The 71,430-nt window shown below is 48.8% G+C and overlaps 1 protein-coding gene across 2 annotated transcripts; it reads left to right on the top strand.

Annotated features, from left to right (window-relative positions):
* The first annotated feature begins 31,209 nt into the window (after positions 1–31,209).
* Positions 31,210–50,913, top strand: LOC127188187 (tyrosine-protein phosphatase non-receptor type substrate 1-like). Of its 2 annotated transcripts, none has more exons than XM_051144607.1 (7): positions 31,210–31,603; positions 35,734–36,051; positions 36,485–36,817; positions 38,906–39,019; positions 41,711–41,735; positions 48,495–48,546; positions 50,509–50,913. In XM_051144607.1, exons 1-7 carry the CDS (start codon positions 31,225–31,227, stop codon positions 50,755–50,757), a joined length of 1,470 nt encoding a protein of 489 aa, XP_051000564.1. In that variant the 5' UTR covers positions 31,210–31,224; the 3' UTR covers positions 50,758–50,913. The 2 variants fall into 2 exon arrangements, with proteins under 2 accessions (XP_051000564.1, XP_051000565.1); XM_051144608.1 differs by having other exon boundaries at positions 48,495–48,534; positions 50,509–50,912.
* Positions 50,914–71,430: the final 20,517 nt, after the last annotated feature.

The following is a 71,430-nucleotide window of genomic DNA, read 5'->3' on the forward strand; positions in this document are numbered from 1 at the left end:
CAGGATTTCTTTCCATGCCCCACTGAGAACTCACAGCCCAGGGCTTGGCAACCACGGAAAGCCAGAGCAGGCCACCGCTCTTGGCATTTGTATGCGGGTGCTGGCCCTGAACAGGAGCTGAGAATCCATCAGCACAGAATAAAGCTCTCACTAAAAAGCAATCCCAAAGAGATAAAACAGGGCGAAGGGGACCACCTGGGTCCTCCGCCTGACTGAGAATTCCCCCTTCTCAGGCCACACTCCAGCCCTCATCTGTAGGGGTTCCCTGGATAGGTTCCTCAGAGCTGACGTTGCTATGCCGAAGATTCATTTAGCATCCAAGGCAGTGCTCTAAACCCAGGGATGGAGCACCTGTCTCAGAATACGGTGCCAAAGCTTCCTAAAAGGCTCCTCCTAGGTCTATCCTACCGGACTTGCTCTGTGTATTAGTCACTGTTCTGTTACTCTGACAAAAATATCATAAGGGAGTAGGGAGTGACGTTCTGGCTAGCAAGTGAACTGTGCAATCTCCCATGGCAGGGAAATGGCGTGGCTGGACCGCTGGGTAACTGGTCACATTGTATCCACAGTTAGGAAGCTGAGAGGGATGAAAGTTGATACATAGCTGTGCTATTCTCTTCATCCATTCTGGAAGTCGAACCCGTAGGATGGTGCTGCCCCCCATGGCTGGCGAGGTTCTTTCTCATCTCAGTTAATCCAGTCTGGGAGCTCCTTCATTGCTATTGCCAGAGGCTTGTCTCCTAGGTGACGCCAGGTCCGTGTAGTTGACAATCAGCATTAGCCGTCATTAAAAAAAAAAAAAAACCATGGTCCTAGCTGGTTCTGAAACATAAACTGAGTTCGAGAATCACTCAGAGACAACGGTGACACAGCAGAACTGACTTTTCATTGGTCAAGTAAACAGGTCGGGATGGGGGTGGGGGCACGGGTTGTCCGCGTGAGATCTGGAGTTAACTATTTAAAATGAACCTAGTCCCCACGCACCGTGTGCTAGCTAGTCTTCTCCGCCGTTTTCAACATTTCCTTCTCACTACAGCCCTGTTCAGGAGGTAACATTGTTTCCTTCTCCATTTAGCAGATGAGAACAGCTGCGGGAAGCTGATCAGCTAGAAGGAGGAGGAACCTAGGTGAAGACCCCAGAGCCTGTCCTCTTACTGTCCTATTGCTCCAACCTGAAGCCCCCAGTCTAGTGGGGAATGAACATTATTGACGTTCAAGGAAACGTACTCCAAGGAAGGGGCTCTGCGTGGGCAGGGCCTGGGGAAATACAAGAAGTTCCTAGCCAATAGAAAGGAAGCTGGTGGGGCTTTGGGGATGACCCAACAGTTTAGAGCACTTGTTGCTCTTCCGGAGGAAGAAGTTTGATTCACAACATCCACATTGTATCTCATGACCATTTGTAACTAGTTCCAGGAGCTACAATGCCCTTTTCTGACCTCTAAGGATACCAAGCACATATGCAGTGTGTGTGTGTGTGTGTGTGTGTGTGTATGCAAAATATTCATACGTGTATATAGAATAAAATAAGAGGTAGCTGGGCAGATGTCGTGAGAACGGTGCTCTCCACAAAGGGGGTAGCTATGCAAAGATATACAGTTATGTTAACAGAAATGCCATGTGGCATAGATTCAGGGCAGATCTTGGTGACAAGGAGGCTGAAGGGCTGGTTTGCTCCCCAAGAACAGCAGAAGAGCTACTGAGGTGTGGGAAATACAGTCTTGTCACTAGAAAAACCGCCTGGGGCACAGCCTGGCTATGTGGAACAGAGACTACAGGCAGAAAGATGCAGGTTCCAGAGGCTGGCGAGGACCCAGCTGAGCAGTGCTTGTGAGGGGCATTGCTGAGGCAGAACAGGCAGGGGTTGCTTAGAAGGAAACAGGCACATAGGCTTGGGGAAATCTCGGGGGAAAGGAGGAGTAGGCAGGGGAAGCTAGTGAGTAGGCATGGATCTGGGTCTAAGGTGGGTACTCAAGGGAGCAAGACCTGCTGGAACTGGGAGGTGTCCCTGTGGAAGTAACACAGGACCTTCAGGGCTAGGGACAACAAAGTGATCTACTGACAGGTCCCAGAAGGCAGAAAGCTTTGACCCCTAGCAAGTGGTCACATTGCCCGTCACTATTAATGTCCATCTTTCCTCCTCTATGCATCCTTAAGAGGCAAGTGGGGGAGGGACTGTCCTCTAAACATCACACGATTTGGGGAGGTGTGCCCGCTGCCTGGGTCATTGATACTACCACCTACCAGGTCATGTTCAGGGCCCTGGAGTTACACTGTTTCAGGTGTATTTTGGCACTGTGAAATCCCAGGATTTCCCCCACCTACACATAAGCCTTCCCGAGCTCCCCATGCTGTGTTTCCATATACACCCACTGACAGGGAATTGCTGGAGAAGTTGAGGCTCGGCGAGACACAGGGACAAAGTGTCAAGATGCCAGTTAGGGATGGGGTATAGATATGGTCCCAAACGCAAGCTGGATCCCCACTTGAAGGTTACCTAGAGGGAGGTGCCTTCCACCTCTGCCTCAAAATCGGATATAATTGTGTGACAATTGAATATGCTAAATGGCTGCGCTCAGTGAGCCTCCTGTGGACACTGAGTGTTCCTCTATACCTCCGTGTAAGATCTGGGGTCACTCCTTACCCTTCTTCATGCAGCAGAGTACCTCTGACCCCTCTTTCGCTGCCCAGCAGCAATCCCACTGAACTGATGCTGAACTCAATGTGGGGCATGAGAAAGGCGAAGAATTGGAAGGGGAGAGGATGGAGGGCGCCCCACCCTGACTGGAACCTAGAGGGGACTCAGGAGAGCCTGGGACTGTGCTGCAATATCCTAGCTGCAGCGCTAGCCTGGCAGCAAAAGATATCACTACCAGATAACAGGTAAAGTGCCTTGTTATTTCATTAACTTTGTGTCAAAGACTGTCTCTAAGAGTGGTCCAGGGCTTTTGGAAGCCCACATCCTTGACAGGAGCTGGTGACGGTAAGAGGAGCTGGCATGGGACAGAGGGGTGTTGCTGCTGGGGTGCTCATCCTAGACTCCGAGGCCCAGGCCCCAGAACAGGGACACAAGATGTATATCATCCCTTGGATCATGTGTGCCAACGCCAGCATGTCCCCTGATAGAGCCTTTTAAATTTAATTATTAGAAATTTTTAATTTTTAATATTTTTTACAATTATATGCCTGTATAAAATGTGTCATGATCATATTCACCCTCATTACCCCATCTGCTCCTACTGGCCCCCCTTTCTCTTTCTAACTGGTCCCTCCTCCTCCTCGTCTGTCTTTTTTGTTGTGTGCAGGCTTGTGCTGGTACCCAGAGCTGCTGTGTGTTCATGATTTTAATTGCTGTGCTATAGCCAGAAGACTGAGTCTCACTGAACTCCTTGCCACCCTCTGGTTCTTATAATCCTCCTGCTCCCTCTTCTGTGGTGATGTTACCTTGGCTTTGGGGGCAGGGGGTGGGGAATGCAAAGTGATGAATCACAGTTCGGGCGCTGAGCCACAGAGACAAGGGCTGAAGCTGACTTCATTCTTTCTGGGGTAGTGAATTGTACTTGGCTCTGCCAGACTCTCTGTAAATTGGGATAACGTTACCCTATCCCTTATTTCTAGGCCACGCCCACAGTCCTTTAATGGACTCCATGTACTCCCTGCAGTGTGCCAGGCAATTTCTAGGTCCTGGGGATCCAACAAGCAAAAGTTCCACTTTAAATGAAGTTTACGATAGGGATTGGTAAACAAACAAACAAACAAAAAAAAATAAAGAAATGTGTCAGAAGGTAACAGGAGCTATAAAATTTGGAACTAGGCAAGAAGCTGGGTGTTTGACAGAATGAGGATGGATTGTGACACTGGAACAGAGACTCAAGGGACCCACAGTTGTCATGGGAAAGCCCTAGGTTGGCCTCCACAGGCTCTTCTGAGGAGGAGGAGGCCAACGTGACTGAAGCAGAGTAAGCATGGAAGACTGTACCATGCAGTTGAGGATGGAGTAGAGGGAGGCCCTTTAAAGCAGCGTTGGCTGTAGGATCTGGTCTTAATTTTAGGTTGTTCAAAGCAGCGGAAGGACATGAATTGATTTCTTGTTCAAAGGCCTGCTGGCGAAGGGTAGATTGGAGGGGCCTGGATTAGAGGCAGAAGAGCTGAGAAGAAGCTCAGGTGATGAAGTCGATGAAGGTAGGTCAGGGAGATGTGGGAAAGGTGAGGGCACAGGGCTGTATTCTAATGGCGCTGCCCACACCCATGAATGAGAGAGAAGATGCCAGAATGACAGAGAAGAGGCTAGAGTGGTCAGGCTAAATGAGATGTGTGCGGCCAACTGTTTACTTAGCATGCCCTTTACATATAGAAAGTACTTGCTAAATATCACCCGTTCCAGCACACGGTGATGTTGGCAGGCATCACCCTGCAGGTCACCGAGAGCGCCGTTTCTAGACTCTACCAAGAAACGGGCTCTGACATCTACTGGACCAGTTGACCTATGAGTGGAGAACAGAAGTAAACAAGAAGACTTTGCTGGAAAGGGTTGGGTGGTGAGGCTGCCTGGTATGTGCAGCAGCAGCGGTGCACGGGCAGGGACTCTGCCAAGATTAATCAAGTTGTTATGCACAGAGCAAGAACCAGCAATAGAGCCTCCCGACCCTGTGAGGATTTCCCCGGGACCAGGGAAAGCAGTGTTCCCAGGGTGAATTCCAGCAGCACCTCTATCCACATCCGCTGAGAAACCGACTCTGAAATCTGTTTCCTGACCTTGTGGACCCCTGGGGGACAACAGCAGAGACTGATGTCCTAACTTCCTGAGCCTTCCTAATACTGCACAGGTCACCTGGAACCTCTCCATCTTGACTCAACAACTCTGCAGAGTTTAAGCATCAGAGCTGACCCCAGCATCCCCAGGCCTGGGGGTGGGGGGGGGTAGGGGTGGGGGATAGGAGTGGGGGGTGGGGGTTGGGGTGGGGGTGGGAATGGCTTGGCCATCAAGGAGTAGGGCATTATCACTGCCTCCTGGCCTTCCGTAAAAGAATCCATAGCCTTAGCCTTAGCCGGGGTAAACTGGCATGGCAACCTAATCCCAACTCCATGGCATTGATGGATCCATGCAAACGAGCTCTTGGCTTCTGATGGCCAACCCACACAGGATAGAACCACCTTTCCTGTTGGGAAACAGCCCAGACGGAATCCCCCTTTCCCCCCTTATGCAGCTAGGATATGAGTCAGGGAAGGTCCTGGTAGCACTTTTCCTTTCTCCTCCTCCCTGCCCAAATGGACCTGTGGCACAAGAGGAGAGGCAGGGCCATCTGGAGCTGCCCCACCTCTCTCTTGCCTGTAAGGTCATCCAGGAATACCAAACCTGTAGTCAGTCCCCTCTACCGGCACCTAACGATCTAGGTCTGTGCCGGCCCCAGACCTAGAGTGTGCCGGATTTAGGTTTAATCTCAAAGCAGTGCAGGGCTCACTTAAAGCCAAGTTGGGATAAAAGGTAATCAGGTTCTTAAATGGCTTCCAGGGAAGGCCAGCTGTCTGGCTATTAAATATTAAGTGGCAAGAACCTGGGAACGTGCAATTGCAAATTAGACTCTGAAGCAGATGCTGCCAATGGGTTTGCCTGGCACTCACAGTCAGGATAAACAGGGGACTGCATCACCATGCTGAGCTGCTGGCAATTGCCTGCATGTCCTGGGTGCCAGACTCTGGGTGACCTTATCAGACAAGAGGCTCATGGGGGCAGCCCCAATTGGATGCCACAGGTAGGAAGATTGATCTGGCACAGTGTCAACTACACGGTTTTCATGTCTGCAAAGATTCTCACCAGCAGATACTCCTAGGGACAGTGTGACCTGGGAAAACACCTGCAAGGGCTTATGGGACCGAGACTACAAAGAAGAAATGAACTGAATTTAAGGCACACAATCAGTCAGTCATTCGACAAACACTTATTCAATGCCTCCTGTGTACCAAATGTTGAAAACTGTGGGAAATTATAAATGAAATATGTTAAAAACTCTTTCTCTGATGGCACTTAGAATTAACTGGGAGCTTTCGCTCCACTAATGCATAAGGGTTTGCAGCACGAAAAGACAACAAAGGTTCCATGCAAGGAAGGACTGGACAGAGCAGTGAAAGCCAGCAGCCAGAGCCCAGTGGGCCACCAAGCTCAAGGCAGGGCCACCTGCCTGAGTCCTGAGAACGTCAACATCTAGAGCAGTGACTGGCCCCAGGGACGATTCCCTCAGAGGCGACACAACCTTGTCTTTCAAGCTGCCAGCCACAGGCACAATTAAAGAAGGAAGATCTTGGGATATGTCTCAGTCGGTAGAATATTTGCCTAGCATGTAAAAGGCCCTGGGGTCTCTATTCAACAACACATAAAATCTGGTATAGTGATGTGCACCTGTAATCCCAGCTCCTGGCAGGGCAGGTGGAGGCAGGAAAGTTAAAAGTTCAAGATCATTCTTGGCTTCATGATGAGTTTGGAGTTAGCCTAAGCTACATGAGACTGTCTTTTAGAAAAAGAAAAGGAGAGAGAGGAGAGAGGAGGAGGAAGAGGAGGAGGAGGAAGAGGAGGAGGAAGAGAAGGGGGAGGAAGAGGAGGATCAGGGAGGGATTGAGGGAAGGAGGGAGGGAGGGAGAGAGAGACAGAGACAGAGACAGAGACAGAGACAGAGACAGAGACAGAGACAGACTCCCCCACTAGGTGTTCTGGTGAATGGTCCCCTTGCTTAGCAGCCATCCACCCTTAGGCTGGGCTATTCAGCCTCCGCTACAGACAAATATTACCCCTTTATTGTCTCTACACCTGCAGCAGCTAAGCCACTGCAAACACACTCTGGGAACACAGGCACCCTCGTCTTGGCTGGAAGCACAGCCTGTGAGCGTAATATGAGTCTGTGGACCATACAGGTGAGAGGCCTTATTCAATGAGCAAAGACTCCAGTTTGCCTTGCTGAAGAATGTCCCAGCTGGCTGGACTACTCTATCGCCCTGTGTGAGCCCGGGGCTGCCGATTCCGATGGGCTCTCAGAGGCATTCCCTGGCCACGTGTACTCAAAGGCTGAATCCAGAAGGAAGAGAAAAATGCAGCGGAAGATGCTGAATGAAAAAGAAAAGAAAAGAAAAGAAAAGAAAAGAAACCAAAGGAAAAGGAGCATGGCTTATGCTCTTAGTTATGGTGGAGGGAAAGGTTTATTATAGATAAAAGGGAGACATAACCAGAGGCAGGGGCATCCGGGAGAGTCCAGAGTGGACTTGGCCAGAATGATCTGGGTCACATGAGCAGGGGGGGCAGGGAGGGAGAGGAGAGAGAGGACCAGATGCAGCAGCTAGGAGGCCCAAGGGAGAGTAAAGGACCAGGTAACTAACAAACAAACAAACAAAAGATTATATAGGGAAGGGCAGCCCAGCTGCTGGGCTGGAGAGCTGAGGGTAGAGGGTGGGGTATGGCAGCCAGGAGGGCCAGGTAACAGGCAGGACCTGAGGGACGCTGGGAGAACCTGCTTTGCTATGTGAAATAGGTACCTCAGTCATTTGTCCCAGGTTTGAGAGCTAACAGACACCACCATCCCAGGATGAGTTCTGTTCTTGAATGTGCTGCTGAAAACCTAGAATTGCTCTGGCCCAAGACACCACATTTCCACAGACCTAAGATGCCTTAGCATCCTATAATCCTGTGGTAGTGGTACTAAAAACACCATGGTGATTAGGGAAAGGAAAACATCACAGCTCTCCCCTCAACGGAGACAGAGAGGATGTGAGAAAGGCAGGTGTCAGGTGCGGAGAGTGTGATTTTTCATTTATTGTGAAGATAGAGCTAAGAAGATCAGCTATTGGGGCCATGTATGGGGATGAGGAGAAAGAGATGTGTAAAGGAACCCCAAGGACCTGAGACATCCCTTGACCAGAGCCAAAGTGGAGAAGGGGCTGAAGTAGTTGTCTCATGTCACACTCTACTGATTTTAGCAATCTGTCTCTTTTCTTCCCTCCCTCCCTTCCTTGCCACACACACAATACTCCTAATTTCAACATGGCTTTTTTTTTTCCATTCAGGGTCACACAGCTAGGGAGGGCAGACCCTGGAACAAACACCGGTCTCTTCAGCCCCTCAGCTACTGTGTGGGCCATCAACGGGATTAAAGCTGTGTGACATTTCTGGTTTCATTCACCAGAACATGTGTGCCCTGACCTATCAGCAGGTTCAGTGCTGGGACCACAGAAGGCCATGTGTACCATGCGACCATCATCTTAGTGGGCAGGGAGATCCAGAGAAAGGACTATGGAGTGTCCCAAGCCAGTATGGCAGAGGAGGAGTGGTCTCTGGAGCTTTCAAGTTTTGTGCCTTGGACAAACACCTTACTTTCTGCCTCAGTTTTCTCACCTGTGCAGTGGGGATAAGATTGTATCCAGGGGTCCAGGTAAGAGGAACACTGGGCTCTCTCGGGATGGGGCTTACTGTGGGCTTCTCTACAAAGGGGCTCTGATTAGCAGTTTTTACCAGGCACTCAGCCGGGGAACCTAAGGCTTTTGATATTCAAGGGTGTAATCAACACTCTGCTACAGCTTGCAGCAGGGAAGGCTCAACTCCTCGGCACAGCTGGGCTGGCTCTGGGTAGAACCAGATCCCCAGAGCCTGAGAACAGTGTTTAGGGCCTGACAGTGCACCCCACCCCTGATGAGCTTAGGCAAGCTGGCGAGCTAGCTAGCTGCCTGTGTGCTTGCCTGCTGAGTGGCTCAGTCTCTGATTTTCCTAGGAAAGCACTAATTACCTCGTGGCTCCCGGGGGATCTGGCTAAGTGATCTGTCATAGCCCCCCAGCCCCCACCCCAGGCTGGGGGCGCTGTAGCCATCTCTGAGAAGGTGCTGTCCTGACCTCTGCCTCCCTGGTAAGAAGACAGAATCCAGAGGGCCAGAACAAACTGACCACCGACAGGGAAGGGGGCAGGGGCAGGCTCAAGCCATTCCTACCTTCCTATCTTAGCTCAAAGTGTGGTCCCCAGACCCACAGCAGCATTAGCTTCCTGGGGCCCTTGCTAAGAATGCAGATTATCAGACCACCTGACACCTGCTGAATTTGGGGTGGGGTTTTGGAACCTATGTTTAACAGTCTTTGGGGGGCGGGATCTGAAGTTCTCCCACACTGGAAAAATCCCAGATGTGGGGGGTTGCGGCTGAAGGGGTAATTGTCAAGTGTGGTGACTGCTAAATACCTGCCTTGAAATGGGAGCTCTACTGATTTCCTCACTCTGTGAGCTGGGACAGGCCGCTGTATAAATCTAACGCATTCTGATTTACAACCTACTGTTTACTGTTGAAAGTCCGAGGCCTCGGTTCTAGGGGAAGCAATTATAATAGCCGATATGAACAGGAAACATTTTGGGTAGGGTCTACACAAGTGAGATGATCAGGGAGATAACGTACTCTGTACCTAATCTTAGCCGCTATACTTTGAGCCATTGGATCTGTCCCCGGAGACAACCGCTGAGCCTCTGGGCTGAGCCAACCTGTAGCGAGGTGGGATGAAACGCAGTACGACTCACAAAACTGGCACACAGCAGTACATGCTATAAAGGTAAAATAAAATTAGGATGAGGATAGGGCGTCTGGGTGGAGGGGTCGGGGGGGGGGGGGGAGGAGCACGGGGACACAGTGTCACAAGCAACCGGGAGCTCAGGCAAGACCGCTCAGGGATGCTTAGTAGAGGGGTGGTTTCAACTTTTGCCTTTCTCTGCTGTAAAATGAAATGATGGCCAGCACCCCTACCAGGTGTGGCCTGAGTATGTCACAATAGCAAGACTGCAGGGGCTGGAGAGATGGCTCAGTGGTCAAGAGCACTGTCTGCTCTTCCAGAGGACCCAGCTTCAATTCCCAGCACCCACAGGACAGCTCATAACTGCCTGTAACTTCAGTTCCAGAGGATCTACACTTCACACAGACATACATGCAGGCAAAACACCAATGCACATGAAATAAAAATAAAGTATTTTTAAAAAGAATAAGACTGCAAAGCATAGGAGATGCTGAACAAATAGAAGTTTTATTATTATTATTATTATTATTATTATTATTATTATTATTATTAATTGAATTCAAAGTTCAAGTCTTGACTACTTGGGTACCTAACAGCTTTGTCCTAGGTAAGTCACGGCACCCTCTTAGCCTCCGTTTCTACAGATACAAAATGAGAATAATGGCATTAGCCTCCAGAAGGGGCTTGCCATGAGACTCACAGTGGCCCACCTGGGGGCCAGAAAGCACATCAGAGCCAGTCCCTCGCTTCACTCCCTGTTTCCTGCCTGCTCAGTGGCTTCTCTCCAGTACAGCTGGCCTGTGGTCCAAGCTGCCCAGGGGTCTGTAGTACTTTTATTTTTTAATTGTTCTGGCTTCAGAGCTGAGGCCTCTAACTCTAAACAGCTCCTCTTGCTCTGTAAAAATAGGTCGTTGGCAGCTCGAGCCTCCTGACAGGTCCCACACAAAGGCAGCCAGGCAGGCTGGCCTGCTGATGCCAGCCCAGGGCTATGGGAATCAGCAGCAAGCATGGGCTAGGCTGTGTCAGCAGCACTGCGTCTCTGCAGGCCCCAGCAAGCCTGGCAGCATGGCCCTGGTCAAGTCAATGTCTGTCCGGCCTTGTTCCCTGCAGCTAGAAACACAGAGGGGGTGGTTGGGGTCTCAAGGAGAGAACATGGATCTCAGGGCCTGGCACACACCAGGATGCCTCTGTCAGTCTCACATAGGCCAAAACCTCCTGAGAGTGCATTTACATTCTGGCCACTGGTAGCCACTCATAGTAAAAGCCCTAATTGCTTAAGTCAAACCGCTTGCTGTCTTAGCTTTGACATCCCCACTTCTCCTCCTCCTGTTCATTCAAACTTCTCTCTGGCACCAACCCCCTTACCACCACCACACTGCAGCGCACACACATAAACATATACCCATGCCCCGCCTCGAGTCGAGCATATCCTCACCCCCGCACAACACACATATAAACACACACATGCCCCCCACCCCCAGGATAGAAAAGGTTTCCCTGGCTGCTGAGTGAGGACTGGGCAGGGAAGAGAGGAGAAACGGGCACCACGTGAGAGGGCACACATATCTCCCCATCTTGCCTTTGGGAACTGCACTGCCCCTTGCTACTTATTCCTCCCTGGAGCACTAATGCCCGCCTGACATGTGAAGCATTACAGGTTAATCTATCAGCTCCTGGTTTGTTCTTCCCAGCTGCCTCGTCTCTACTGCCCAGTGCACTGCCAAGCACATAGTAGACACTTGATGCATACTGGTAAGTGCATAACCGAATAACATCTGGATTAAAGCACCCAGGCTGGCTGGCTGCCGCGATGGCTGGCTCATATTAATTATCTGTGATAACCTGTGTGTGACCCCAGGCGGGCTGAACCCTGCCCACTTAAGTTTCCACGTTTGCCCACGAATCTCAGTGCATGCTTAGTAACTGATGGGTGAGCACAAGTGACTTTTATGTGGACAAATGTCAACTCCCTCACACTTGGATGTGAGAGCGAAGGGGCTAGTTTGGAAGCTCTGCTGAGCGCCTTTGCCAAAGATGCTGTGTTTAAGTAGCAGGTGGTACACTTATTACTCTCCCTAATCCCTCAGCTCTTAATCCCAGGCAGGTCTGTGTGTGCCTGCCCCAGAACTATGAGCAGCCCGGGGGTGGGGGGCGCGCGCAAGGCAGCAGCATCTCTGACTCCAGTGGTAGGCCCTCCCTCCTCCCACCCCAGGTGGATTTTGGAAGAGGAGTTTCACAAGGCTTTCCTGGACACCTTCATGGTCCTGCCAGGCATAATCTAAAAAGCTGGCGACGCTCCCAGCAGCCCACCTGGGATGCCAGACCCAGGTTCTCTTTCTTGCCTAGTCCCCTGACTCCACACTCTGTTCCTTCCAGCTCTTATTCCAAGGACAGTGGCCCCTTGAGCCTGTACATCAGCACTGTAGTCCCTCCTTGGTTCTGCTTGCAGTGTTCCCATCTGCAGAATCAATTCTCTTGGTCTTCTGGATCACCCTCCAGACATGCTGGCCACATACTGTTGTCCTTATGTGAACGAGCTAACACACATGTGCATGTGTGTACATACATTCCCTACAAGACTTTGTTCTTTTTACTTACCTATACCTGCATCTTCTACCAGACTGCAAATGGGTTCCTGCTGTTATCCCCAAGGCCCAAAGAAATACAACCAATCTCCCCTCCTAGGGCTGGCCTGCGGTCCCTCAAGGACTGCCACCCAACACTTCCCAAACACCGTCCTTGCCCTTGGTACATGGTAGGCTCTTCTTAAAATGCAGTGCAAATACCAGCCCACGGAACTCTCCAATGGCAGTTCTGGGTCGCTGCTCATGCTGGCCTGGTCTGCTTTAAAGGAAGCTGAGTCACAGACAGACACAGGGTCTTTCTCCAAACCCGCCGCTTGGAGACAGGGAGAAAAAGATCTAAAGCTTGGAAGCTGGTCCCTGCGCGCTCAACAGCTGCTGCACCCTGCCTGCCTCTCTGGAAGAACAAAACAAAACAAAACAAAACAAAACAAACAAACAAAACAACCAGAAACAGGTTTTTGGCCAGGGGTGCGGAAGACAGAGGGGTGCCATTGCATAAGGGGCTTTCTACCGGAGGTCTGCTCTGAAGCAATCGGGCTACCTTCTCTGAGCCTAAACATTCTCTACTAAGAGGCTGGGCCAGCGGGGCCTGCCTTGCTTCATTAATGCCCTCAGCTGCCATCGTGGAAAGCAAAATTGGCTATCTCAGAACTTAGCTCCAACTCGGAGACTCTCCACTTAACAGAGGGGCTTGATTCCTCTCCTCTGCCTTAGTGCCCTGCCTTCTGCCTGATGACCAAGCACCTGATCTTAATGATTTGGTGTTGCTTCAAGGAAACTGAGAGTTAGGATGCATTTTTGCATCCAGAGGCTCTGTCCTTTGGGATCGCTCTCCTTTCTCTCATCTTTCTCATTAAGGTCACTATTTTGGCAGCCCAAGCCTCTCTCAGCACAGTTCTGCCTGAGCCCTCGCTATCCTCAATCTACTCTCAGGTCAGTCTCTTCCCTTGGGCCCAGCCCTACCCATCTCCTTTCCTTGCCACAGCTTTCTTGCTGTTCTTCTCCCCCAGCGCGTCTTTACCAAGAGGCACTGAAGTCCTTCCTACACACACGCTATTTTTGTACCATCACTCTCTCCTTCCTCTCCCCCTTCCCCCTGCATTTACTTCCTGCTTTTGCTTTACCTCAGGCCAGTTTGGAAAGATTTGGGCCCCTAGGACCCACGCCCACCCGGAGGCCGACCTTTGGCTTTGGGGCACACGGGCAGGGCCTTTTGGGGAGGAGCAGAAAGCAAACCTCCCCGCCCCCCACCACTCTTCATCCTGGGCCAGCGCGCCGCGGGGCAGCCTCTTGCCCGCTGGAGACTAGGACTGGCCGGGTGAGAGACAGAGGCCAGGGGCTTCGGCCGCCACTTCCCCAGTCCACCTTAAAGTGGACGAAGTAGCCAGCCCGCGGCGCCGACCTCAGAAAAACAAGTTTGCGCAAAGTGGTGCGCGGCCAGCCTCTGGGCAGAGAGGGAGCGGTGCTTCTACCGCCTGGCAGCCCTGCGCGCGGCGGCGCAGGTCCGAGCGGCTGGCGGGGACCCGCACGGGCAGAGCGGGCTCGCGCAGAGCCGAGGCGGGCGGCGCAGCTCGCGGGGCGCACTGGGGGCGCGGGCGGGAAGGTGCGGGCGCGGGGCGGGGGCGCTCGGCCGGGCCGCCCTCGCGCTGGCCTCGCGACGGCTCCACGCAGCCCGCATTCGCTCTGCAAGCTGTCCCCGCTCGCGCTCGCTCTCCGAGCTCCGTCCCCGCTCCCTCTCCCTCTTCCTCTCCCCCTCTCTCCCTCTCCCTTGCTACCCGCTCCCCCGCCCCCGTGCCTCTGGCTCTGCGCCTGGCTCCCTCGGGTCCGCTCCCCTTTCCCTTTCCCGCCGGCCTGGCCCGGCGTCACGCTCCCGGAGTCTCCCGGTTCGGCGTCTCATTGTGGGAGGGGGGTCAGATCACCCCGCCGGGCGGTGGCGCTGGGGGGCAGCGGAGGGGGAGGGGCCTTAGTCGTTCGCCCGCGCCGCCCGCCCGCCCGCCTGCCGAGCGCGCTCACCGCCGCTCTCCCTCCTTGCTCTGCAGCCGCGGCCCATGGAGCCCGCCGGCCCGGCCCCTGGCCGCCTAGGGCCGCTGCTGCTCTGCCTGCTCTTCTCCGCGTCCTGTTCCTGGGCAGGTAAGCACCCTCAGCTCCCACTGCCACCCTTCCCAAGCTGCGGGCTCAGGCCCCGCACGCTGCCGCTAATGTCGACAGATGCCTGTAACCGGGGTTACAGATGCAGAAGTGAGGCCCAGAGAGGGTCAGCCACTTGCCCAAGGTCACATAGCCCAGGCTAGAAGCCAGGGTAGAACTCTTCTTATACGGATCTGCCCTGTGGACTAGACTGTGTAGCCCTGCGCTGGGCAGCAGGGTATAGGAATGAGTTGGTTTACCGTACCCCTTTGCCCAACCTGAACGGGGAGGCAGGCTGGCAATTGCTTTAGGCAGTGAGGCGCCTGGCTTCCCCAGTAGGTTCCTTGCTAGACTTGATTGGAGAGAGGGTAGGGGCAGAGGTCCTATTGAGCTGCTGGGCTGTTGGGATAAGGGAAGAGTGAGCTCTTAGGCTTAGTACCAGAGCAAGCACTGTTAGTGTACGGAGGTGTGGGAGACAGCAAGGGAGGCCTGAGTAATCAACAGACCCTTGGGAGACACGGTGTTGGATTTGCCTGTGGCTGCACAGCCTCTCCCTGGATGGTCTCCTCCCTGCTACCCCCCTGCCTTCCTTAGGCAGGCTTCCAGAAGCTCCCTGCAGTTCCAGCATGTACCTGTGGCTCCGAGCTTGTCTTCTTTGTTGGCCTACATCAAACACCTGGCTGTCTCCAGCAGGAGGGCTCTGAAGGCCGGTTGGCCAAGGAGTGAGGTCACCATTCAGGCGTCCTGCATCTTAAAGGGGTTTTACAAAAATCCCAGGTCTCTCCAGCAAGGATACGGAAGGCCAGAGACACAGCTGGGGAGGGAAAGAAGGGAGCCGTATTTAGTGCCTTCTTGGATCCCTGTTAGGGACTTAGGAGTCTCTGTACCACCTTCCTTTTGCAGGGAGGTAAATGGTCTCAGCACCCCCTCCTTACCTACGTTTGCCTAGAGCCTGGCATCTGATAGCAGCATTAAAAGAGGGCGAGAGACCCAGCCCCAGGGAAGAGAGAACAAGCAGGGTGGAAGAGGTGGGGTAGCCAGGAGCTCCCTCTGGTCTCCAGTTTCCCCTGAATCCCAGGAACCCACCAAGTGCCCCCCCCCCCCGCACACCCCCACCCCCACTCCATTCGTAGTTTTCAGTTACTGTTGGGTCCTTTCAGGAGGGGCGGGGGCAGGTGATGTATTTCATCCCTCTACTCTGAGTGGCTCCAGGGATCTGATCTGCTTCCTCCTGCCTTGCCAAAGTTCCATCCTTACCCTGCCATCCTCCAGGGCTTGGGAATCCACAGGCGTCTCTCCCCCCAAAGCACAGAAAGCTGGGCCCAGATTAATATCTAAATGTTTGCTCTAGCTCTTTTTCAGACTGGGGCCTCTGTGGTTCAGTCCCTGGCAAATGAGTGGTTAACAAGTGCTCAAACCAGCAGTCTGCCTGCTCTTCCTGGCTGCTGGGAATGACAGCACCTTTCTTAGCGCATTTATTCCCCCCCCCCCCTTCTCCACTCTCGCCTATAAAAACAGTCTATAAAATGGCAAAGATCGGACCTTCTGTCCCAATCCATTCAGCATCAATAACCTGAAAAAGTGGGAGCAGCGGAGGGACAGAGATTAACTTTAAAGTAATTCTTGGGGGGTCAGGGGTAAGAATGAGATTCTCCATGAGGAAGGGATGCTCTCTGTGGCCTTTGAGCTCCAGCCTCCCAGAAACCTGCACTTAGTCCCCTGGGGCTCAGCATCCAAGCCATACCTCTCTGCCACTGGAGGGGACTTCAGCCTCCAATGGACACAGGCAGCCAGCCTCCCTCATCCAGGGTGTGGAATTTACAGCAAAGCAGAAGGGGTAGGTTAGAAGGATGGACAGATAGAAGGCAGCTGTCCAGTTTTCTAGGAAAATGGGCTTGTTTGAGCAAGAACCCCCACATGTCAGCTTAGAAAAGACAGCTTAGAATTGAGCGACTGCTGTCTCTGGCAGAGCTGTCATCCTGGGAGGTGTCATGTGATCCCTGGGCTTCACCAGATCACTGCTTGGGTGTAGGGAGATGGTCATGTGCCTTATTGCTTCCGGGAGGCAGGAGAGGAAGTTTCTAAAGATTGCACTTGACACAAATGATGCCAAAGGAAATTTCTAAAAAGATTCTGATGAAGTCACCACTGTGGGTTCTTGCAACCAGTGTAGGGGCTGACCCTGCTATTTGGAACGAAAGAACTCGATGCAGGCAGGCCTCACAGTTAACTTCAGGATGCTTTCTTGGTCCTGGCTGGACCTGCCATTGGATAGACTCTTTTGCTCTAGTAGGGAGTGACTGGGGGAAGTCGAGGTTCCAGCTTAGAGGGGGTAGTGGGCCCTTCCAGGGAGCCTGTGGCCCTTGGGTAGGTGATGGCATGCTGGTGGCGCTTTCCTCAGCACTATAGCTGTTCTCACTTCCTCTTTCATAGGAAAAAAAGGGGGTGAGGTGGGGGCTAGCTGCTATGCCTGATGTCCAGAGGCCTTTGGAAGGCTCACTGAAGGCTCGGTGTTCTCTGGGTGCTTTGTGGTCATTAATTATCCCTGTCCCCATCCCATGGGGACACATTTAGGCTGGGTTTTTTTGTTTGTTTGTTTGTTTGTTTTTGTTTGTTTTGCTTGTAGTCTTTCAGTCTGTAAGAAGTCTAGATTCAAACTATGTGTTGAGAGAGGGAGGAGAAGCCATGTTTATAAAGTACCTAAGGCACTCCAGGGCCTGCTATGTTGTCTGCACAGTCTCATCTACCAGCAGTGTGCCATTTGGCTCTTACTAGTAATCTACAGATGAGGAAAACTGAGTCCAAAACATGTCCCAGGAGTAAGTGTAAAGGAGCCAGAATTCTGGATACAGCCTCTGGTGGGAGGAACAAATGACTTAGGAGTGTGCAGTCCACGGTGTTGGGGTAAGAGCCACCCGAGGTTTAGCAGAGAACCATGGGAAGGCTCTTGTAAGCCAAAGCTTTTGGTTGGGTCTCCCCGAAGCCCACTGAGTGTGGCTTCAAAGATGACAATACTTGGGGCGGGGGGGGGGGGGAGTGATGTGGCTCGTACAGGAGGCCCCATCTGGGCTGGGGAGCTTGGATTCCCTAGCACTGAAATGCTCCTCCCTGCGTCTTGCCCTTTGCAACAGATGGAGAACAGTGGGCGAAAGGAAAGGAGTCTAAAAGTGCCGAGCGGGTCCCACATGCACCACCTCACTGCTTGCAGTGCCTGCGTGTGACAGGTTATTTTGTATTTGTCATCATGGGTCCTGATGGAAGAGGACCCTTTTTAAGTGTGTTCAGACTCCTGGCTGTGGACACAGCTCGGACTGTGTCACCATGCCACGGCCCAGATCAAAGCTGGTGATCCCTTGGACCAAGTTTCCTTAAAATAAATAAATAAATACATAAATAAATAAGGTGACAGCAGGTCCTGGGTGGCCCCCGCCAGATCTCAGTTCCTACATGTTTTCCAACAGGCATTATATGCTCATATGCTCTGAGGTAACAGGGCTTCTTCACTGCAGACTGAAACCTGATTGGCTGCTCACACACACCCCAAAAAAACCAGGGGAATCCTATGTGGGAGACCACCAAGCTGTTCCAGTGTGCTATGAACAAGAGGCATTTGATGTGTACAGTATCTGTTAATATGCAGTTAATACCCCAATTTGGCTCTTGGATAAATCCATGCCCCCAGCTAGCCTCTTTTCTCTCTACTTTTGTCCCTGCTGTCTCACCAGAAGTGTCCTTTCCTGGCTTCCCTCTGTCTGAATCCTCATCCTCCCAGGTTCGCTTTTCATGCCTCCCTATCCGAGCAGCTTCTCTCTCTGACCCTTTCCCATGATTTTATCTGTTCCTCTTTGAGGCTACTTACTACTTCTTCTTTGCTTTGTGGCTCTGTGTGCATCGTGGGTTTTAACTCTCAGATCTGCTTCTGCAGCCTTGCTATGTACACACAACAGTGCCAGGACCCCACCCCTGGGTCTGCCCACCTGGTTCTGCCACCTACTTAAGCAATTTGCTGAACTTCTCTGGGTCTCCTTTTTTTTTTTTTTTCCCCCCTCTAGTCTATAAACTAAAGATGTCATTAATAGCTCCTTCTCAAGGAGTAAGTCAATTAATGCAAATTCAGATGATGCTCCAAGCATGCCTGGTGTCTGTAAGCTTTTACTGCAGTCCCTGCTTTATGCTTTTTTACTTGCCCATCCCGGTACCTGTTAGCTATCATGCTGTCATGGTTTTATATGCTTTGACTCACTCGAACCTAAAACCGGGATGGACCTTCGTAAAGCAATCGACCTAGCATGGCCCCTGCCCATAGTGGGCACTCAGAAAACAAGAGCCATGATGACTAAATGTCACCGTGACTCGGTGAGCTCTTTCCCCCTGAAGCTTTCTCCTGGGGCATAGACAGGTTGTAGGGAAACCAGCGCGGTGATCTAATTGCCTTGTTAGTGCCAATGAGCTGTGGACCCAAACCTGACTCTAGGTGTCTCCCTCTGGACTCACACGTCTGGAATTGTGGTTTCCCGGCCCTGGAAATCTAATCTGGAAGGGCTTTGGGAGTTGCCTCCTGTACAATAGGATAGAGGGCTTAGCACTGGTCTCCAGACCTCAAGCCAGGCCAGGCCAGGCCAGTGAGGGAGACGGCAGGCCTCCTATGCGGACCCTTTTAAAACGGGGCCGGACATTTCTGCTGTGAAAGCCAGAGTTCTGACAGGATCCTGAATTCTGTGAGAAAATGCTAAAAATAATCATCACAGTCCTGGCCTCGGTGCTACTGTGTGTGATCCTAGTGGGACTCAGAGCCACCCTGGAGTATGCACCATCAATGACTGATCGTGTAACCCGTTTGACCACTGAGGGGATGATGGTTCAGCAAGGTGTCTGCATCGGATGGCCATCCAGATCAATCGACCTGAGTTTCAAAGCCTGTGCTGTTCCAGGCTTTAGACATCTCCTCGCTTTGCTGGATGAGTAGGGAGGCTAAAGACCAGGCCTCTGGCACCCTGCTCTCCTGAGGCATCTCTTATATGGTTGCTACTGATCAGTGCATCCTCCAGGAGATGAGGACAGCAGATGTTTCCAAACTGTGCTTCCATCCACTCGCTGGAGAGGGTCTGTTATGGTGGCTGATACTGGCTTCCGGTTCATGAAGGCTTCCTGGAACCCTGGCAGGATGGCTCCTCCCCGCCGAGTGGCTGGCTATGCTTTTTGGTCCAGAAACATGGGGGAACAGCAGAGGCAGAAGTGAAAAAACATACAGCATCGTCTTCTGTGCCAGCAGGGTTTCCTGGAACATCCGTTTGGGTCTCCAACGCTGCAGATCAGATCCGCAGCTGAGAGCATGCGGTGCTGGGGTCAGAGGAGATTGGATTCTGGAGTGAGCTGCTGGGAAAAATGGCTAGAATAGGTGATGACCATACCAGGACCACGTAGCCGTCGTCGCCCCATTCTCCAAGCCAACCACCCATGACTTCCAGAAATGGAAACGTACGGTGGCAGAGACTGCTCAGTGTACCTGTCCTTGGCACAGAACACATGTTGTCTTTCCATAATCTTCTTCCATTTTTGGAAACTTCAGGCATATGCAAAGATGAGGGATGATATAATGGCCCCAGCTTTGATACCGAATGGCTTTCTGCCATTCTTGTTTCTCAGCCTACCTGGCTGACGTGAGCAAGCACAAGGAGCCTGGCACAGTGGATGCTGGACACAGCCATTCCTCATGAATACTCAGATTGCATGTCTTCCTTTTGTACCATTATCTGATCCTCACCGAGAGCCAAAAAAGCATAGATCTTACCCATTTTATAGACAAAGAGACTGAGGCTCCCGAAAACCAACTGGGACTCCTTACAAGCCACTCAGCCAGACAGAATTAAGACTAGAACCAAGGCCAGGGTCTGTCTACTCTTGACTGCTGTGCTGTGTTTACTAGGGTCACTTTATTTGCGCTTTATTTGTGTGGTGTTTTCAAGCATGCGATAGGTGCTTGTAGATTAAAAAACTGCTGTATGCTTCAGGTACCTGGAGATAGAACTGTGAACAAGGAAGGTGCATCCCTGCTCTCATGGAGCTGACATTCTAATGAGAGAGAGAAAAAAGAACCCATTTCCTTCTATGCTTGCTGGTTTCATTCTGTCAGCCCTGTCTCCCTCCAACTAGGATACAGGCTATGTGAGGGTAGACACAGTGATGCTGTGCCTCCCTGGGACCTTAGCCCAGGACCTGGCCCTCAGTGGATGGGTTAATCTGCCTTGGAGGAGTAGAGGGATAACATGAGTATAAAAACCTCCTTTTAAAGAGAGGATTTAAAGATGAAGCTGCACGGGGCCAAGACACGGTGTCCCCAATTGCCACCAAGTCCCTTCTGTCGGGCGCAGGCCATGACTGCTACAAACCTCACCCAACATGCTGAAATCCCAGGCAGCTCATGTCAGTGCCTGATTCAGAGGCAGCTGAGTCGCCCCAGAACTTGTGATCAGATGCCACGGCACACACCCTCCCACCTCAGACTCCACAGTGACTGCCATGACCGTGGTGTGGGATGTGTGCTGCATTCCAAGCCAGGCATGGCTAGGAGGATCCCGTTCCTGTCTGACTTCGCCAAGGCATATCCGGTTAGTCATTGTGGTGAGGCATAGTGAAGATGGCTAGAAAGGGTGGGTGAGACCCTGCAGTCACCGGGTGGTCTTGACCATGGTTTTGTTCTCCCTGTCCCCACGGTACTTCAGAGTCAGGTGTTGATGGCTCTGGCCTGCCGGGTCCATACAGAGGCTCCATACTTAAGGCCTGCCCTGATCTGTTCAGCATTGGTAGTCTTTAGGTCCCTTTATGGTCCTGTGGTATGCTAGTCTCATGTGTGCTTTTGGGCTCCAAAGGGGGCAGGTAGGGTCCCCCACTCTACTGAGCCTCAGTTTCCCCCTTTGAAGGGAAGCTGAAGGCTCCAGCATGTGCTGGGGTCTGTCCAGCTGTGGCACCCTGGCCAGCTTCTTTGGCACAGGAGATATCATGTGGAGGGCACCCTCTGTGCCCTCATTCCCAAGTTCCTGGCTGACACGGGGACACAAGTCTTCTCTCCTGCTGTGTGCCCTGGTTTCCCCCTGTGCAACCTGGAAGCCATCCCCACTGTTCTTTCCTGCACAGAGGCTGTAGGGGTTAAGGGGAAATACTAGCTGAGCTGGAAAAGCTCTATGAAAGGAATCAGTGAATCACATCAGCTTAGCTGGAAAGAAATCCCACCCAGAGACCGTCCTCTGCTGGCTTGGTGCATGGTAACCACGGCACATGATGTTTAATAGGTACGTGTTAGAAAGGCCTTTAGCCTGGCTGGGGAAATGCTTGCATATCCTTGGCAGCCCAAGAACCCTGAGCTGGAGGCCCCATCTTGAGAGAAGTGCCAGCATAGGGTGGTGCCAGCTCCCAGGCTTGAGAGCTCCGTGGCCTCACATGGTCGCAGCAGCTGTCACCTTATGGGACCATCTAGTCTGCCCATTGCCCTAGGAATGGGCTGGGCAGCATGGTGTTTGTCTCAGTGCAAGTCAGGACTGGAAGTTGGGAGGAGGCCAAAGGGTTCCTGACCTCTACCCTCACTTCCGGCAGGGAAGAAGGCCCTTAAGTTGCAGAGGCATCACACCAGTGAATGTGGCAGTTGGGACTTGAACTTCTCTCAGCCACTTCTGGTTCCCAGAGGTCCGTTACAGTTCAAAGGGCATTCAGAGTACTCACGTGTTTGCAGTATCTGTCTCCCTATTCCCTACCCCCCCCCCCAACCCTAGGCAAACATGGCAAGCTACAAGCATTATTTTGTCACCTTCAGGTTTTGTGTCACCCAGCTGCTGCCCATCAGGCCACTGGCCCTGTGTGTGCAGTCTACGCAGTGGTGTGTGTGTGTGTGTGTGTGTGTGTGTGTGTGTGTGTGAGAAGACAGAGACTCTGTAGCCTTTCCAGCTGAAGGACATCGTTATCAATCCTCTCCTTTACCTTTAAACACCCAGATACCTGGGAGTCGCTGCCTGCACCGAGCACTTGCTCTCTTGGGTACAGTGCAAAGTTATTTAAGCATGCTGCCCCCCCTTCCATCTGTTGCATAAATCGAATATCAACACTAGTTTCATTTTACAGAGGAGAAGCCAGGGCGTCCACAGTGGTTAGGAGGCTAACTGGGTTCTCATGGGTAGGAGGATGAGAATTCAACCCAAAACATAGCTTTTAGCAAATGCCAGGTGCTGATCTAAGCCTGAGGAATGAAGCAGAGTCCCTGCTCTCAAAGTACTGACAAGTAAGTCTGAGAGAATAAGACACTAAGAGCATTAAGTAAATGTGCAGTGTATTAAGTGGACGGTGATACTTAGAAAAATCAAACAGAGCAAAAAGTGTGGAGAGCACCGTTTCGTGCAAGTGGCAGGGAGAACTCCAGATAGGCCTGAGTGAGGGCACAAGCCATGTGTGTAGTAGACCTGTGTGAGGGCACAAGCCATGTGTGTAGTAGACCTGTGTGAGGGCACAAGCCATGTGTGTAGTAGACCTGTGTGAGGGCACAAGGCGGTGTGCAGACCTGTGTGAGGGCACAAGCCGTGTGTATAGACCTCTGTGAGGGCACAAGCCGTGTGTGCAGACCTGTGTGAGGGCACAAGCCGTGTGTGTAGACATCTATGGACTGAGAAATGGACAGATGGGATGTCCCACAAAGAGGCTCTGGGGTGACCAGAGCATCTGGTATAATTGCAAAGGAGCAAAGACACAGGCTCCTGGGGACCACTGTGAGCATCCTGGTCTCTGCAGTGGGGGCCTGGGCGGAGAACAAAGGGGAGATGCCCCTGCTTCAAGCCTGGAGGCTGCCTTGAGCATAGCTGGTAGAGACATGAGGTGGAGACAGGGAGGGGTGCAGAAGGGTGGTGGTTGCGCAGTGGGGCGGGGTGAGAGAAAGACAGAGGTCATCCCTAGCTTGGGATTTGAGCCAACAGGATTTGCTAATAGGTGGAATGTGCAGCCAGGGAGAGAAGGGAGAGAAGTCATGTGGTTCTCTGCTCCGCTCTCCGCCACGGAACATGTGTTTTCAAGTAGGAACAGGGCTGGATCCCTGCTTACAGATGAAGAAAGCTGCTTTGCCAAGTCACCCCTCTGGGCATAAGCTATGCAGGCCTCTAGCCCCAAGCCAGAGCTCGGCACTGTCTGCGTACCTTAGGCGTTTGCTGCTTCACAGAGAGGCCACCGGGGATGTGGCACAATGCCCAGTGCTTGGAGTTGCCTGCGGTGGAGATAAATTGGAAGCTCTTCCTGTTGACCAGGCCTCCTGTCTCTGACTCTGATGCTGTAGGGTGGGTGGCAGGTCTTACTGCGGCATCTGGATGGGTCCACTCAATGACCTGTCCAGTGGTGCCAGCAGAACGCTCATTGGTGTCTGCCTCTCAGCTGTGTATTGGAGGCCATCCTCCAGAATTCTAGGTTGGTCTAGTTCCAGGCCAGCCCCACCCCAGTTTGCTGGATTCCCAAAGACTCTGTTCTGGTCCCAGACTGCAAGGCTCTCTGCATCTTGACTCACATGGTTTCTCCTGGAATGCCTGCGTCTGCCTGGCTTCTGTCGACCTGGCTCAGGGGGCCGCCACCCACCACCTTTAGGAGATAGTCCTGGATTCAACCCATTTCCAAGACACCCACCCCCAGCTTCCTTTTATGACATTTATTACTGATGTGTACTCACTACTCGTGTCCAAGGCACCCCCAGAGTAAGCTACTGAAGGACAGGCCCAGCTTCCTCATTTTCCTGTGCCATCTAGGACGGACCCAGCCAGTTGAGGAAGCTTTGTAAGTGGGAATAGATGAATCATCCAGAGGAAAACCACGGACCAGCCACAGCTCTCAGAGCCCTAAGCTGCCAACTGGGAAGCCGTGGAGTCCATGCAACTGTACCCTGAGGCAGCCCCCTCTAGAACCCAATAACAGGAACCTCTGTCTCTGCTGGCCACAGACCACAAGTGCTCCTCTCCAGGGCAGGAACTTAGGCCGAGCACTGTGCAGACTTTGCCCACTGGGAGGTGATAGTACTGACAACAGGACCCCCCTGTTCCCCTCTGGTTCTACTCTGGGAAGAATCTCATTTCACAGCTGAGCTAGGCATGTTCCCAACCGGCCACACTGTTAAACATGAGTATGTGGATACACAGCACGGTCATAAACAGTCATCCTTGAGTCCCTCCTGCCCACATACAGTATGCACAGATCCTTTCCTGCACACCTGCCCACCTGCACGCCCGTGCGCGCACACGCACACACACACACACCTGTGTACGCACCGTATGTAAAGTAACTTTTATCCACTTGTTTCAGTTGTTGTCTCAGAGGCTTACTGCCTCAGCCTGCTAGCCTAGGCCTAGTCCTGGAAGCTTCTAGCCTCTGTACAATCTAACCTAGGCCTAGAATGTTCTCAGCCGCTGAGACTTACTGCTTAATAAGCTCACCCTTTCTTGTTCTTTTGAGCTCTGGGCTAGCTGCTTCAACTCAGCTATTCTGGCTCAGGCTCTTCTCCCAGCTGACTTATAAAATCTGGCTTCTCTCTCCACCCAGAATTGCTCTGCTTGGCCTCAAACTGCTCTAATCTCCTGGCTCTTTCTCATTCTCTGGCTCATTCAGTCTTCACCTGAGTTCTCTCTCTATACAACCCATCTCTCTATTACTATCCTGGCAAAACTGCCTCTTAAAGCAGCTTCTCCTTCCTCTCTCTTCTTGTGAGAGTTGGGCGTATACTAGTCTGTCAAATCTTTCTCTGATTCATCACTTTTTCTGCCACTCAATTGGATACCACTTTCAAACATAGGCGCTTCCTTCTACAAACTAATTTTACCTTCACTGTTTGGGATTAAAGGCGTGTACCACCATGCCTGGACCTAAGCTTTTCTTCACCTGAACTCTGCTTTATACTAGGCTGGCCTTGAACTCAGTTCTGTTTGCCTCTGTCTCCTGGGTTAAAAGGTGTGTTTGTATTCCAGCCAGATGACACAGACCCAGAAGATATTTGGATGTGATCTCTTGCCAGAGCAGCCGTGTTCTGAGTTAAAATTCCTCTACGCCACACCTCTATGCTTTTTGTGATTACCTTCCCACTGTACACACTCAATTACCCTCAGACATTGCCCAACAGACTACCCATAGTTCAGACAGTCCCTTCCTGTGGTTCACACTGCCGTGCACTGTTTACTCACTCACCCTCTCCCATTTGAACACACTTCTGTGCTGTCCTCCGATACGTCTCTGCGCAGACACACTAAATTGTTGCATTTGGCACCTGCTGTGTTCCAACCCAGAACCCTGTATACATACACAGTAAACGTGTGGATGTTTGTGCTCTGCACACTTATTATATTCACACGCATCTGCCCTTGTGTATATGTGTACACCTTTATGTACACTTAACGTGTACTGGCGCAACAAGCTTTTCAACCCAGCCACCAAGTCACAGCCGGAAAGTATGGGCAATGGCACCGAGGAAGCATATGTTAAGTTTCCATTGCAAACTATCTGAGAACAACATAAAAGGGGCAAAGAATTGTTTTGGCTAATGGTTTCAGAGAATTAGGTCCACGGTCACTTGGCCCTGTGTCCTTGCAAGAACATCATGTTGTTTGGCAGGGTACGGAGTGTTGGCTCCTGACTGGTTCTATCCTGCCCCCTCCCACCCCGTGACCCCTCACTTTACTCCTTTGGAGATCCTAGCACATGGGGTAGTGCCCCCACATCTAGGATCACTCTTGCTCCTCCATCATTTCCTGTGGAAATCTGGAGGTCTGCCTTCTAGCTCTCCCAGGTGATTCTAAATCTAGTCTAGTTGATGAAGAAGATGAACTCCTGGGAAGTGCTAGAGCACAGGTGATAGACCACATCGGTGAGGAAGGGGGTATCCTGCTGCTGTGCTGATGGCTAGGGCTGTTGGGTTTCTTGGAATGTGGAGCTCCGGGCTGTTGCTATGGTTTCTTTCATGAATGAGGCTATGGGAGAACTCACAGGCCAGGGCACTAGGCTCCGCCTTCCTCCTCCGCATCATTTCTAAGTTGATTTGGTTTTCTCATTAGAAACAGCACAGTCTCATTTTCTTTCACTTCTTATAAAATCATTTTTCATTTTTCTTCATCTTCAAAGCTATATATGAATATTGCTATTTTTTTTTTTTTTAGAGTAAAATGTTTTCTAAGCCCACTAGTCAGTTCTCAGTCCCACCTTACCACGTAGGGTGATAGCATTTGACACTTTGGACAGTAGAAAAAAAATGGAATTCCAGGTAACAGGACAATGGTTCCCCAGGAGTGGGGGTGGGGTATAGAAGATGTAATCAAAGTAGCCAGTGGGAGCTGGTCTATCCTATGGATTGTAAATGACTGAAAGTGGTCTCTTGCGTGACTCCTTCGAAATCTAACTTCATAACTAGCGTGCCAGAAACCCAGCCACGTAGCCCTCAGTCCATGGGAATCCCCTGACTCATCACACAGCAACAAACACACAGGGTACTTACTCTCCCTAGAAACACACTCATGTTGTCCTCATCCTTTGTTATCTTTTCCCAAAGCATTACTTGTTAACAAAAAACAAACAAACAAACAAACAAAAGACCAATATAGTCAATGCTGTACTTCATGTAAAGTGATAAGAAAGCGGCTTTTCCATCCCACCCTGCCTCACTCCCACATGGAGACCTAGCACACGGAGGTGCGTTTTCCTCTAGACATGGGGTGGCTCAGTCTACCAGCAGATGTGTCCTGAGCATCTGCTCCGTCACAAGCATGGTAATCAGGAGCCTGAGACACAGTGGCAGTGGGCTGAGTTGTCTAAGAGAAGTTCATTCAAGCAGGGACACATACGGAAGACACACTGTTGCATGTATAGTTTTCTTTAAACACAGTGAGACACTGTATCCATTCTTTCGGAATTGCTGGGCCAGCGCTGGGCCTCACGCATCCTAGGCAAGTGCTCTTTCACAGGGTGAAGCCCTCACACCGCTGTATGTGGTCCTCAGTGTTCATCCAGCCTAGAAAATCTGAACCTATCCAGGGTAGAAATTAAAAAAAGAAAAGGCAGCGTTCTCAGTTTTAGATCTATAGTCTAAAGGCAGTTACATGCTTTGGAGAGCATCTTGGGGTTGTTTTGTCAACAGCTACACTTTACAGAGCCATGGTCACACTGAAATTACAGGTTTTCTTAGACTCCTGCTTCCCCCAGGAGCGGCAAAGAGGCAGCACAAACCGGAAGCAAACCCCACAGAAATCACCACACAGAAGGAGTTCAGCCCATTATCGCTGTGTCTACAGCTCCTGATTAAAAAAAAAAAAAAAAAAAAAAAATCCTTACTTTTAAAAATACTACCTTCCCCCCACCCCTTGAAACTCAAAGTTTGGGATCAAACCAAGCATCACCCGATAGCCCTGGCAGTCAGCATAGTTTGTTGGGATTCTGAACAGTCTTTCGGGGCTGTGGATTTAGCCCTCCCATGGCCTTACCATGGGATCAGATGGTCTCTTTCCTCGGATGTGATACCCCAAAGTTCCCATTGCTCTAAGGATGCCTAAGTGAACTCAGAGTGTTTGCACATGACCTTAGTTAGCTCAAGGAAGGCGTGAGTTTATGTTGTTTTTAGTCACTTACTTTAGTTACAGTACATCAAAGTGCTGACTGCAATTATCTCTGATAGTATTACGTGAGGCTTTCAAAAAAAGATTTATTTTATTTTAAATTATGTGTTTATGAGGGGAGGGTATGTATATGTGAGTGCAGGTCCCAGAAGAAGGTATCAGAACCCCCTGGAGTTACAGGTGATTGTGAACCTCCATGTGGGTGCTGGGAACCAAATCTAGGCCCTCTCAACGATGAATACCTACTCAATCTCTGAGCCGTCTCTAGCCCTGGTATTATTATTTGGCTTTTGGATATTTTTTTTGTTTTCTTTTAAACACTTTGTGATTGTTTTCTGTTTGTTTTTTTGCATAACCATCATGTTATTTTAAATTGTGCCATGAAAAATATTCTTATTATCACAGTCTGCTATGGCTACCTGTAACTCACCTGCTGGATAAGTGGTCATCCACTTCCTCATCCTTGTCATTTGCCCTTTGGGTTGTTTCCCCACATTTTCAAGGTTTTTATGGAGGAGACCCACCTGTGTCTGTGAATGGGTCCTCAAGGAAGCGCCTAATACGCGTTGATAAGCAGGTGTTACCCTGCTGGTCCGCCCTGCCACACTGTCCCTCACTACCAAGACCAGCAGTGTGTGAAAACACCTTCAGGGACCCTGTCTGCTTTAGGCCCCAGGCTGGCTATGCTCTCTCTCTCTCTCTCTGCCAGGAGGCCAAGGAGAGCAGAAAAGGGCTGCATTGGCAATGTCAGTGTGGTAACCCTGGGTCTGGCCCACAGGAGTGATTTTTAACAAGCCTAGTTCCCACAACTGAACCTCCAGAGCAAAAGAAAAGTAGGCAAGTAAGCAAAAATAAAAGAAACACACACACACACACACACACACACACACACACACACACACACACACACAACCTGTTGGAAAATACACACAGAGATTAAAATAATGTTTGGCACTTGCATCACACTTTTAAAATTCTTCAAACGCTTTAGAAACACTAGCTAATTAATTAAGCCGCCTAAATCTGCTTGCAGTTCGTTGAGATCTCCAGAGGAGTTAAAAAAAAAAAAAAAAAGAGGGGGGCTAAGGGGAGGAGCCAGCCCTCCTCAGCCCAGATTTTATTGTCACCTGCCTGGGGTGTGATTACAGGCCTCTGGCTGCACCACAAGAATAGCCCTGCTCCAACTTGTCAGCGCCCAATTCCCAAGTTCCCCCTGAGCGCAGCTCATCATCAACTGCTGACTCACAGTTCTGTGTGCAGTTGAGGATGAGGCTAATAACGGAGCACCAGCACCGGCTCCTGAGCGCCACTGAGGAGATGAAGCAAGGAAGGGGCTGGGGGGGGGTGCGGGGGGTTGCCAGGGTCACGGAGCAAGTAAAACCCCTTCTCTCTCAGCTCATCAGTGTGTTCCTTCAGCATATCTATGTTTTGGGGGACAGGGTCTTTCTAACTTGGCTGACAATCACGGAGACCCACTTGCCTCTCGAGCATATTTCTATTGAGGACACAGTACGTGTCAGGCAGAAGACAAGAAACACTTCCTAGTGAATCTACCATCCTGATGGTGGGGGAAATAACAGTTGAGAGCAAGTCAGATATACAAAGAATACAGCAATGTGATGATAAGGTTTAGAACTAGAATTTAGCCAGCAGGTATACAGCAGGTGCTTATGGATGGCTTTGGAGCAATCTTCATGACAAAGCAGAGGGTAGATATCACCAGTTCCCTACTTTTGCCTCGTTGAGAATGCGATATGAACACTGAGCTGGCAAGGGGGCCTGTTCTCGCCCAGGCCTGTGCTTCATGCACGTGGTTCCAGTTTAACCGGTCTCCCATGGCCAACTGTACACCCACTGGAATGCTCATGGCTCCCTGCTATTGGCAGGAGCTGGTGATGTCACTGATGCCCTTGGGAGGCTTCCTGTTTCTTCAAGCCTGTTCCCTCCTTGTGCCTGTCACTTGCCTAGCCACCAGCCCTACCCCTTGTAGGCTGGCTGATGCTGGCTGAGGCCCTGTTTTCAGCCGATCTCATTTCTTCCCCTGTAGTGTAAGAGTCAGGTTGTACCCAGGCTGGTACTTGCAGGTTCCACTCACATCTGCCATGGCTGGGGAAGAGGATGAGGCTGAACAGTGAGCAACCGGTGACAGGTTCTGGGTGCCTGCACTGAGAGCTGAGCTGAGCTATGGACCTCTCTTGCCTTAGGCTCTCTCCCTTGCCAGTGCAGCAATACCAGGCCAGTGAACAAACACACAGCATGTCTCCTTTACCCAGTCAACATAAGAGGAGCGGCCCAAGGATTCGGCTACAGCTCTGTCTAATAGACAGAGTCACATTAGAAGCCAGTGGACAGTCTATCTGGGGACCAAAACCATGTTGCAGTCTGCCACTCTTGCTGTTATCATCCTCATCTCCTGTCCTCATCCTGTCATCCTCCTCTCTGGACCACTGTGTCTCTAATGTCAGTGTGTCCAAATGCTCACCTTCTGCATCTGTACGTTCATCAAACCATCGGTCAGGAGGGTAGTTAGACCACTACGCTGGGATGACAAGGACTTCATCACACTCACTGGCCTCAGCTTGTTTGTACCTATCAGAAGGACATCAAGATGAGCTCATGCTAAACATTTTAGAGATGAAGAAACAAATTCTAGGGACCATAAAAAAAAAGCTGAAGCCGCACTCACCTCCCTGCATCACTTGGCGGTCGGTGAGCACCTGGGCCTTCTCTGATGACCTAATGATGGCTCCAAGTGATGCAGCCATGTGCTACTGAGCCACACCCAGAGCGCAAGTTCTCAGCTCTCATAGTGCTGAGAGCAGCTGGGCTGCTCAGGACTCGATTTCCAGTACAGAATCTAATTCTTTGAAAAGTACCACACATTCTGGGGTCTCCTATTTCTGCATCTCTACTGAATTTATTCCCTCTGTGGGGGAATCCAAGCTCCCATTCTAACTGACAAATTCAGATTTAAATTTCAGAGCCCAGATCAGGTTGTAAACTAAACTTAGCACGCTGTGACTTAGTTTCTTTCTTCCTTTCTTTTTCTTTTTCCTTTTTTTTTTTTTTTTTTTTTTTATTCTGTTTTTATTTTTTTGAGACAGGATTTCTCTGTGTAGCCTTGGCTATCCTAGACTCGTTTTGTAGACCAGACTAGCCTTGAACTCACAGTGATCCACCTGCCTCTGCCTCCCAAGTGCTGGGATTAAAGGCGTGTGCCACTACGCCCAGCTTAGTTTTCTTATTACAGTCTTGAGTTACAGGCCCACGTGGGGGTTAAACATGGTGGCTCTTGCAGTTGCTGAACTCAACACCATTGTGAGTACTCAGTCAGTGAAAATCACTGATAAACTTGAACTCGCAGGGTCCCTTAAGGTGAATCATGGCTGCCTCTTCCTTTCCAGGAGCCACAGAAAAGGAACTGAAGGTGATTCAGCCTGAGAAGTCAGTGTCCGTTGCTGCTGGGGACGCTGCCACTCTGAACTGCACTCTGACTACCCCGCAACCTGCGGGACCCATTAGGTGGTTTAAAGGAACAGGGCCAAATCGGCAGTTAATCTACAGTTTCACAGGAGAACACTTTCCTCAAGTTACAAATGTTACAGATGCTACTGAGAGAAACAACTTGGACTTTTCCATCCGTATCAGTAACGTCACCCCAGCAGACGCCGGCACCTACTACTGTGTGAAGTTCCAGACAGATTTATCAGAGTATGGCAAGGAACTCCGGTCTGGAGGAGGAACAGAGCTCTATGTACTTGGTAAGTAAGCCTGCGCCTTCTTCACCCCCTGGTGTGTAGCAACAGGTCAAAGAATAGCATCCCTATCCCGCAAGTGTGCAATGGAAGATCAGGCTCATGGTCTGGGCTCACCCTTCAACAGATCAGGGAAGCTGAGGCCAGTTGTTTGCTCCAGGCTCCAGGCTAGCATGTAAGAGGACGTCTGCACCCTCATCCTCCTGCCCACAGCCCTCTCTCTTTCTCGTTCATGGATCACATACCAGTGAGTACCAGAGTGCACATCCCAGCCAGGCTCCTTGCTGCCCAGGCATTACGCATCTCCACAGGCCAGCCAAGTACACAGGAGGCGCTGAGCCTACAAGTTACTGCAATTTTCTCTTGATAGATAATTCAGATTTTCCAAACTGTGAACTTCTAGAGTAGTGCTGCTGCACTGGATGGCTCATTGTCTAGGACAGGGATACCTATTGCAAGAGACCCACTGCATCCCATAGCGTGTGCGGTTTAATTTGTGTGGGTGATACCAGTTTCCCCTCCGGGCAGCCACCAAGTCTCCTCCACACCTCTGCACAGAAACAACGCAGGTAGCTTATCCTGATATGACAGAGACAATGACGTTCCCAGGTAGTGTGTGTCACTTGCCTGAGCCACTACAGCTAGCAAGTGGCTTCCTGCCACATCTTCATCATAACATTTTCTCCTCAAACCAGAACTGTGAGTGTCCACCTTTCCAGGTGTGTTAGGACACTGAATAGCCCATTAGGAAGCCATGAGGAATTGACCAAGACCTGGCCATTTGGAGCAAGGCTTGGCTTCTGTCGAGCCCCCAGTTTCTCTTCGTGCAAATGATAACACTAATGGCTCCATTCCGGGTTCTATCCGCATCACAATGTTAACAAAGCCCTAGATGAGATGTCAGGGTCGTTACTGAGTATGAGGAGGACAGGGGACAGAGTAAGTCTGGAATCACATGGTAGATAAACCACTCCCTTGCCTGTACCACATAGCAGCCTCAGTGGCCTCCTTTGTCCATGCCACTCCTGGAGTTTGTGGTCAGAGCTGAGACAATGACATCATATCAAACACTAGAACAGTGCCCGGCTTGTAGGAAGGATTCCACCAGTGGGAGCTGTGCTGAGCTGTGTCCATGTGACCTTGGATGGGTCACTTTCCCTTCTTGGGCCTCAATTGTTGGTGGAGCTGGGATGGATCGATGGCTGTCCATCTGCTTGTATAACTCATCTAAGAGACTAGAAAGCACCACACACCTGTATCTCCCATAGAAATGCTGCTGTAAATGTGCTGACATGGAGCTGAAGTTTCTGAGTGTGCATATGTGCATGTGCGTGCATACGTGTGTTCAAGTGTGTGCACACGCATGTTGTGTGCATGTGCGTCATGTGTGTGCATAAGTGTGTGTATGTGTGTGTGCATGTGTGACATCTGCCTGTGCATGATCAGGGGACAGAGGAGAATGTTTATGTTCTATCATATTACTTTCTGTTTGAGACAGGGTCTCTTACTGACCCTGGAGCTAAGCTGGTGGCCAGCGGACCCCAGCAATTCTCCTGTCTCTGCATCATTCCTGCAGCACTGGGGTGATAGGCACATACCATCGCATCCAGCTTTTTACAGGTCCTTGTAATTGCTCAGCAAGTGCTCTGACCTGCAGGCCTATCTCTATAGCTTTTGTCTGAAGTGTCTAGCCACAGCCAGGGTGAGACAGATGTCCTGAAACCTCAGAAGAAAATCCATGACTTTTATTTTTCCCCTGGCAAAGGTGGTCTCCATGAAGCTGGTCCTCAAAAGCCCTTTCTGCTTCAGAATAGCAAGTGCTCTCTGGGTCCTCTTGATGATCAGAGACATGTCCAGGAGCCTCAGCAGCCTGGAGATGCATCCCACATAGCCCTGACAGCCCTGCTCGGACCCCCACCAGGAATGGGAATTTCCTGACCTATACACATCCGTGTCTGCACAGACCCTTCCTGCCTCGATGACCCCAAATATCACAGATCCTTCCTCAGTGCTCCAGGCTCTCTAAATGGCTCAGCTGGATGATGCACCTGTGGCCCCTTTGGGGTTTTGGACCTGCTGGCCTAACTCGGGTCCTGAGGTGGTTACTACAAAGGAGGAAAGAGCCACAGTGTGTGCCATAGAAGACATGTGTGGTCTCAGAGCTAAAGATAGTAGCCATAGCTGTTATTTATTATGCCAGAAGTCACATTTATGTCATCTTCCCCGGGGTGACGTTTTTATCCACTTTGCATGGAGGAAACACAAGATGGATGCTTGGAGGATTTTTAAAATACTAAGTTAAGTATCTCAGTGGAAGAGATGAGTCCTCCCCAGTATGGGCTTGTGAGCTCAGAGGGAGCAGCTGGTGTCAGGCTCCCAAGAACCCAGTAGATGGTGACTTCATTTGTTTCCTGATACCCGTGGGATATACCCAAATCCAAAATTGTTCAAGGCCTTCATCCAAGATGGGGGAGTTTGCCTGTATCCTACACATATCCTGCCATCTATTTTAAATCATCTCTGGATTTCTTATAATACTTAATATGATGCAAATGCTATGTAAATAGTTGTTCTGTGCATTGTTTAGGGAATAGTGACAAGAAAAAGCCTGTACTGATGCAGCTTTTTTCAACAAATTTTACATCTGCCGTTGGGTTAGATTTAAGTCCAGGGAGTCCCCAGGGCCAGAAGGATGACTCTTCACCACTTCAGGGTCTTAAAGCTGCTAGCGTCCTGACGACAAGACTTCAAGTGACACCCTTTCTGTGCCTTCAAAATATCAGGTGGATTTTTAGGAGCAAGTTATGTGTTGGCAGATGGTGTTTGCTGTCTGGAAGTGACTTGCCACTGGGTGATAATAAGCAATTTGCATTAACCCCTAATTAAAGGGACACTGCTTCCTCCTAGTCACACGTGTGTCCTTTCAGGACCAGAAGTGCTCTCCTCCCCCACCCCCCACCCCCCTTCCAGGATTTCTCTGCCTCCCGAGTACTGGGATTACAGGCATGTGCCACTGCACTGGGCTTGCTGTCCATCTCTTTAATAATTAATTAGAAATCAAGAACTACTCTTGACTTTCTTAATGTAGAAGTGACCGTTGTTTCCAACCCTTAACAAAAACTCTCCAGATTTAAAGAACAAACAAAACTCCATCCCTTTAGCCTTTCCCTTTCAATATAGGATTTGGCATGGGTGAGACCTCCTAGGGTGTGCAGTGAGAGAAGGGAACCCATGTAGTGAATCCCTAAGTTCTTACTGGGAGAACTTGAGAGTAAAGCCTAGGCCTGGAGAGTGGCTCAGTGGCTGTGGAGCCTGTACTGCACTTACCAAGGACCCTACAGTTCAGTTATATAGCACCCACGTGAGATGGCTCACGGCTACCTATGAGTCCAACTCCAGGGCATCCAGTGCCCTCTCTGGCCTCTTAAAGAACCCGCTCACATACATAGACACATTCAAAAAGTTAAGTTTTTATAAAAACCTGGGTCAAGGACAGATCCTTGTGCCTTCTTGTTTGAGAAGCATCTCTGTGTGGCTGCTGTCCACACAGGAAGTCTCCAGGGCCTCCTGTCATCCTCACTGCACCCAGAAAGAAACATTGCCTGCCGAGCATCTCACAGGCGTGGCTCTGGGAGGTGCTCATGGGCGTGGCTCTGGGAGGTGCTCATGGGCGTGGCTCTGGGAGGTGCATGCATCTCAGAGCAGCCATGGGTTCCAACTCCGTGCTTCCTACAGTGTGGTTTGGTTCCCGAGTTTACCCCCTGCAAATGCTTTCTCCAGGAACGCAGCTAGGAGTAGTTGAAGCAAAGAAGGAGCCAGGTCAGCAATCCCGGAAATCCCTGAAGTAGAGATTTAGACCTCAGGCCTGGGGTTACTGGTCTTGCCTTACCGTCTGACTCATGAAACCTCTGCTGAGAACATGGCCACTCCAGGTTTATCAGGAGAAGACTAATGAATAGTGTCGCCAGGCTGGAGAGGCGGTTTGGTAGTAGAGCAAGCACTTAGTGTGCATGAGGCCCCAGGGCCGAGCCCTAGCTCTCCAGTGATGATGGTGCTTTCTAGGCAGGCTGTTTATACCACCAGTCCCTTTGCTTGGCCATCACAATCATATCTCTTGTCTATGAATGCTCCTTTAGCCAAACCTTCCCCACCAGTGGTGTCCAGCCCTGAAGCCAGGGCCACATCCGGGCAGACAGTGAACTTCATCTGCAAGTCTCTTGGCTTCTCTCCCCGGAATATCAGCCTCAAGTGGTTCAAAAATGGGAATCAACTTCCCCAATCGGAGACCACTGTGACCCCTGAGGGAGAGAATGCCTCCTACACCATCTTCAGCACAGCCAAGGTGGCACTGACGTCCAAGGATGTTCGTTCTCAGGTCATCTGCGAGGTATCCCACACCACCTTGCAAGGAGGCTCTCTTCGTGGGACTGCTAACTTGTCTGACATCATCCGAGGTAGATGTCCTTGACTCCTAGCCCAAGCACACAGTGACCGTTAACCCTACAACTAGCACCACGCTGTAGTTGCATTTATGTTACCAACAGCAGCTACAGTCGCTGGGCACCCAGTATGAGCCACACACCCCCGCTCTTGCCTGGTACCTTCATTTATTTTGCCGTGGTGACGTCATTCCCACTCCATCCCAGAGGCTGCATGCATTGACATCATTCATTATCGTCATACCCTTCCCCAGATAAGGCACCTACTGTGTGTTCTGGGTGCTGTGCTTAGTGGTCCCACTCACCTTCAGACCCGCGGTGTTTGAGTTACCTGATGCATACCTAGCACTCCTGTGTTTGCTGTGTGGTGGGAGAGGCTCAGCTCTGCGGCCCCTCCTCGGGATCGGAGTGCAGTTTAAGGTTAGAGCTTTTGCCTGTACTATTTCAGTTTCACCTACCTTGGAGGTCCAAGGGTCCGCGGTGGCAGGGAACCAGGTGAACGTCACCTGCCAAGTGCAGACGTTCTACCCCAAGAACCTCCAGCTGACCTGGCTAGAGAATGGAAACGCATCACGGACGGACACGCCCCAGGACTTCCAAGAGAACAAGGATGGGACCTATAACTTGACCAGCTGGCACCTGGTGAACACATCTGCTCATAGGGAGGACGTGCTGCTCACTTGCCAGGTGGAGCACGACAGCCAGCCAGCCCTCACCAAAAACCATACCGTGCAGGTCTCTGCCCACCCGAAGGAGCAAGGAGGCACGGATACCACCTCTGGTGAGTGGTGAGGCCTCCACTCCCACTGCCTGGCTACCTTTGTAACTTTATCTTGATTTTATCTGTTGTTTTTTTTTTTTTTTTTTTTTTAATGTTAAAGTTACATGTAATGCTTATTGTAGGACAGCCTAGAAGTCTATAAACATAAGCACAGTTTTAAAGTGGGATCTCTCTACACTCTTCTCCAGCCCTCACAGCCCTACCATCAGCACTGGTAAGAGTTTGGTCCCCTGTCTCGATGGGTCTGTTGACACGATGCACCGGAGAAGAGTGAAGGGAAGTAGTCAGGCTTTGCTTGCATCCTACCCTGTGCCTTCTTCACCTAACAATTGTCCCCATGGCCCCTCCCTCCCCCTCCCTCTTTCTGGCCTCTGTTCCTTGCCCTGTCCTTGCTTGTGCCTCCTCTACCTCCCATAGATGCTGGTGGTTTGGCTCAAGGACAGCCATTACTGCAAAGAACACCCTCACTCCCACTGTTACCCAGTTATTACCTCCATGAGACAGTCTTCCCATGGCTGTTTCTAGACCAAAGAGTGTGTGTCTAGGACAGCTGCCATGCTCCACCGTTCCATGATAGTCAACATGACAGCAGCGTCACCTCAGCCCCTCTAGTGTGCTGTCGGTCAAGAGCTCTTCCTTTGGAAAGTGGCCACATGGCAATAGCTTTTCTAGCACTGTCTCATCGTTTGTCAGTACCACAGCCGATGCTTTGTACATAGGAGAGCCTCTGAAGGGAAGAGAGCAAGCACTATGTCTTCCCTCATCTTTCAGAGATGCCCCAGGAACCCCTCAGGCCTGTGATGTGCTCCTTTCATTTTACCCATGCCTGATTCTCACAAAATACATACATAGTATGTATGGGCAGGATATGTCCATGTCCACGATGGCTCTGTCACTGACTTGCTCTGTGGTGTTGGACAAGTCGGTGCCTCTCTCTGAGCCTCTGCTTGCTTGTGGACATGTTGAAGGGGATAGGTTTTTGTCACTCCTTAGTTTGTAAGGGTCATGACTGTCTTACATAACTCTACCTTTAGAGCACAGACAACCTTGTAGGGAATCAATAAAAAAAATACTGTGAGAGAGGGTGAAAGGCTGGGCAGGTGGTTTGTCAGGTCATCCTCATTGCTGTTGAATGAGGTAGAGATTAGTATGGGCCTCAATACCGGGAAACCAGCAGCGTCCATGGCTCTTCTGATGCCAATGAGGACTAGTTGGAGCACCTATCTGAGTTCACATTTCTGTGTCATAGAGCCCTGCTCTTGGCACAACTGTGCTGTGGTCTGAGACAATGGTTCTCAGCCTTCCTAATGCTGGGACCCTTTAGTGTGCTGTGGTGAACCCCTCCCCCAACCATAACGTTATTTTCATTGCTACTTTATAGCTGTAGTTTTGCCACTGTTGTGAACCGGAGTGTAAACATCTGTGTTTTCCCATGGTCTTAGGGGGAGGACCCCTGTGAAAAAGTCATTCAATCTCTCAAGTACCTGACTGTCCCCTGCCACAAACACACACACACACACACACACACACACACACACAAACACACACACACACACACACACACACACACACACACACACACACACACTGTGGTTTAGGTCCTGGGCAGAGAGAACATGAAATCCTGGTTGCTCCACAGAGCCCATGCCAGCGGCAAGTCCTTCATTTTCACCACCTTCCGCAGCCCCCACAGCTGACGGCTGCTGATTTGGTTTCCAGTGTATCTGTCCTGCTGTCATGACCGATGAGAAGGACGGCTTTCTGTTCCTCAGGATCAGGGGTATAGTTTCTGCCTGTATCCTGTAGCTGCTTTCTCTGTGTTTGCCAGCAGCGTGTGTTTTGCTCTGCTCAGGAGTGACCTGAGCAAGCCTAGACATCTCTGGCTGACCCGTCTGGAGAATGGAAATATATCATGGATGGATGCGCCCTTGGCTTTCACAGAGAACAAGGGTGGGACCTATAACTTGCACAGGCTGGCTCCACAGCTAAGGATGGGAAAGGGGCAGCCAGTCTCCATTTTTTATTTTTTATTTATTTTTTTCTGTTTCTGAGTTGCATGCATGAGCCCTTCTTCTTTGTGGTCCTCAGGTGACAATGATTCTTCCAGCCGGAACATCTTCATCGGTGTGGGCGTGGTGTGCGCTTTGCTGGTGGTCCTGCTGATGGCAGCCCTCTACCTCCTCCGGATCAAACAGAAGAAAGGTGGGTGGGATCCCTGCTTTCTCACGGGGATATCCTCACAGGATGGGCCCTGGGTTCTTAAGCATGTGTGACTTCCAGTGCTGAGAAGCCCGGAGGGTTGATGGAACAGGGTCACCACGCTGGAGTCTAAAAGAGTCGCTCCTCAGCCCTCTTCCCTCCTCACTGCAAAACGACCCTCACTGCTCCAGGACTCATGTCTTTATGGGACCACCACTAAGGTAGTAGGAAATACGGAGCTGCCAGGGTAGCGAGCCGGGGAGCCTCGGAGTCTCGGGACTCTTCCTGCTAGCCTCAGAGAGGAAATGCCTGAGCTGCCCGCAGCCTTCTGCATCCCTTACATGTGTCCAGGTTCCATGTTAGCAGGTTCCCCAGTGTTACTCCCAACTACCGCCAAGCGAATGCAAGTGGGAGAGCTGGCAGAGTTTCCATGTAAGCTGTTAGGAAAGCACCTGACACACAAATGCTTAACAAAGGCGGTTCCTACAGCCAGTGTCCAACAGCAGCTCCATAACCCCCTCCCAGGAAAGCCCCCTCACAGCAGTAAGGTACATGGCCTTAAACTCCACCAGGGAAGGTATGCATTCCAGGCCAGGCTGCGTTTCCCTTGTCGTGTGTGGTTATGGCTATGCCAAGCTTCCGGCCTTAGAGTCAGGCCAACAGGGCTCCAGGCTCTTGTTTCATATTTGCCATCGCAGCCTCCGCCAGCTCCCCTTCCCCCACCCGAGCTTGGTTTAGTATTGGATTTGGCCACAGCCACGTTAGAGGAAACAGGCAGGGGGCAAGCGGTTCATCTGACTCGTTTGAGGTCACACAGCTAATTAGGGGCACTGATTTGAGAGTGCTTATGAGGCCCAGTTGCACTGCTGTGAAACAGTAGCTCTGCCACCTTCTGGGACCTCACAGAGAGGTCTGCTTTAAGCTGGTTTTTCATAATATCTCTTTTACTGAAAGTGATAGATACAACATTTTATATCTCACCTCAGTACACCCCTTTATGTATAAATTTGAAACTCTGAGAGGTTTTCTTTTGGTTATATTCTGTTCTCTTTGCTGTTAAGAAATGCCAGCTGTGACCCTCATGAACCACAGCCTGAAAACAAGTGCCATCCCAAGCTGCCATCCCAAGCTGAGTGTCGGGCTTAGTGGGGACAGTGGCCACCCAGTCTCCCATCCCCTTGTGACCTCTCTGTCTTTGTCCCATGCTCTCTGTCTCATCTGGACCAACTGGAAGGACTCACCTTTGAAACCTCAAGTTCTGTCTGAGGACTTGAGTCCTTAGTTAGTTAATTAGTTAGTTAGTTAGTAGGTTGGTTGGTCAGTTAGTTTGTTTTGTCTGACTATTCCCAGAATGCCTAGAAAGGGGCGTACAGGAAGGACCCCTGTTCCGATCAGGAAAGCATGTCCCTGGAGCAGCACCTTGTTGGGCCAGGGACATGCTTGAGACATTGGTGAAATCCCAGCTGTCCTTTCAGAGGCTCAGCACTGGGTACAGGCAAGCTCCTTATGGGCTCAGCATCAGTGCCTAAGAGATCAGAAGAGACCATCCAGCCCCTGAGTAGTGAGTGTGTGCAGAGCCCGGCTCCCAAATATAGACTCAAGCAACAGTGACAGCCAAAATGTGCTCAGCCTGGGTCCATGGAATAATGCAATCAGTTCTCACCACAGATCTTGGGAATCACCCTGACCCATTTTACAGATGAGGCGACTGAGATACAGCAGCCCTATGAAACATGTTCAGAACCTTGTGGCTGGTAGACTAGAACTCAAAGCCAGAGAGCACATTAGGATGTCCTCTGCACATCACATCCCTCTATCTCTCCTGTACCCTGAAGAGCCATCCTTTCTCCCCCATCATGACTACATTGGGGTGAACGATCCCATTTCACCTGCCAGTGCATCTGGGAAGATATCCATTGTCTGGCTTAAAATGAGGACAGTCTCTGTTCCCGAACCCCCAGTGATGTTTGTGCCCACAGCACTTGGGTCCAGGGCCTCCCCCCATTCAGATGTGGCGTGCTGCCTGCAGCCTCCCTCTACACCTGCGCACCTGCAGACCCAGATCCGGGGAAGGCCCAGCCTGCCCCACCCAGCTGCCTAAGCTCATCGTCCTTGGGTGGCCTGTTCAAAGTGCAGTGCTGAGCCTATTTCAGTGCATATGTTGCTTTTTAATTACAATTTTATAACAAAATGGGAATCAAATGGCTGCAGATATAATATAATCCTCCAGAGATAATCTGTGGGATGCCCGTCCTACATCACAGACCTAAAAGCCCTGAATCAGACAGTTGCTTTCTTGGAAAGCGAGCACAAGTAAATAATGGGCGAAGTGGCTTCTTTAACACCCACACCAGGGGTCACACCTGCCCCACAGCTCTAATTCCTGTTAGGTCCCACATCACTCTCTAGTGATGTGGGTCCTAATTGGGGCCTGCCAAAATAGAAAATTATGTGCTTTAGTGAAGAGGAGGCCTGGTGGACAACAGGAGGACACCTGGTCCCTCTGAGCTTAGCCTCTCGCTCCCCTCCCCGCCCCCGGAAGATGGTGAATTACTATGGGCCATCTACTGGCTTGGCATTAGGCCCTCCCTGGGCTAATTCTCCCATATCCCTGGAGGCAAACCTCGGCTCAAGGAAAGTTACACAGCAAAATTGTTTCTGGTTAAATAGCCACTGTTTCTTTTTCTCTTTCAGCCAAGGGCTCAACTTCTTCCACAAGGTAAGTGGGCGTGGTCACTATTGTAAGTCACTTATTTATTTAAAGTTTTAAATCTGTGTGTGTGCACGTGTTTGTATGCGTGAGTATGGGCATGTCCTTGCCAAGCATGCAGATGAAAGTCACTGAGTACCTTGGTCGTTGCCACAGTGCTTGGCTGAGATTGGGTCTTTGTTCCACTGTGCGTACCAGGTTGGCTGGCCTGTGAACTGGGGACTCTCCTTTCTTGGTCTCCCATCTCCTCTTAGGACTGCTGGGATTACAGACAGATGTGAGCTGCCACCTCTGGCTTTATGTGGAGTCTAGAGATCTGAGCTTGGGCTGCATGCACAGCAGGCACTTTACCCGCAGAGCCATCTACCCAGATCTCCCTCCTCCTTTTACTTAGTTGACTGACAGACTCCCAAATACTGCAAATCACCGACCCTCACTCCTTTTTCTCTTGTATCCTGCTTTCCAGGTCTATTTTTAATTATTGCCTTAACGGAATAGGTTTCAGGGCCTTTGCATAATCTCTAGTGTAAGAGACGGTGGCCTCCCCACTTAAGCCATCTGTGTCCATGAAGTCCTGCATGCTCCACTGGACTGGTCTTCCCAGGCCTAAGCCACATTCCCCGCCTTCCTTCTGCCAAGCACCTCAGTAGGTGCCAAGGACCTGCTAGGGTGGTAGGTAAGGCCCTTCTGAGGTCACAGCCTGCTCAGGGGCTCAGGTGGTGACGTCACAGGATGTGCTAGTGCAGTCAGTTATGTTTGGGGGGGAGGGGTTGTTGCAGAGCTCTGTTGTAGCAGCTGGGGTACAACCTGGGCTCAGAGCTGGGAAGGGATGTAGGAAGTATGCAGAGCACGGTGCCTCCAACAGAGCAGGGGTGGGTCGCCTTGTATGAGGGGCTCCGGCAGAGGAAGCCACGGCCTCTGAAGAGACATGTGAGCAGGGACCTGAAGCTTTGGGTTCTGGGGGCGGCTTAGCATGCCTGGACAAGAGAATGGGTCAAACCAAGCCTGGGATGGAAAGGCCCAACTGACCCGGGCACAGGAAGGCAAGAGATGAGGAAGCCCATGCAGCCATGGGAGCTTCAACTCTTTTGGAGAAAGGCTTGTCTGGCTTGTAAGGCCGGCCCTGGTGCTCCCCAGAGGAGTAGGAGAGCACCCTGTAGTCTGTCATGTGAATGTACCAGTGACATATAAAATTGTAAATGGCTTCTGTCGGTTCAGGTGAGGCAGTGTCAGCATGTGAGCTGTGCGGACCCGGCCTTCCTTCCTCTGTCATATTCTCTCTTCCTCTCCCTCCCCTGCTTCTCTCTCCTTCCCTTCCTTCTGGAGGCTGCAGAGTGGAATCCAGTGGTATAAAGCTTGTGACTGTAGAAGGACTCGGGTGGTTCCAATGGAGATGTGACCTAGCTTTTGTTTTACAAGTACCGCCTTCTTCCGTGGGTAGATGCTAGGTGACAGGTGTGGCAGAAGCAAAAATGCTAGTGAAGAAATGACTGGAGTGGTCTAAGCAGGTGATGAAGGCTTGGGCCGGGTGGAATGTGGGCTAAGAAGTCATTAGATTCTAGTTGTATTTTAAAAGATAGGGATAAGAGGACTTCCTCATAAACAGGGTATAAAGTCAAGGACAGCTCACATTTTGGAGATACTGAGGCTTCTGCCCTGTCTGGAGGACCATCAGTAATGGGCATTGTGGTTACACATCATAGGAGCATCTCACTTACCTCCAGGGACTCTGGGAAGCTTCATCTGCCCCAGTCTGCCCAGCAAGAGAGAGTGCACAGTGCCCTTGGGATAAGCCTTGCTTCCTGTTTCGGTCTTCCCAGGTAGCCCCCTGAACTGACCCTGTCTAACCTCCCAGCCTGTGCCTGTCCCCAAACATGCACATCACTGTGCTATGCCTACCCCCCTCCCCTCACTTCAGTTGTCACCTGGTACAAGTCTTTTCTAGAAGCTGAGCACGTCTCTCTCCTCTGCTCGGAGACCTTGAGTTGCTTTCTGTAGGCCTTCAAGGTCAAGTTCAAAGGCCTTATGGCTTGACCCCTGTGCTTACTACACATTGTTAGTTCTGGCTAGCCTTGAGGCCTCACACTGGGCTGGGCTACGCCTCTCTTTTCTCCTGCCACACACAGGGCTCCAGCTTTCCTCCAGGCCCCCTCACACTGGCCTCTTCCACACATATACCATCCAGAGGCTCTAAAGGATACAGGGACAGGGTGGGTTCTGCAAACGATACCTCTGGAGCTGTGCACCGTAGTAGCTAGAGCCCTTTTACCTGGTCCCCTCTTAATCTTCTCCACTGATGCCACTACTCCCTCTCGGGTCAGGAGGCCTCCTGTGAGCCTCCGGTGCTTTGTACGGACATCCTGGTGTGTCTAAATGTGGGCTCTGGGCCTGTCTGCATTTCCCTGGCCATATGTATTGAACACAGGGGCTGTGTCCTTCCTACTCTCAGCCAGCAGTTACAGCACTTGGTGCCATCCCTGGGGTAGGATACGTTTTTGGTTTTGGTTTTGTTTTTTGTTTTTTGTTTTTTCTTTTTTCAGAAAGGCTTGTCAAATGAAAGAATGACTGAATGGTTGTCATCCCTGGTTGCAAGGCCTGTGTGCTCTGAGCCCCTGGAACTCCATCCCCGTGGGAGGGGGTTGCTGTCCAGTTTGGTTGTTGTTGTTTTTTGGTTTTTGGTTGTTTTTTTTCCCTTCTGTTGTTTTTCGATTGTCTTACTTTGTTAGATAATGTCATTCTGGAAGAAGAAAAAGTGACAATATGAGAATGGCAACAGCAGTCACAGCTTCTGTTTAGTGAGCACTTACTGTGTCCCACGGCCCATCTGTCCCTTTACTTAGATCGTCCCACTGGTGATCATGACTTTCTCTCCCTATCCTTGCTGAAGGCCAGCGGTCCCCAGACTTGAGTGTGGCTGAAGCCTTAGGGACTCTTCAAACACAAACCAAACCTGAGCCTCTGATTCAGATATCATGGCACCCTTTGGGGGCCCCCTGTCTCCCAGTAGGTTATCATGGTTCCCCTTTCTGTGGTTGAGGCAGCCAAGATCTGAGAAATCGGCATGATGCTGAACTGCCCCGGGCCTGCGCAAAATTTCTGGTGCCGACACTGGCATTTCCCCGTTGATGCTCTGCCGCCTCCTGCCACCTGTTTCTTCCTTCAGAGAAGCAGGGCATTTTCTGTCCTTTCATATCATTCCAGCGTTAGCCTACCCAGGGAGCTAAATCACTAGCTTCTTTCATGTCTCTAGACCAAAGTGACGGTGGGTAGCAAGCCTTAATGGTGGTTTCCTGGGCAGCAGTGGCTCTGGCCCAGCATGGGATCAAATACTTTCTGAAAGACACTGGTGCTGGGGTAGGAGACAGCCTAGCACCTCAGAGAGGGTGACGGGGATCCTACGCCTTTGAACTCAAAGGCTGGCCACAGGCCCAGCCTTCTGACATACAGGCAGAACACTGTTACCCCACCCACACGAGAGTGTTGTCTGCTCTTTTATTGGGCACTGGGGTTCATTTGGACAGCCACTGTTTAAATGTGAAACATTCACTGCGTTCATTCTCAGAATACCAGGACTACCCCAATTGCGTGTTTATTTGTCTGGGCTGAGCTTAGCGAGGAGCCAGACTTGAGTGGCACTGATGGACTCCAGTGAGAAAACACTCAGCCTTTCCACTTTGCGAGTATCGACAGAGGAAGTTATAAGCCATGAGCTAGCCCAGGACTAGGTGCTAGGGTCTTTTCTCATCATCCCGCGGGAGGCGGCTCGTCATGAAAACTAGAAGCTTAATAAGGGATGTGCAGCAAGCGGTGGAAAGGGTAAAATGAGGCAGAGCAAAGGGGGAGATCAGGGAAGGCTCCCCTAAGTAGGCAACATTTAGAAGAGAGACAGGAAGCTCCTGTGTGGGGCTGTCAGGGGCTGGAGCACACTAGGTGGGGAGTAGCTGATTCCAAGGTCCTGAGGCAGGAGTGTTGATGAGGCTAGAATAACTGGAGCACAGGGGAGGAAGCCTAGAGCAGGGACAGGAACAGGCTATGCAGAACCTCACCAGTCAGGATGTGGAAGTGAGCAGCTCCCCCTCCTCTTCCTCTTCCTCCTCCTTCTTTTGTTTGGGGATGGGAGTCTCAAAACCCAGGCAGACCTTGAGCTTGAAACCCTGCTCAGCTTTCCAAGTATTGGGATTGTGGGTATTGAACCAACATGCTTGGATTTCACTTGTGCATTACAAAAGCAAGAAGTGAAGACAGGGAAACCAAGAACTTCCACTGCCTGAGGGCCTGGGACCAGCATGAGAAGATGACCAAGGAGCAGAATTTGATGTAGCTTTTGGAGATGGCCAGTTAGCCTTGTGGTGCTCGTACAAGCGAGGAAAAAATCCAGCATATGTCCCACTCTGGTCTGAGTCCAGGATGAGGAATGGTGGTGCCGTATCTTAAAACAGGACAGACAAATGCTTACAATGTTGAATACTGCTCTGAAAGGTAGGGATGCTTTCCCGAGAACAGAGTTTGGGAGTTCTGTGAAGGTTCAGATAAGGCAGTTTAAAATAGGATCTCAGCCGAGCCCAGTGGCACATCCTTTTAATCCCTGCACTCGGGAGGCAGGGACGAGTGGATCTCTGTGGGTTCAAGGCCAGCCCAGGCTACAAAGTGAGACCCCCCATCTCCAAAGAAAAGTGTTAAAATAGGATTTCAAAGATTTGTAAGGAGAGCTGTCTGTGCAAAGGCCTTGGGGCTGTTTGATAGGCACTGGCTTCAATGTTGGACGCCAGTGCCCATGCGGCAAGGCAGCAAGGCAAGGAAAAACAGAAAACAGAGATGAAGATGTGAGGATGTCCTAGAGAAGCAGCCACACCCAACCCAGCACTGATGGTGATGCCTTCCATAGCTCAGCCATAAAGGATACATATTAAGTTAACCAAAAGAAAAGTCGTAAGGAGTTTGTGCTGGCTGGTTTTATGTCAACTTGATACAAGCTAAAGTCATCTGAGAGGAGGGAACTTCAGTTAAGAAAACGCTTGATCAGAAGATCAGGCTGTAGCCAGGCCTGTGGGGCATTTTCTTAATTAGTGATTGATGGGGGAGGGCCCAGCCCATTGTGGGCAGTGCCATTCCTGGGCTGGTGGTCCTGGGTTCTTCTATAAGGAAGCCATGGGGAATAAGCCAGTAAGCAGCACCCTTCCATGGCCTGTGCCTCAGCTCCTGCCTGCAGGTTCCTGCCCTGTCTGAGTTCCTGTCCTGACTTCCTTCAGTGATAACAGTGATGAGGAAGCCTAAGCCAAATAAACCCTTTCCTCTCTGGGTTGCTTTGATCATGGTGTTTTGTTATGGCAATAGAAACTGTAACTAAGACTTCACCCAAGGCTATTGCTGAAGAAGAAAATGCAAAGCAGCAGCAGCCCTCCTGCATAGTCAGTGGGCAGACATGGAACGGAATAAGAGTAGTGAAGTGAGCAGACACAGCCAACCAGAGTGTGTGTGTGTGTGTGTGTGTGTGTGTGTGTGTGTGTGTGTGTGTGTGTGTGTGTGTGTTGGGGTTTCTGAACAAGATGGTGACTGGATATGAACCAAACAGGCAGAAGGTGGGAGCTGGTGCCTGGGGAGAGAGTGGCACGATCTCCTATCAGTTGCATCCTGGATCCTGGAGGACTGTGTGGCCACATGGGACACCTTATGATCCAAGCACTCGTGACAGCTCTATCAAAAAACCCTGCAGCCAAGCCCCATTGCTCATCCTGACATTATCCATGCTCCAGCGCCCCAAGTTTCTGGCATGGAATTTATAGACCTCCTGCAGAGCTAGTGGCTCCAGCTTGCTCGGCACCTTCACTGTGACCCTCCAGTGAGCCACACCTGGCTTCTGATTGCTGAATCGGGGCCATAAACAGTGTTTGTTGTTGTTTATTAAGAAGGCATTTTGATTCTTCTCCTTCTCCTCCTCCTCCTCCTCCTCCTCTTCCTCCTCCTCCTTCTCCTCCTTCTTCTTCTTTCAACAGAAATACATAGGTATAGTTATAATATAGAACATTCGGGGAATACAGGAAACTGAAACAAACAAACACACTGCGAAGATGACTGCTGTTAGCATTTTCTTTCCAGCTGTCCAAACATTTTCATTGAGATTGCCTCACAGAGATTTGCTCTCTCACTTATTAATGAAAGCATTTGCAGCTCAACCACTACCACAACAAAACTTCTCAGGACTGAGGGCATGACTCAGAAATGCCATTTTATTAGCATGAACAAGGCACCAGGTCCTGTCCCCAGCACCACAAAAATAAAACAGAAACTTCTCATCTGGTCTTGAACAGGAAACTGTTTGGTTTATGCTAATTTTCAAAAACCACTGCCCATGGGCAAAGCCCCAGGATATAAACTTACTTCCACATCTTGCCCAGGGCACAGGCCTTTGTGTATTCAATCCCCCAGAAAGGTATAGTTCTGGGTCAGTATCCAGCTCAGGGTTTGTTCAGGACTTCCCAAAGGATTTCTCTGCCTTGCCTCCCCACAGCCTCTACATCCCACCTTCCTCAGCGTGTACCTTTTCCTGCACTATTGTTTTTTAAAGATCCTTCCAATGGGGGCTTTTTAAAAAGCGTGTCTGCACTGTTTAGAATTCCCTCAGTGAGACTGACTCCTGTGTCCAGACGTTTGATAAGCAGTTATGGTCCCTCCTCCGCCTGTGTAGGAAGTAGGGCCTGAACACTATTATGATTGATTTGCATAAGCTCTTGAGATAGATATTTTTATCCGTGTCTCTTTCCGTTTTAGGTTGCACGAGCCTGAGAAGAATGCCAGGGAAATAACTCAGGTACAGGCTTTGGTGAGCTGCCCTTCCTGGGAAACTTGGGGTGTGATTTCCTTGCTTCAGCCAGGAGTTGCAGATCCAGTTCTAAATTAAGACGCTGGGGGTAGGGAGGATCTGTGCATCACTCAGTCACCCATGAGCCCTCTGCGTCCTTCTCTGCTCCAGTCAGGAGAGTCTGGGGCTCCTTGGTTCATTGGTAGCCATTGCACAATGCCAGAGGGAACCAATAGCAGAGTGTGCCCAGGAAGTAATAGGCCGAGTCAGATTACAGCCTCCTTTGTGCTGTACGGTCCGGCTTCTGGGCAGGTGATCTAGCCAGTTCCCCCATCTGCAGCACCAGCATCAGATCACTTCCACCTCCTTGTAGCCTGCTTTTCCCCTGCCAGCCATGGCCCCTCTCACCTTTGTGGAGGAGGGAAAGCCCTGTGTCACTGATTACCTGGATTACAAGGGCACCTTCCTTGACCCAGTGGCTTCTCCCCCCTCACTGCTGAGGAGATTTTTATAGGCAGCATTGTTGTTTTATTCCCCAGACCCCTAAGTCCTGTTGTCTCTGTCCAACGGTGTCACCTCTGGGGACACAGGGTTCCTCAGAGCCTTCTAACAGGACAAACCCTGTCCTGAACCTGGAACGAAAGCACCAGCTTTCCTGCCGTTTCCAAGGCAGTTGACACCACTTTCGACATAATCTGCTGACAGAGCTGGTCTTGGAGAGGCGTGGTATCTGTAGGCCAGACAGCTCAGTTTCCCAACCCAGCCCCTACCAGCCCTAGCTATGAGATGAGTGGTAATTAGCAAATAGAAGACACATTCTAGTCATGGCAGCAAGAATCCTTTTCGCCCTGTTATTTTGTTTTTGAGCTTCCTCCTGGAATCTTCTGGGCAAAAGATGATTGTGAGAACTGGTCACCACAGCCCATAGAAATTCACATTCTGAGACTTACTGAGTTTGCAACTAAGTGCCGGGTCCTGGAGGAAGGTGGCCACTTTTCTTTTGTGGAGCCTGCAGGCAGACTTTTGCTCTAGGTTCCCCAGTGCTAGCCTCCGGATCTTGCCAGGGCGAGACACCAGTTTAGTCAACATGGTTTCCCGAACAGCAGTGAGTACCTGCAGGCTCTGAGTAGAGGCACGGCCCTATGGGAAGTCCACCATGGTAGGATCCCAAGAGGCTTGTTTTCTTTTTTTCAGCCAAGTGACTTAGCCCAAATTACATTGAGTTTACATCTGCTCCCCAAGTTACCTTTGTCATCTGTAAAATCGGGCCAGTGATTCTCCCTGAGTAGAGTTGTAGCGAAGCCTAAGTGAAGTGACTTCCGACTGTGGGTCTCTCTCCATCGATCCATCAATCCACTCGTCCTCCCACCTATATATCTTTTCACCCATCCATCCCATCACCGTGGACCAGGCCTCTGTACTAGCCTTGTTGTCTGCAGTATAACAAATGCCCAGGGAAGAGGTGTTCCCTATCTCCTGGGAGATCACATTGACTAACGTTGCAAAACTGACATACTCTTGGGTGGTAGATGCTGTGATAGGGAGATGTGAGCTGAGGAGCTCAGAGGGGCTCTGGGCCCAGCCAGAGGCATTGAGGACCACGAAGATCTTAGGATGGAACTGGGCCAGAGCACAATTGTACTTGGTGCGTTGGTGTCTCTTATAAGGAGAAGTGAGGGTGGGTAGTCCAGGCCGAGGAGAAGACACAGAAAAGGGGAGAAAGGAGCTGCAGGAGGTTCCACCTGAAAAGGAAGAGGGGCCATGAAGCAGGGATATGGGCTAACTAACCACCATGGTGTTTCAGAAGACCCGACAGGAGGAAGGTGCACCGGAGGGAGAAAGGCTGGAAATAAAACTAGCCTTGGCAGGAGAAGGGCCTGAATTAAGGCTGAGCCCTTTGGGAAAGAAACAGGCCAACTCTGTAGCTAGTGGATAGGTGAACAGGCTGACGTTCCAGAATGACGTTCTCTCCATGTCTTTTAGATCCAGGACACCAATGACATCACCTATGCAGACCTGAATCTGCCCAAAGAAAAGAAGCCTGCCCCCCGGGTTCCTGAGTCCAACAATCACACAGAGTATGCAAGCATTGAAACAGGCACAGGGCCTAGGCCAGAAGATACCCTCACTTATGCTGACCTGGACATGGTCCATCTTAGCCGGGCACAGCCGGCCCCAAAGCCTGAGCCATCCTTCTCAGAGTATGCCAGCGTCCAGGTCCAGAGGAAGTGAATGGGACTGTGGTCGGCTCTAGGGCCCATTTCCACAAGTTTTCTTGTCTCACGTGGAGTGGCTAGGATGAGGACAACCAGCCAACCAGTCCTGTCCCCGGAAGGCCAGGTGGCACGGGTCTTAGGACCAGGCATAAAGGTGGCCTTTGCCTTCCCTCCAGGGCTCTTCAACACTTCTAGGGCAACCATGACCCTTTCTTCTGGAGGCTGGTGTTGGCAGAACCAGAGGGGGAACTGGAGAAAGCGGCCTGCAACCCAACAAGTGTGCTGCCTCGCTCGGCCCATCACAGGTGGGTCCGGATCTTGGTCTTGGCGACCCCAGGTTGCTTCCTCGATGCTCCAGAGCCTGGTCTTCTGTGTGGAGACAAGCTTACCGTGTCCACCCAACTTGAGCTTTTGGTCAAGGACCCCTTTAGCTCAGACTGCCCCATCCATGGAAGAACTACATCCGAAGACTGCGAGTTTTCAGCCGACAGTGCTGGCCTCCCCACCTCCCAGGCTGACTAGCCCTGGGGGAGCAGGAGCCCTCTCCTCCTAGACCGGCAGAGACTCCCTGGGCATGTTCAGTGTGGCCACACCTCCTTTCCGGTCCCAGCTTGCTTCCTCCAGCTAGCACTAACGCAGCAGCAGCACTCTGTGGACGCCTGTAAATTATTGAGAAATGTGAACTGTGCAGTCTTGAAGCTAAGGTCTTAGAAAAATTGATTTGTGCTGTTTAGTTGTTGTTGGTTTTTTTTTTTTTTTTTTTCCTTTTCCTTTTTCTTTTTTTCCTTTTTTTTTTTCTTAAGACAACAGCAGCAGCATCTTGGCTCTTTCGTCGTGTGTTGAATGGTTGGGTCTTGTGAAGTCTGAGGTCTAACAGTTTATTGTCCTGGAAGGATTTTTCTTACAGCAGAAACAGATTTTTTTTTTTCCAATTCCCAGAACTCTGAGGACCAAGAAGGATCCCTCAGATGCTACTTTCAGGCACTCAGCATCACTGGGACAAATGGGGCCGTGTCCTTACAGAGTCATGTGGCTGGCCCTTTGCCTCTGTGGCTACTGTGGTAAGTGCAGCCTTGTCTGGCCCAATGCTGACCTAACGTTGGCCATTCCACATTGACGGGAGAAGGTCAGTGACAGCCTCCTTCACGCACAGGCACTCCAGAGGCATGCAGAGAGAAGGGGCGCTTGGCCAGTACCCGGTGTTTCAGCCTTCTTGAGCTAATCAGTGCAGGAGGGATCCGTTATTTGCGTCAAACCTCAGCAGGATCACGCTGGGACACCTGCTCATACCTATGACAACACAGCTGTGAGCCAGGGCAGACCATCCCTTTGTCACTGGCTCGGCAAACTGGGCAGAGGTCCCTCCCTCCACGCTTCCACACTGGATGCTGGGTCCTGGCTGGGTCCAAGGCAAGCAGATATTGCAATCCTGGCTCTCTGGTCTTAACATGTAGCTCAGTAAGTTGAGGCGCTAATGTCCCTGATCCCAGGGGATTCCTGGCTCAGGCTGTTCAGTTAGAAAGCTGAGCCAACCTACCTGTTTCTGTAGTGCAGAAACAGTGACAGGGTTGTGGGGGGGGGGTAGGGGGTAAGACTGGCAGGAGCACAGCAGGGATGCAGCTCTCAGGATGGTGACCTGATATTTCCCGTGATGGCATCCAGGGGTTGCTGAGCCAGTTGCTTGCTGAGTGTTGGCAGCACTGGCACGGCAAACCTGAACTTGTCTTTGGCCCTGTCACCTTCTTGGGCTGTCTTCTAATTCCAAAGGGTTGGTTTGTAAACCTCCATCCCTTTCTTCTATGCCTAGAGATGGTGCATGTGTGTACACACAGGTGTAGAGATGAGTTAAAAGAATGTCCCCGCACTGACATCCTAATTTTGTCTTAAGGTGTTTTTTTGGAGGGAGAGAAGGAATGAAGCAGGGAAAGTACACAGCTATAGCTGTAGCCAGGCAGCCTGGAGCCCCCCAAACCTATGTGTGGAATCCCGGTACAAGGAATGAGTGAAAAACTCCCTGTGAGAGAGAGGGGGCGGGGGATCTCAGTTTATCTGTAGACCAGATGAGAAGGAAACCGGCCTCATTTTGTACATAGTTGCAACTTAAAATTTTTGGCTTGCAAAATATTTTTGTAATAAAGATTTCTGGGTAACAATGACGCCTTTGGGTGTTGCATTTTGTCTTTGGGACCCTGCTCTCAGAGCCTGACAGTTGCCTGTCCTTTGGGGCTGGGGCTGAGGATGGACAGTGCCAGGGCTTTGAAGCACTCTGTCTAACTTGGCCCTCTCTCAGTTTTTACAGATGTAAAGGTTCTGCTCCATTGGCTCAGAGGGAGTCATGGCCGCATTGGTTGTGCTGAAAATTCAGGCACCCTGAGTTTGTCCTTTTTCCACTGCTTCAGTGTTGTGGGGATTTGGACAATTTGCCCACCCACCTGCTGCCTCGGGTTTCCTGGGGATTAAGGGAAGAACACGCTGTGCCACGTGGCAGTTTTGTACTGAGTGCTGGGCTGTCCCTCTCTGCCTGCACAATGGGGGTTGGTGGCACCCCTACCCCCCATCCCCATCACCCTCCCACCCCCACCACAATCCCCCCACCTCTTCTTAGGCTTTCTATTGCTGTGCTAAAACACTATGACCAAAAGTGACTTGGAGAGGAAAGGGTTTATTTTGCTTACACTTCCACAGCACGGTCTGTCATCGAAGGAAGTCGAGGCAGGAACTAATGTCGAGACCATAGTGTTCCCCCTGTGGCTTGGTGTTTTCCCCACCCTAGAAATTCATACCTCACATTTAGTGCTCAGCCCCTGGAATAAGAGAAACTTTGGCCCACCTTGTGTGTTAGCTCTTTGTCACTGTGACAGAACACCTGGAAAAAAAAAAAAAAAAGGCTCTAGGTTTTAGAGATTTCTATCTGTAGTTAGCTGGCTCCACAAGCCTTGTAGCAAGACAGAGCGCTATTCCAGTTGGGTGGGACATGTCAACAAAGGTTCCCTACCTCATGGCAGGCAGGAAGAAGGATCTTCCCTTCAAAGACATACCCTTCAAAGACATGCCTCTAGGTACATACCTCTACCCATGCCCCACATCTTTGTCCCCACCACCTCCTACTAATGCCCTCAAGTTACGACTCTCAGTGGAAGAGGCCATTGATCGGGCCACAGTCCCCATGCTAGCATCACCCCCCAGTGATTCCATCTGCCACCCAGAGACCAAGCCTTTAACATAGAAGCCGTTTGGGGAGCCATGCCATTTAAGTAATACAGTGTGCCTGAGAGACGACGCATGGTCTTTTGCTCTCTTTCCGTCCATGGAACCCTGGCAGATGGCTGGCCGCCTCGGTGTCCATTTCACTGAAAAGAAGACAGGTCTCAGAGAGGCAAAGCGAAAAAAAAATCCAGATAACTCACTGAGTTAATAACTATTTCCCAAGCTCCAGCTTGGAATCTGGCCTTTCGTAAAATTCTGAGAATGCAGTGTTGACGTAAGACGGGCCCCACCCATGTGAGCTCATGGGGCGGGAGGAAGTGGGAGCAGCTAGCAGCCCTAACAGAGCACTGTTGTGCCTGCCTGTGGCATATACAGCATGAGAGCATCAGCTGGGGAGCCAAGGTCCCCCTGCAGGAGGCCAGGCCTGCCGCCAAGAGGAAATGGGTGCCCTAAGGCTCTGAAGAAGGGAGTGTGAGAAAAAAAAAAAAAAGCCAGGTTAGAGGTACCACTGGTTGCCGTTCCCCAAAGTGATAAACCAGACTTAGTGAATTATCTTTCTTGCTAAATAAGCTATTTGCCCCTCACTCAGACAAAATTTACAAATTGGTATAGATCATAGCTTTGTAAAATCTGGGTCCTAATCAAACATCCGAAGCCAACTCGGGTGTCTTTCTTGTCAGAACTAACTCATCCTTTGGAAATGCCTTTAAACAAGCACTCAGCTGTGGCAGTGAGAAGTAAACACCCCTTCCTTTTGCCTTACTTCTAAGTTTGGGGTGCTTTTTCCTTATTAGATGAAGACATACGGGCTTTGCTAGGTATGCATGAGGTAAAGCAGCCTCTCTGAGCAGAAATTCCCAAGCTGAGGTCTAAGTGTTGAGTAAGGATGAGTCAGGTTGTGAGGGCATCCAGACCCAGGCAGAGGCCAGCCTTCCCTGCAGGTCCTAGCCCCCGTCAAGGCTGCACCCCCTTTCACATCACTCTCTCCGTCACTGGCAATCGGCTTCCTGACAGATTCAAAAATAGGTTATAGGGTCTTTGTGCTTAGCCACTGTGCCCAGAACACTCACTTTTGACTTGCCCTCCAATCTGGAGCCTGGGCCTAGCTCATTTGCTAGACACGTCATAACTGTCCAGCAAATTCTTTGGGACCCATGTAACAAGTTTGTAATTGCACATGGACTTTGTGTTGGTTGATTGACAATCCCTCTTCTACAGAAACCCAGGGTGCTGCCTGATTGTATGTAGGGTATTGGAATATGTTCCCTAATGTAATTCCCATGACCATCCCCTAGATAGCACCCAACAAATATTTGTTTGACAGATGGCAGAATGTGTAGAAGGATGGGCAGATAAAAGATGAGTGGATGATGGATAGATTGTTAGATGAAAGGATGGATAGGTGGATGGGTGGGCAGGTGGATGGATGGATGGATGGATGGATTGGTAAGGAGAAAGGAAAGAAAGGAAGAGGGAAGAGAAAGGAAGTAGTTTAAAGCCTACTTGGCATCTTAGGAATACTAAGACCCCCTAAATGCCAGGTTAAGAATTAGATTCAAGCTATAGTTCCCCTGATATTTGCTATTGAGTTTCCTCTGTCATTTGTCATGGTCCTGAGTATATTTCCCCAACTGTCAAGGAGCCAGTGACACTTGTCTAAGTCCTTGGTGCCTCTTCTTGGGAAGCTGGGATATATATAGAAAACAGGATGAAAGAATACAAGCATATTCAAATAAACTCAGGAAACATTTTAAAGGGCACAAAAGTAAATATTTGAATTTCTATTTTAAACATGATACTAAATAAAAGGCGTATTGTTGGGGCCGGAGAGACAGTCTCACAGTTAAGGGCACTTGTTCTTGCGTATGACACGGGTTCAGTTCCCAGTCATCTGTAGCCCCAGTTCCAGAGGATTTGATGTGCTCTTCTGACCTCCATGGGTGCTAGGCATGAACGGAGAGTGCATACTCACATGCAGACGATATAGCCATACACAGAAAATAAACAAATAACAGATTCTAAAGAAATGTTATTAAAATAAGACTTCCGCTTTGCTAACACCATATACAAAAATTCAAATGGACAAAAACTTAGCTGTAAGAGCTGACACTATAAGAAAACATAGGAGGAGATGCTTAACGACTCTGCCTAGGAGAGGGACATTTTTGGACATGACATCAAGACTTCAGAGAACAAGAAGAATAAAAGCCACACCTTAGACTTCATCAAAATTAACAACTTGCTAGGTACCATGGCATAAGTCTTTAATTGCAACATTGAGAGGCAGAGGCAAGCAGATCTCTTTGGGTTTGAGGCCATCACAATCTACATAGTGGGTTACATTACAGCCAGGACTAAATAGAAAGACCTATGTCAAAAAAAAAAAAAAAAAACAGAACAAACCCCACTTATGTTCATCAAAGGACACTATTACCAGAATAAAAAGTTAACCTATTCACTACAAGAAACTAGTTATAAGTCATGTAACTGCTAAGGGACTGGCTTCCCTATGCATGTCTTCTCCAGACCCTGCCATATCTACCCTGGGTCACACATCTAGTCCCCTAGCCTGGTTAACCAAACCTACCTACAGGGCAGTCAGTGTAAGCTTCTACCAGGGCCCTCTCTACCCGTAACAATCCACAGATAACCTATGCATCTCTTACACCCAACCCACCCAGTCAGACACCCCAGTTCCTTCCCCAGAATCTCCCTCACCTCCACATTCATACCTTTACCACAACCACCCATGTCTAGTCTGATGACCACCCCTGCCTGCACTACAAATGATCTCTATGTTTAGGCAGAGACCTGCCTTACCTATTCTCCAACCCACAGGTTGCACTATTCAACCTTTACACCCAGCCAAATTTACCCCAACAGTCCAGGCTTATACCAGGGAGCACATATTGCACCCCAGCTCAGTCCCCTCCACTCACTTGACTTCATTCCACCCAAGCCATTTCCAACCTCCAGGCCTAGTGTCTCCACCCACCCAACATCCTCTTCTCAGCCCCAACCTGTTCTGCACATATCAGACAATGAACTAAGGAGAAAAAGTCCACATGCCCAGATCTTATCACAAAATACCAGTAATACAAAAGAGCGAGCCAACATTTCCTCTTCAAAACCTACTAGTGCTGTGAAAGTGTCTTCCAATGAGGATTTTCTAGATGATCCCCAGGAGACAGAATTTAAAAGAACAACCATAAACTTCAACAAAAACTCAAGGAGTGTCAGGCATGGGTTCCATCTCATGAAGGGAGTGGGACTTAAGCCCAACCAGAGAGGGGTTGGTCGCTCCTACAACATTTGTGCCACTATTGAACTAGCATTAATTTGGAGAAAGGGAAAACCATGATTAGAATATATTATATGAAAAAGTTTTCAGTAAATAAAAGAAATTAAAGAGGAAGAACTGAATGAATATTAATACCTGAGTGATGGGAAAAAATTAAACATACACACACATAAGGCAGATGGAAATGATAATGACAACTAAATAGTAGGTAGTAATGTTGAGCCAGGTGCAGTGATGGCACACACCTTTAATCCCAGCACTCGGGAGGCAGAGGCAGGCGGATCGCTGTGAGTTCAAGGCCAGCCTGGTCTACAAAGCAAGTCACTATAGCCAAGGCTACACAGAGAAACCCTGTCTCACAAAACACAAAACAAACAAACAAAAAGGTACGTATGAAGCCAATATGTTGTAGGGGAGTAATTTCTTTTTCTTTTTTTTTAAACAGTGATGCTTTTTGAAGAAATTATAATTTATTCACATTACGTACCGATTGTTATCCCCTCTCTCTTAGCTTCCAGTTCTCATCCTCCCTCCCTCTTCCACCCTCTTCCCCTCCCCTAAACCTCTGTCTGATCATGTATATCAAGACTCATCAGGTTGGCCTGCATCCCCTTCCTCTGTGTTCCTGCAAGGCTGCCCTGCCAAGGAGAATGAGTTCATGTCAAAGGCAGTAATGTCTTAAGATATATAATCTTTTGTATAAATATCACAAGACTCTCTGAGTTTGCCTTCATATGTGTACACACACACACACACACACACACACACACACACACACACACACACACCAAACCAACCAACCAACCAAACAAACAAAAAATGGTAATGTTGAAGGAAAATTGATCTGAAATGAAGGTGGAATTGAAAAACCCAATGATTTAACTGAAAGCCTTACAAGTAGAAAGAATCAAACATATTATAAACTACCAGGACTCAAAGATAAGTAAACGGTCTAGGCAGAGTAAATGAGGAATATGGAAAAAATTAAATCATGGGACATGAACATACAGGAAATGAGAGACACCATGAAAAACAAATCAAACTTTTGAATAATAGGTAACAGAGAAGGATCCTAAGTCAGTGCCGTAGACAAGACTCAACAAGATCATAGAAGAAAACTCCCGATACTAAGGAAAGTCACACTTGTGCAGATACAAGAAGCACAAAACACCAAATAGACAAGGCCAGAAAAAAATACTATCAGCATATCATCCTGAAAATATAAGCATACATAACAAAAATAACTGTTTTTAAAGCTATGAAGAAAAGCACAAGTCACATATAAAGGAAAACCCATAAGAACGACTTCTCAATTGGATACTTTGAAAACTAGAAGAGCCTAGAGGACGAATTCCAAGTTGTAAAACTATGATATCCAACATACATTAATACATCCAGAAAAACTGTCTGCCCTGACTAAAAAGAAGAGAAAAACTTTCTACACTAAACAAAATGTAAAGTCAACAAGCCATACCTACAGAAAATACAGGAAACACTGATTCAGTTTGAAGAGATGAATGAGGATAGCAAAGAGATCATGGAAAGAAATATGAAGCCATAATTAGTAAGACACAAAATATCATTGAGAAAACAAACAAGACCAAAGTCAATGATCATAATTCACACACACACACACACACACACACACACACACACACACACTTCAATAATAACTTTAAATATCAATGCCCTCAATTTTCCTATCAAAAGATACAAACTGACTTGAATGGATCAAGAAACAAAATCCATCTATCTGTTATCTAAAGGAAACATATCTTCATTTTAAAGCTAAGCACTGCCTTAGCATAAAAGGATGGAGGAAAAAATCACTCCAATCAAATGGGTCCAGGAATCAAGCAGGCATTGCTAGCCCAGCATTTGCCAAAGTAGACTTCAAAATAAAACTAATAAAAAGAGATAAAGAGGGACGCTGTTTTAATCAAGGGACCAGTTAACCACAAAGGCCTAAACATATATGTACCAAGTTCTAGGGCACATAGTTTCATAAGGAAATCTGGTACTGGATTTAAAAACACAAATTAACATCAATCCATTAATAGTAGGTGACATAACACCCCATTTTCTCTAATACAAGGGTCATCCGAACAAAAACACTAGAGAAACATAAGAAGTGTTCACCATGAAGCATCAGTGGACTTAACAGGTATCTATAGAGTGGTCCACCCAAACACCAAAGGACACACGTTCTACTCACTACAGAGAAGCTTTTCTAAAATGGACCACATCCTGGAACACAAAGCAAATATTTACAAATTCAAAGAGATCGTTACCACTCCTTGTATACTATCTGACCACAGTACAATAAAACAGAGAGAGAGAGAGAGAGAGAGAGAGAGAGAGAGAGAGAGAGAGAGAGAGAGAGAGAGAGAGAGAGAGAGAGAGAGAGAGAGAAGTAATATACACCAGCTCATGGAAATGAGATAACTCATGGCTGAATGATGAATGGTCAAAGAAGAAATCAAGAAAGAAATAAGAAAACTTCTGCAACTAAATGAAAGTAAAAACACAACACAACAAAACCTCTGAAAGACACTGAAAGCAGTTCTAGGAGGTAAATTTATACCTCTACATTAAAATAAAAAACAAACAAGCAAACAAAAAGAAAGACAGGTGGTGGTGGCACATGACTTTAACCCAGCATTGAGGAGGCAGAGTTAGGCAGATCTCTGAATTCAAAGCCAGCCTGGTCTACAGAGTGAGTTCAGGACAGCCAGGGTTATGCAGAGAAACCCTAACTCAAAAACAAAGATGATGATGATGATGATGAAGAGAGGGCACAAGTAAATGTCTTCATGACACAAGTCAAAAGTTAGAGAAAAGTTTACCTCCTGTATTGTCCTTGGTCTAGCCAATGGTCAGAATATTCTCCACAGTTGAGTGGAGAGTGTGATACGACTTTCTCACGTACTCTGGTGCCTCACATTTGACCATGTCCCCTGGAGGGGGAGACCTGGTGGCACTCAGAGGAAGGACAGCAAGTAGCCAAGAAGAGACTTGATACCCTATGAGAATATATAGGGGGACGTAATCCCCCTCAGGAACAGTCATAGGGGAGGGGAATAATGGGAAAATGGGGGGGGGGGGGAGGAATGGGAGGATACAAGGGATGGGATAAACATTGAGATGTAACAACAATAAATTAATAAAAAAAATATATAAAAAAATTAAAAATAAATAAATAAATAAATAAATAAAATAAAAGCAAAAAAAAAAAAAAAAAAAAAAGTTAGAGAAAACAAATTCAAGCCCAATTGATGGTAAGAAATAATAAAAATCTGAGTAGAAATCAGTGAAATAGAAACAAGAAAACACTATAAAGAATCAACTAATCTAAGAGCACTTTTTTTTAGAAGATGAACAAGATTGACAGACTATTGGCCCAACTAACAAAAGAAAGAAAGGACCCAAATTAGTAGAGTCAGAAATAATCATGGAGTCATTACAACAAAGACACACACACAATAATTAATAATGTTACAAAGTAATATTTTCAAAATCAGTACTCTATTAAGCTGGAAAATCTAAAAGAAATGGATGATTTCTAGATTCAGCCAAACAACCAAAATTAAACCAAAAAGAAGCCAACAACCAGAACAGACCCAAAACTACTGAGGATATTGAAATAGTAATTTAAAAAATCTTTTCAAAAGCCCAAGACCAGATGAATTCACAGAAAAAATTTAAAAGACATCCAAAGCAGATCTACATCAAACTCTTCAGGAAAAAAAAAAGTAGGAACAAAAGGAACATTCCCAAACTCCTACCACTCTAGTGCCCAACCCAATTAAAGACACACACACACACACACACACACACACACACACACACACACTCACACACACACATACACACACAGAGAGACACACACACACACCTACAGACCAATATCCCTGATGAACACAGACTCAAAAATCTCAATAAAATACTTGCAAATAGAACACAGACAAACATCAAAAAGATTATCCACCATGATCAAGTTGGCTTTATCCTTGAAATTCAGGGCAAAAATGTATAAATCAATAAACGTTATAAGCCATATAAAATGAACTTGGCTATGAGTTCAAGGCCAGCCTGGTCTACAAAGTGAGTTTAGACAGCCAAGACTACACAGAGAAACCCTGTCTCAAAAAAACCAAAACAAAACAAAAAGTAAATAAATAAAATAAAATGAACTTAAAGACAGGAAACATATGATCATTTCAATAGCTGCAGAAAAAAATCTTCTCATAAGATTCACCATGTTTTCATATTGAAAGCCATAGGGAATGGGGAGCTAAAGGGCTCCAACACAACAGAAGTTCTAGAAACCTATGGGCAGTATCATCCTAAAGGAAAAACCCTTGAAGTTGGAATGAGATAGAGATGTCCAGTCTCCGTTCTTTTCCAATATTGTACTGGAACAATAAAGCCAAAGAGAAGAAAAGGGACAGAAAAGGGGAAATAAAAAGTCAAGGTATCCCTATTTGCAGACGGCATGATCCTAGCATTAGAGAGCCCTGAAATTCTACCAGAAAACTTCTAGAAAGGATGAACCAATTTAGCAATGTGATATAATAGAAAGAATCAACTTGCACAAATCCAAAGCTTTTCTACATACACCAACAACAGACATACAGAGAAGGAGAACACGGACACACTCCCTTTCACAACAGCCTCTAAGAAAATGAACTACCTAGGCATACACCCCACCGAGGAAGGCAAGGGCATCTACAACAGAAACTTGACACCTCTGCACAGAGAGAGAAGGCCACCAGGAAGGGAAAGCCCTTCACGCTCAGGGATCGGTAGAAGAAGCATTGTGAAAGTGGCCATCTTGACAAAAGCTAGTGAAGAGCTCAATGCAATCCCAAGCCCCATCTCATTCCCCACAGAAACAGGAAAAAAAAAATATCCTAAAGTTCACATGGAACAACAAAACACCACGGATAGCTGAAATGATTCTGAGGAAAAAGAGCAGTGTTGAAGGGATGAGCTTTCCGAGACTTAAGGTGTATTAAAGAACTGTAGTAATAAAAAGCTCTTTGGTACTGGTACAAAGACAGACATGTAGACCAACGGGACAACATCAAAGACCCAACAGAAGTACAAGCAACTTCACCCACTTAATATTTGATAAAGATGCCAATAACACACGTTGGTATAAATAAACACCATAAACAAATGGTGCTGGGAAAACCGGATGTGTACAAACAGGAGAATGAAATAAGACCCGTATTTATCACCTTGCATGAAAACTAATGGATCAAAGTTCTAAACTTGAATTTTTTTCCCCATTTATTTATTTAATCACTTTAAAGCCTGATCCCTGTCCCCTCCCTCCTCTCCTCCCAGCTCCACCCTCATGCCTCTTTTCCCCATTTCTCCTCTCCTCACAGAAAGGGAGGCCCTCAAGGGCTACCAGCCCACCCTGACACCTCAAGTCACAGCGGGACTAAGTGCGTCCTCTCCCTCTGAGGCCAGATAAGTCAGCCCAGCTAGGGAAAAGGAATGCAAAGGCAAACAACAGAGTCAGAGACAGCTCCTACTCCCATTGTTAGGGGATCCACATCATGACCAAGCTGCATATATGCTACATAAGTGTAGAGGGTCTAGGTCCAGCCACTGCATGCTCTTTGCTTGATGAGTGAGTCTCTGTGGGCCCTCATAGGCCCAGGTTAGTTTACTCTGTTGGTCGTCTTGTGGTGGCCTTGACCCCTCTGGCTCCCTCTAGCCTTTTCCCACTCTTCCACAAAACTTCCTGAGCTCAGCCTATTGTTTGACTGTGGGTCTCTGCATCTGTTTCCATCAGCTGCTGGATGAAGCCTCTCAGAGGAATTGTGTTAGGCTCCAGACTGCAAGCATAGCAGAGTTTCATTAATAGTGTTAGGGGTTGGCTCTCTCTCATATGACGTGTCTCGAGTTGGGCCAGTCATTGGGTTGCCATTCTTTCAATCTCGGCTTCATCTTTATCCCTACATTCCTTGTAGACAACACGAAGGTTTTATGGGTGGGTTGGTGTCCCCACTCCCTCCATTGGAAATCCCACCTACAGGGGGTGGCAACTTCAGGCCCCATATCCCCTGCTGCTAGGTGTCTCAGCAAGGATCATCCCCATAGACTCCCAGGAGCCTTCCCTGCCCCAGAGATGATCCCCATCATCACCGTTTTCTTTCCTGGTCCAGTCCTCCCCCAAGCCCCACCCTGCGCTCCCCACACCTGATCCCCACCCCGACCGACCCCATTACTCTCCCTATTCTCTCTCCCACATAGTTCCCTCCCTCCATCTACTTCAGATGTCTTTTTTATTTCCTGTTCTAAATGAAATTCAAGCATCCTCCCTTGTGCCCTCCTTAGCTTCTTTGGGTCTGTGGATTATAGCATGGTTATCCACTTATAAAGACATACTATGTATGTCTTTCTGGGTCTGGGTTACCTCGCTCAGGATGATCCTTTCTAGTTTCACCCATTTTCCCATAAATTGCAGATGTTCTTGTTTTTAATAGCTAAATAGTGTTCCAGTGGTTGAGGGGCATCTAGGCTATTTCCAGCTTCTGGCTATTACAAATAAAGTTCCTATGAGCATAGTTGATCAAGTGTCCTTGTGATATGGTGGAGTATCTTTTGGGGTATATTCCCAGAAGTGGTATAGCTGGGTCTTGAAGTAGAAGTATTCCCAATTTTTTGAGAAAATGCACTATTGATTTCCATAGTGGTTGTACAGGTTTGCACCCCTAAAGCACTGAAATTGCTATAAGAAAACATAGATGGCATGGTGTGTGACACTGGTATGGGAAATGATTTTCTGAATAAGACTCCATTTGCCCAAGATTAAGGCCAACAGTTGACAAGTAGAACTTCCTAAAACTAAAAAGCTTCTTCAGAAGACCAGGAAACATCAGGAGGTGTGAACCAGGACAAGGAGTGTGTGGGTGTGTGCAAGCACTACAGCATTTATATGGAAGTCAGAGGACAACGTTTGAAGTCAAATCTCCCCTTCTACCATATGGATCTCAGGGATCACACTCGCTATTCAGTCCTGGAGGGGCACCTGTAGGCCGCAAGAGGACACCACATCACCTTGAAGAGTGGTCCAGTGTTTTGTCCCAGGAGGGAGGCCAGAAGGAAGGTTCTTCTTGAAGATAAAAGTCACAGAACTATGCCCCAGCCTGTATGGACAGACTGATGGACTGACCATCCTCTTTCCCAAAAGAAGAAACTTCGTCCTTCCAGCATAAGAAGATGACCCTCCCCTCTTGACCTACAGGTGGTACTCTCCCTACCTCCCAGTCGATTTGCCCTCTTTCACTAATCCTGACTCAATAAAATAAAGTAAATAAACAGATGACAAATTAAAAAAATAAAAAAAATTAAAAGCTTCTTCATAGCTAAAAAACAAAACAAAACAAACAAACAAACAAACAACACCAATCGATTGGGCAAAGAGAAACCCCACAGAATGGGAGACAATCTTTGCCAGCTGTACATCTGACAGAGGATTAGTATCCAGAATACATAAAGGACTCAAAAAAAAACCAACCAAACAACAAAGAATCAGGAAAAAGACCTATTCCAAAAATGGGCCGGTAATCTGAACAAGACTTGTCAAAAGAAAAAAAATGGCTAAGGAATATCTAAAATCCAAGCAAACAAAAGCAAACAAACCAACAAAACAAAACCCATCATTCTTAGCAATTAGGGCAATGAAAATTTTGAGATTTCATGTTACCCCAGTCAGAATGGAGATCAACAAAACAACTAGCAACAGATGCTGGGAAGAATGTGGGGGAAAGAGAATCTTTATTCACTGTCGATGGGATTGCAAGCTGATACAACCACTGTGGAAATCAGTGGTAAGAATTCTCAAAGAGCTAAAAATAAACCTACCATATCGCACAGCTATGCCACTCCTTGGCATATGCCCAAAGTACTTCACATCCTGTCAGCTGCATACTTGCTTAGTCATGTCCGCTCTTGCTCTGTTTGCAATAGGAAAAAATAGAAACAAACTAAATGTCCTACAACCTATGAATTGACCATGTAACGTGATAATACACAGTATGAAATATTATTCAGCCATAAAGAAAACTAAAGTCACGGACTTCGCAGATAAAGGGATGGAACTAGAAAAGGTCGGAGAGACAAGCATCACATGTTTCCCTTTTGTTGGAGGCTCCTCATTCCCAATCCTCAGATGCGAGTACACGTCGTAGAGTAACTGAAGAAAGCAGGAGAGTGAAAGGTGGCCATTCCTAGAGTTGGAGGGGGTTGGGAAGCAGGATAGAGGGCACCATCACAGTGCACATGATCTGCTCGGGTGGACGAGGTAAACACAGCAGAAAGCAGGAGGACTGTAAAGAGAAACATCTGGACAGGGCCATCGGATGGTGGAAATGGGACAAGGGCAGGCTCTTTGGGAAGGGAAGAGGGTGAAATAACATTTAGGATGTCTTAAAAGGTCAGGAGGGATCATTATTAACTATCTAAAACAAGACCCTACAATAGCCACAATTCTGTGTATGAATATAAAAATATAGTTCAACTAAACTTTTCTCATCTGCCTTGGCAATACTCCCTCTAAGGGCAAAATGAAGACTGCTAAGTAAGTCCCCAGTAACAGACATGAGAAGCTCTTTTTTGAGATTCTCATCAGGGCTCACCAAGGGAGTCCCAAAACATTCAGTCTACTGCTAGTAACCTTGGTTGCCCTCCAGAGATAGAAGGTAAGTCCCTATCGCAGAAGACAGCACGTGCTTCAGAAATAGGGTCTAGAGACATCCCCGCCCCCCCCCACCCCCCCCGAGGAGGAACTGACCTGAAGGTCTCCTCCCTCAGGACTTGCTTTCATGGTACCAGGAGACACCAGGCAGCTCCTCCGGGAAATTCCACTCTGAGTTGTCAGGATAGCATTAGTCCAGTCAAATAGCAACACGAATCAGTAGCGGCAGCAGAATCCAGCAGAAAGAGCAGAACTCGGCTGAACCTACATTGAGTCAGGTGGGCTCAGCCGGAGTGCCATGAGAAGTTCTCTGGAGTGTTTCTCTCTATAATGTGAAGGGTAGAGAAATGAAAACTAGTGAGATGTTGCAAAGAATAGTGACGCAAAAGCGACCTCACTGTCTGTGGCCTTCTACTCAGACTCCCTTCTCAGAGTCCACTCATGGATGTCTTCAGCTGGCCAAAACCATGCCCCTCGCAGGAGACAGCTTTCAACAAAACAACACATGACACAACTGAGCTTTTGGAGAAACCAGAAACTTCCACTTCGAGTTCTCTTACTTGTTTTTAGACCTGCTCACTAAGAGTGAAACCATTTGTGGTACTGGAAACTTAGCCAACTATTTAGGGCTAATGCAGTCATAGACTGGGCTAATGAGGTCATGGATCTTGGAGGAGAACTTAAAACCATATTTCCTAAACCAGCATAACACACAACATCTAAGCATTTGTCCTTGTAGCTACAGATAAATATAGACCTCACCTTTCATCAAAGAAACGTGTCTTTGCAACAGATGGAGAATACGACAGAAATCTACAACCAATCAAAATTTAGTGGATACACCTACAGAACTCTCCCACATCTAAGGCTCAGGCAATATTGCAGAAGAGGAGGCAGAAAGATCATAAGAGCCGAAGGATCAGAGAGCCTGCTGTGAGATTGCGTCTCCTAGTAATGTCAGAAGTGACACCCAGAAAATCTTATCAACATGACTGCCTAGACATGAGATGAACAAGAATGACATCAATAGACATGTCCGAGTGGATTCTGGAAAGGCCACCAGGCCTCAACCTTACTCAAAGAACTACGGGCAATTGAAGAATGGTGACAGTGGCGTAAATCCTCTCCCCTAAGAAAGAGCGCATTCAGTACCAAATGGTCACCTCTGAAAACATACACACAAATAACATTACACTGACCACACAGGTTATATTTAGGAATGTATCTGTGTGTACATACACACATATGCATGCAACAGCAACTAATAAAAAAGAGGCCATGAATTTGAAGGACAGTGGGGATGGATATTTGGGAGGGTTTGGAAGGAAGAAAGGGAAGAGGAAAATGATATACTTTTATTATAATCTCAAAAATAAATAAAAGAAAAACCCTGAATAACAATAAAATGCCAAAGCAGGCAAAGTCTTGGGTAGATTGTTCTCTGAAGAAAATCCACAAATGACTGATAATGACGTCAAGTGAAGCTCAGCTTCACTGGGTGTCTTAGGGTTTCCATTGCTGTGAAGAGACACCATGATCACGGCAACTCTTTTTTTTATTATTATATTTTATTAATTTATTCATATTACATCTCAATTGATATCCCATCACTTGTATCCTCCCATTCCTCCCTCCCATTTTCCCCTTACTCCCCTCCCATAAGACTGTGACTGAGGGGGACTTCCTCCCCCTGTATATGCTCATAGGGAATCAAGTCTCTTTTTGGTAGCCAGCTATCCTTCCTCTGAGTGCTACCAGACCTCCCCATCCAAGGGACAGATCACAGCAACTCTTATAAGGAAACATTTCATGGAAGCTGGCTCACAGCTCAGGGGTTTAGTCCTTTATCCTCACAGCAGGAAGACATGGTGCTGGAGAGATAACCAGAAGTTCTACATACACCTGGATCGGCAGGCAGCAGGAAGAGAGTGAGACACTGAGCCTGCTTGAGCATCGGAGACCTCAGAGCCCACCTCCAGTGACACACTTCCTCCGACAAGGCCACACCTCCTCACAGTGCCACTTCCTATGGGCCTCTGGGAGTCGTCTTCATCCAAACCCCAAGTTAGGAAAGTTAAAAAGTATAATAAGACGCCATCTCATGCTTGTTGCATTTGGTGTTGTCAAATAAATAAAAAAGAATGGGTTTTGGTAAAGATGTGAAGAAATGAGAAAGTTTATTCACTGCTGATCTATAGTGGTGCAGTTGCTGTAGAGGAATAGTGTGACGGTTTCCAGGAATAAATACAAAGCTCCTTGTGTCCTGCAGCTCTGTGTCCATGTATATTCCTGCAATAACTGCAAGTGGGACTTCACAGTTGCCCGTCCATGTCTGTAGCCGCATTGAACACAGCAGAAACAACCCGAGGGTCCACCAACAAGTGACTGTGGTATTCACATAATGAAACATAAACGAAATATTATTCGGCTTTAAGAAGACAAAATTGTACATGTCGTGAACAAGATGTTTTGAAATGCATATATTTTGGAATGACTAAATCAAGCTAATTAGTGGGTGTATTACTCATCTCTCTTAGAGGTGAGAACTGTTAAAAATCTACTCCCTAAGCAACTGTCAAGAATACAGCGTTGTTATTATCCGCACTCACCACCCTAGAAATAGATCCCTAGAATCTATGCAGCTTGAGTTACTAAAACCATACGCTTGGCCAACATCTCCCCCAAGCTCCTCACTCTACTCTTGCTAAAACCACCATTCTATTCTCCATTTCTGTGAGATTGGCCTTTTCAGACGATGTGCACAAGCGAGAGCACGCAGTCATTTTCCTTCTGCACCTGGCTTATTTCACTTAATCTGATGGCCTCCTTGCTCATCCCTGCTGTTCCTAGATGAGAGCCTTTCTTCCTCGTTTTTAAAGTGGGGCCTTTTATTAAGCACACATATTATGTGCACTCACTGTTTAATGAACACTTCAGGCTATTTCTTGACCATCGTGGCTAATGCTGTAGTGAGACTGGGAGTGCAGCTCTCTCTTATTGACTCCATCTCCTTATGGCTGTACACTTAGTAGGTTTTGCTGCATCATATGATGGCTTCATTTTTTATTGTAACAGGGCTAAGGGTCAAACACAGGGCCTGTGTGTGCTAGGCCAGTATCCTATCACTGAGCAACCTCCCCAGTCCTCCTTTTACTGTTTTGAGGAAAGTCTGTGCTGCTTTAATGGGCACTTTACATTGCCAACAACAATGACCAAGGATTGTCTTTTTCCCCATACTCTCTCCAATACACTTTGCTTTTTTTTTTTTTTTTTTTTTTATACTAGCTTGATAGGTATGAAATGATGCCTTATTGTTTTAATTTATATCTGTCTGATGGCTGGGGTTTTTGAACGTTTATACAGGCTTGTTGGCTTTCTACGTGTTTTCTTTTGAGAAAAGTCTATTCTTATTAGGAGAGAAATGAGAAATGGCCTCACACGTGTTATAACAAGAATGAAACCTGAAGACAAACTAAGAGTAAGAAGCCAGACACAAAGGTATTATTTGATCCCCCTGTATGGGATACTGAGACTATTCAGATGTGTAGGCAGAAAATAGGACAGTGGCTCCCAACAGCTTGGAGGAGTGGGGAACAGAGGATTTGCTGTTCATAGCATCAGTGGGAGATGATGCTGAAAGTCATCTTGCTGGGAAGAATAGGAGCGGAAACATGGGGAAATCCTTGTCTCTGGGTATCAGCCAGTACCTCAAGCGACCCTGGGATTAGCATCTATCCACAGATCCTGCTGTCTAAGTTTCATTTAGCCTTTACAGACAGACCTCCTCACAGGCTGCAGGTGCAGCTCAGTTAGTAGAGTGCCTGCCTGGCATGCGCAAAGCCCTGGGTTTGGTCCTGGCACTTTGGAAACCAGATGTGGTGGCACAAGGGAAGGTGGAGGTGGGAAGGTCAAAAGTTTGAGGCCATCCTCACCTATGAGGTGATTCAAAGCCAGCCTGAGATGTGAGAGACCCTGTCTAAAAAAGCAAAGCAACAAACAAGCTTCTCTGAGCTTTAAACAGGGACTAGTGATGACATTCCAGGAGTGACTTTACAGAGGTCACAAGACGCCTGCCATCAATTTAAGAGCAGGCTTTTTTTGTTTATATTTATTTTATTTTTTTTCTTAAATATGTTGAAATAAAAACAACAACAAAAACAAGAGTGTAAAAAAACCTTCCCTCTCTTCAGACTGTACAACCCAGCTTGTCATGACCCAATTCTGAGAGTTCTGGTATCTGTCACTCAGCAGATGTGTCTTCCTGGCCCCACTTCAAGGACAACAAGCCAACCCATTATGGTAAAAGGAGCTGTCCCCACTGGCCAAGGCCTTCTGACCCTGTCTGTCTGCTCAGGCAGGGTCAGCTGGGGTGGCAGTCGGTGGCATGAATCCAAGCCATGGAAACATTCTTCACAGTGAGGCGGGGTGAGCATTTAATGGTCACCCCATAGCCTGACTGATGCTGTCTCCGCGTTGGGTCCCACATCTGCGCAGACTAATGCGTTACCACTGATGTGGTGTGAAAAATGCAAAGGAGCTCGGGTTGCCATTGTCGCATGACCTTTTGCTAGAAGTTTTTGCTCAGGGCAATTAAATGTTCAGCTATCTCCTCCCGGGGAGTGCCAGCTTGCATTTTAATTATGCTTGAAAGAGGGAGGGTGGTAGAAAGGCTACCTAGACGAAGAATTAAAAAATAACAGTCGGCTTGGTAAACAAAGCCATGCTGTTGCAGCTGTGAATCTACTCCAAAGCTTTCTCCCCTCTCACCTTCAAGATCCCTTTAACCCTCTGGGCTTAAAACTCCAGGTCATATAGGGGCTTCTTCCAGAAAAGGAGAGCGCAGTATGGGAGACAGCGTATTCATAACGAGGAGCGCAAGTCTCGGTGGCCTTACCACCTTCAAGAGGGCAGAAGGCATGAATCTCATTACACAAATAAAGAAACGCAGGCTGAGAAAAAGGATTTGTTATAACCTGACTTAGAGCAATTAAAAAAAAAAAAAAAAAGGAATAAACTATTGGGAGAATGAAACACAGAAAACGGTGTTGATCCAAAGGAGCCAGCACTCACATGTGGATCCTTTTTAGGTTAGGTGCTAGACCCAAGAGCCAGTGCAACCCACGTGTCAGGAGCTCGGGGAGAGAGGGGAAAGGGGACCGGAAGTGGCAGAGGGGTCTTTGGGGAAGGTAGAAAACTTCTGTACCCTGGGTGCTGTATTCAGCTTCAGGGAGAATGTCTGGGTAGCAGAGCTGGCCAAACTATGAACTCAAAGCTGCTACACTATTCAGATACGTTAATAAAATTAACCTTAAGGAAACGAATGCAGCCAGGTGGTAGTGGCACATGCCTGTAATCCCAGCACTTGGGAGGAAGAAGCAGGTGGGTTTCTGTAAGTTCAAGGGCAGTCTGGTCTATAGAGCGAGTTCCAGGACAGCCAGGGCTACACAAACAAAGTCTGTCTCCTC

Source organism: Acomys russatus, chromosome 4 (assembly GCF_903995435.1).
Source record: "Acomys russatus chromosome 4, mAcoRus1.1, whole genome shotgun sequence".
NCBI classification, from domain to species: domain Eukaryota; kingdom Metazoa; phylum Chordata; class Mammalia; order Rodentia; family Muridae; genus Acomys; species Acomys russatus.

Bases quoted from the DNA above. Each gene is read 5' to 3' on its own strand.
- LOC127188187 (XM_051144607.1), top strand. From the start codon at position 31,225: ATGGCTGCCTCTTCCTTTCCAGGAGCCACAGAAAAGGAACTGAAGGTG. The intron at 31,604-35,733 runs GTAAGTAAGCCT...ATGCTCCTTTAG, and splicing joins AACAGAGCTCTATGTACTTG to CCAAACCTTCCCCACCAGTG. The intron at 48,547-50,508 runs GTGAGCTGCCCT...CATGTCTTTTAG, and splicing joins TAACTCAGGTACAGGCTTTG to ATCCAGGACACCAATGACAT.